The sequence below is a fragment of the Ambystoma mexicanum genome, chromosome 8, assembly GCF_040938575.1.
Source record: "Ambystoma mexicanum isolate Mex_15411 chromosome 8, UKY_AmexF1_1, whole genome shotgun sequence".
Taxonomy (NCBI): Eukaryota; Metazoa; Chordata; class Amphibia; order Caudata; family Ambystomatidae; genus Ambystoma; species Ambystoma mexicanum.
The window spans coordinates 462,076,266-462,148,354 of NC_090929.1; positions in this window are offsets into that span (position 1 = coordinate 462,076,266).

The window sequence follows — 72,089 nt, forward strand, 5'->3', positions numbered from 1 at the left end:
TGCAAGAAGACAGCAAAGAAGGCGGTAGGAATGAAGATCATGATCGATGTCGAATCAGGGTTTAGACCCAAGGAATTGACAGATGAAGATATCAGAAAATACATACAGGCCAGCATGGTAGCACCTGATGGAACAAAGTTCCTGTATCCGAAGAATCACAAGAAGTACATGGGATGAGGGATCTATTGTAATCCGAATGGACAGTGCAGTTACATGATTTGGAGTGTTGATGAACATGTAAAATCAGCAGGATCCCTGAAAGGTGTAATGAAGATTTGGACCCCGAAGAAGCAATTCTTTAAGAGAAGAAATCAAGATGCAGAGATTAATGAATATGTGGTTGATGAATCAACCAGAGGGGGGAGTGTAGAGTGGCAGTCAATTGCCTGTGCAGGACGTCCCGCCCCCCCTACTACCTTTATGTTGGAAGCCTGAAATATTGCCATGTTTGACACCAGCAGTTGTGGCTATTCCGCGTTAAGTCTTCAAGAAAAGGTATCCTCTAAGAAAGCCCTATAAGATGCATCCCTGAAGAGATTACAGTCTCTTGGAGGATATCCCCAAAGGAATATGAAAAAGAGAGAAAGAGGAGCTGGTGATGCCACAAGAAGTGAAGCATGGCGCCTTGAGAATACTGGCTGAAGAGAATGCATAGACCTTACAGAACCATATGGCGAAGTAAAGAATCGAGTAAACTTTCATGTGCGAAACGAAGATTGCAAGTGTAAGAAGCACTGTAGAAAATGCAAGCCGTTTAATAATTGTACAGATGAAACAACTCAAGTAGACTAAGTGATCATAGAAGCTGGCTATATGTAGTGAATAGACTGCAGGCAAAGCTAACATTATATAGAAGCTGGACATCAGTGTCACCATTTTTGTAAGTTCAGACCATGAAGAGCAAGGCTGAACACTGTCGCAGCAAAGAATTAGCTGGGAGCATGGAAGAAGCGAGAAGGGCTATCTGGCCTGGTGTCAAGACTGAAGGCAGGCAAGAACTGGTTATCTATCCTCAAAGAACAGTGAACGTGAGAAGCTGAATTATCGCTCATTAAGGTGCAAAGAAAGAACACCATGTGTAACAAGTTTATTAATTGAAGACAATAACATGCTATAAAATGGGCAAAATTGCGGTCACCAGTCACGTGAGCCAAGGATGGGAATAGAGTTGGGCACGCAGTCCAGAACTTTGATAAGTGTGTGCTCACACTCCCAAATATTCCTAGGGACGAGAATACATTGCAAGGCCAAGTTCAAAGACAGTCTGCATGGCAGAAGGCAGGGGTGATAAGAGATGATGGGCTAATTGCTTGGGGACGTACAGTTTAGTCTATCCTCTGGCCGCTGGGACTGAGCTCACATGCTGCTAAGTGAACTGAATGTTCCAGAAGGGCACAAGCATGCCAACCAATGTAGAGGGCCATGTAAGAAAGGGCCTTATAGTTTGAGGGCCAATGGAGTACAATTTGTCTAATAACTAATGAAGATGGCTTGCACTAGGGGTGGACATGAGTAGTCCACCTGACTGTAGAGACCCAATCACAATCCCAGTTCCTATAGAAAGTATACTTAGATGCTCCCCCTGAGCCAACCACAATCCCCCGTAGGTTTTTATTATTTGGAACGTAGTATGACATCATGTATGATGAGTTTTTGCTATATAAGTACTGTTTTTTATTAACTGCTTTGAGAGAACACTTTGCAACGTCCGTTGATATCCGTTGTAACTCTCTGTTTTAGATAATTGATATTAAAACAGTAAATGAACTTTGCCATCTTCCTGAGTTGGTCTGATTATTGGAGCACAGAATTATTCTGTTTCCCATCCACCTGCATGACACACTACCTAAATTATGGCCCTATGGTTAATGGGGTGTTCAATGACATTATTCGTTGAGCATTCCTTATTCGTCATTTTAAAGAAACGCAAAAGTACATCGACTACACAAAGAGCATCATGATATGATGTAATTATCAATTTCAAAGCTTTATTCAAAATAGTCCTTTAGCATAAACGTCACAATATCAATTAATGCATACAAATTTACAAAAGCGATCAATCAATAGATTTCCTTTTCTTAAACGGGGTAAATACAATATGAATCAGGGTACATTAATGCAAAAGAAAACATAAGAACCATATACAATAGGAAAAAGAAGAAGAAAAAGAATACAAGGTAAAAACACATCTTTAGAATAAGATTTTAACCTCAAGAGGAGAACAAAGCTCACAGCCTCGGGCATATTCTACAATTATGCTAACATATTACCCATCAACTTGTTTCTTAGAAACCATGTTTGTCTGTTTGCTTATGAATTTATAAAGTGCTCCTGGTACCCGAAGGCTTACTGGTGCTAACTAACGTACAGAGAACAACACAACAGAAACAGGCCTCGGGAATCATATTACCACTGTAGGATCAATAGAATAGCTTTTTTCCTGGTACCAGAAGAAAAGAGCAGTCTTCAATTTCTTCTTAAAAACCTCAGTCGAGGCTATAATTCTCAATGCCGGCATTAGGGCATTCCAGGCTAGCGCGGCCACTATACTAAATGCTCCGTTGCATGCTTTATTGGTGTTGCATAGAGTGGTGTTAAGGAGGTTTGTGTTATCCGATCTCAAAGACTGTGTGCGAGGTTTTTATATGATGGCTTCCATTAGATAGGATGGCATTTGGCCCACAAGGCATTTTTGGGTTATAGGTAATAGCCTAAAGTGCACCCTGGCCTGTATAGTGAGCCAGTGAAGACTCCTCCTTGCTTCCGACACATGGTCCCCCCTATGAAGACCCTTAACGACCCTAACCGCCTTGTTCTAGATAACCTGGAGGTGTTGAAGATCTGTTTGAGAAATGCCAACTAACAAGCTACAACAATAATCCAGTTTGGAGCCTATGATGGCCCTAGCTAGTGTCTTCAAATTGTTTTTAGAGATTAGAGGGCAAAGATGGCGAAACAGTTTGATGAAATAAAAGGATGACGAGATCAAACTATTCACCTGGGCCTTCCTATTTAAATTCTTAACAAGAAGAATACCTAAGCTCTTCACCTTACTCTTCACCTCAATATTACAACCGTCTATGCTAAAATTGTTGTATATCAAACCCAATTTATGAAGTTTTTTCCCATGCACGATTTTTTCCCATGCACGATAAACATACCTAGCTGAAGCAAATACAATTTTCCACTCCAACATATTGGTAGGAAGCTGCATTGCTTCCCTTGAGCTTCTTATCCCGATATCAACTAAAAAGGGTCTTAAATACCTTCGCCTGAAGTAATTATTTCAAACCCAGCGATCAAAATTGTTAGATGTAGAGTAGGCCATCCAGTGATGGTAACAGCAGAACCACTAGGGAAGAAGAATTATGTACATGACTGCACAACGTATAATGAGTTCTATGATGATATTGCCCATGTTAGAGAAAATGCTTTCTGAGGGGGTGACATTTTATTCATTGACGGTTCTTCACAAATTGACCAAATGACAGGAGAAAGACATACGGGATCAGTAGTAGTGAAGCTAAAAAGGAATAGTGAATTTGAAGTAGTGACAAGCGCGAGACTGCCTTCACATTGTTCAGCAAAGGCTGCACAATTAGTTGCCCTTATCGCCGCACTCCAGAGATATGAGGATGAGGTAGTGATGGTGTACTCTGACTCCGCCTATGTGACATCAACTGTACAAGCATGATTGTCACGCTGGAAAAGGAGGGGTTTCCACTGTGCAGATGGCACACCAGTGCAAAATGTGTCTCAATTGTATAAACTCATTAAGGCACTAAAGCCCCCATTGGCTATCGCCGTGGTGAAATGTGCAGCCCACACAAATGTCAGGGCCAATGTATGATAGTGGAAGAAGGTTTTAATTGGTTGTCTATTGTAATTGAGCTACAAGTTTGAGCTTCACAGGAAGAGCAGGATTTATGGAAGAGACAGGGTTGTTCTTTATCCACGACAGAGGCTATATGGAGAGAAGATAGTACTGGAAAGTCAATCATGCCTATAGCATTACTGAAGGTACCGGAGAAGCAGCTTCACTACCCTGCGCACACAACTAGTGAGAGTCTTGCTGCAATTATTGCTGAAGACTGGTTTTCACCAACTTTCTTAGAACACGTGACACAGTTTATTGCGAAATGCGTTGTATGCCAGAGGTTCACAACAGGGCACACTTGGCAAACAGTGAGAGGAGCAATCCCTAGACAGAATGGTCCTTTTCAGCATCTACATATAGATTATGTAGATATGTTGCCAACATGCAATGGTTATAGATACATGTTAGTGGTATTATGTCCCTTTTCCAGATGGATTGAGGCAGGTCCATGTAGGCACCATGATGCCACTTGTGCTGCCAAGTTTCTTATACGTGAGGTGTTCCCTAGATGGAGTGTGTGCGAAGTCCTACGGTCTGATAATGGGTCACATTTTGGAAATGAACTGTTCAAACAGATCACTCTTTTATTTGGCATAAAGCATATGTTTTAATCTGCTTATCACCCACAGGCAAATGCTATTTGTGAGAGTTTAAACTGACTCCTTCAAGAAAGGATAGCAAAGATCAAAATTACTTTGAAGAAGGGATGGCAACATTGCTTCCCCTTGCATTATTTGCACTGAGAAATCAACCTGGCTCAGATCACCACCTGATTCTTCATGAGTTGGTGACTGGACGCTGCATGAGAGTACACCATGCACCTCCCACTCAAGTAGAAACGGATGCCCATAGTGTACCAAAAACATTAGGGAATGAGATGCATGATTATTTGACAAATATGACCACTGGTGTTTCTTTTATTTCTCAACAGATCCGAAATCAGAGGGAAGTGTGGAAGAAGATTGAAGAAGACAGCCAAACAGTTGATCCATAGACTTACTAAAACAACCTAGTTTGTACCCAATGGACCACGTGCTTGTAAGAAGCTTTGTTTGCACTTGGAATAAGCCCTGTTTTGAAGGACCGCACCTTGTAGAAGGGGACACTCCCACCGGAGTGAAGATCAAAGGAAGAAGAGCATGGTTACTCTGGAATGATGTAAAACTCTACAAAGGAGAGACCCTGACCCCTCCTGAACCTGTTGACAGTGAAGCAAGAGAAGAAGTTCCACAAATGATGATGAGATCGGCTACGAAGAGCCAAAAACAAAGACTCATTGAAATAAAGACAATTTGAACTTTCAAAAAATCCCAAGTTTAAAGGGAAAATGAATGAACATTGGCAAGCACAGTTGAACAATTCCAATTAGGCTAAAAGAGACAATGCATTGGAGATAAAATATAAAGAGAGCACACAACACTTTATGTTGCCTATAGCCATAATGTTGCACACATTATTGTATGCTGTTTTTACTTACATTCTTCGATCATATCCAGCTCTAGTAAAATGGCACGTTGATATTGTCACATTTTTGGGAAATCCTAAAAACAGTTGTAATATTTTCAGGATCATCATTGTGAGTATTTCATAATTCCTGTTATAAAAGAGTGGTTGTTATAAAGAATAACAAGAGTTGCACATTGATAAAAAATAATAGGAATTTGTCCAATTCGTAAGAGACACACTGCCAGCAAGAAGATCGATACATTTATTTGGAATACTTCTTGTAACCTCATTCTGTGCAATGATTCGTCTTTTCTTCCTTATTATCATGGAATTTCGTAAGCTAATGATCAATAATACAGATGATGTGCTTAGTAATAAGACATCTATTTTTATTCCTAACAAAAGCATGAGTGATATTTTCCCTTATATTTCCAAACAAATGATTTGATTTAAGAAAGATGCTGAAGAAGATCATGAGGATAAAAATACATACCTTGACAATTCATCCCATTTAAAGAATAACATGTAGTATCAGCACATGAAGGAGGTGTGGAGGAGACGTCAGATGAAAGCTGCTATGTGTGTTCTCTCATCCCTTATGCCATGAGCACAGGCATAACATTTATTGCAAGAGAAATACCACCACATGATGCAAAATGTGTCAGTCATCTAGCAACATGCACAACAAGTGGACAATTTGAAGTAAGATGGGAAACTCTATGATGGAGGTAAAAAAGAAAACACGTTCCCATATGAAGACGCATACATAAAAACACAGAAAATGGGAAAGACCCAGACTGAAAAGGCAGAATGCTTATGTACCCATTCAGTGGTATGACTGGAGACCAGATAAGGATTATTGAACAAAGGAGACGGGGTTATGCAGACAAATGGGAAATGCCAGGATTGCTGAGATGCTGGAAGAGACCTCAACTATTAGTATATGGACAAGTATCCACCAGTACAGGATGGGAAGACGGAATGCCAACATGCAGCACACATTTATTGATGTCAGCACCAGTAAAGGTATGGGCCAAGTATTTAAAATTTTTAACACGGTTTGAAAATGAAGCAGGACCTGTATCCATACTGCCAATGAGAAATATAACATTGTGCTTCAAAGATAAAGGTGTGACCAAAGTCAGAGAAATCAAATGCAAGAAAATAATTGTTGTACCAAGATTGAATGGAGGAACTGGCGTGCTAATTGACCACTATTGTGCCTGTGGATCCAAAGCGTATATGCTGCTGCCTACAAATTGGGGAGGAATTTTCTCTAAAGTTCTCATACATGTTCCTGCATTGGTGATTCCCCAAAGTGATCTCCATATTGATGACTTTCCAAAAATGGAGGCACACCAAAGAAAGAAGAGGTCACTTCACCTTATCTGACTCAAGAGAGAGAACTATTTTTCAGCAAAATCAATAGAAGCCTATCATGACATTCCAGCACAGCATACATTGTTCAGTAGAACACCAGTGATATTCACAGCCATATTCATGCCAGGAATTCATACTGCAGTGAATGCCAAGTGGTTACAAATAACCACGTGGGAGCTGTTACAAACAAACAATTTTTCCTTGCCTATGAATTTGAATGTTACTGCTTCCCATAACAGCGTCATGATGCCCTCAGGCTTAGGTGTTTTACAACTGTAAAAATAAATAAAAGATAAATCAAATAAACACGACAATAAAAGGATTTAATGCAATTAAAGAAGAATTGAGGGCCATCAGACTAATAGCCCTCCAGAACAGGTATGTCTTGGACTTGATTACAGCAATGGAAGGAGGCGTGTGCGCCAAGATCAGGCCTTCTTGCTATACATACATACCTGTCCATGATGAAGAAAATGGAACCCTGACAGAGGCAATAACTATGCTGTCAACCCTACATACAAAAATGGAGGAAGAAGTAGATGAGACCGAAGATGATGCTTGGTTTTTGTCCCTGTTCTCATGGGTTACAACCTGGCTAGCGAATACCTTCAAGTTGCGCAGAGCAATACTAGTGTTACTATTCCTAGAATTCTGTCTTGTAAAAATAATCATAGGACAGTGCAGGGCATTGGGATGAAGATAATTATTGATGTAAATCCTGTGACTGACGAGCACACCCAGACTGAAAGCACCACCCATGAGCACCTGAAAGGAAGTTCCCTGACACCCACAGGAAAAACGTTTTATAACCACAAGGACCATAAGAACTATGTGGATCTTTGTGTACTTTGTCAATCAACTGAGGAGTGTTGCCATATGACCCGGAGTGTGGATGAGTATATAAATAATGCAGGCGAACTGAGGGGGATGGCAAAGATATGGATTACGAAGAAGTAAAAGTGTGAAGAAAACGTGAAGAAGATTGAGGAGGTGGTCAAGTACTCAGCCAGAGGGTGGAATATAGAGAGGCAGATGTACACATCATCAATAGTACCCGCCCCCTCACATCTGTCATATTGGAAGAACAACAGGAAAGCACAGTGCAAGACACAAGGTACCATCCCAATACCACATCGAAGATATGAGAGACGATATGCACTCAGACAACTGGGTCAAACGTACCCTCACACTGATGTGGTAGAAGATTGTCAGCATACACCATTGAACACAGAAGAGCTACAAGTGAAATCTGACAAGAGTAAAGTGATGTCATAAAGAGAAGACACGATGAAGCACTGAAACGATATATGAATATTTAATGAATGAAAATGTGACTGAAGTAACAAAGTGAACATATATTCAAATATGAAGAAATCATATACACTGAGCAGATACGTGAGAAGAGATGCGGTAGACATATAGACACAGAAACGCAAGGTAGAAGTGTCAAATAGAAGCTTGCTGCTGGAGAAAATATAACATGGTTAATGAAGGCATGATGAAAAGATGGACGCTGACTCTGTATAAATAGTGAGCGAGAACCCTCGAGGAGAGAGACCAAGGTTGCAGAGATGACAAGCGCTGGAGAACAGTTTTGTGCAAGGAACAAAGGGTGTTCGTTTGGCTTGGGATCAAGGATGCCATTTCAAGAAGTAACTGCAAGGCACAAGAGGAGTTGAAGAGGATAAGCTACATATGTAAAACATATTTTTCTTAGATAAAGCAATGGAGTGAACATTTGAACAATCAAATATGCAGAAAGCATATAAAAGACAGAGCAACCAAGACTGCAGAGGCCAAGAGGAGTAATAGCACCCAGTATAATTGAATCAAATAGCACTAAATAGAAGGTCATGACAGACATAATTGTGGTCTCCTCACACGTGGTACAATAAGAGAAGACAAGGCCTATTCATTAAGTTCCAGACGAAGATAGTGATGCACCTTCACTCCCTTCTGAGGAAGAGAACAGTCAACAAGGTCAACTACAATGAATAAGTCCTGGCTTAGGGCCTAACTGATGATAGATGGTAGGCTATTTGGCTAAGTAGGCAGTTCTCTGACGTTGTCCCCCGCACCTGGGTTTCATTTTGCCTATGTGCTGCTAACGAGCCGAATGTCTAAGGTTGGGAGAGAATGCTAACCAATCATGCGAGCCTATGTGGCAATGGATCATATATTGTTGCAAAAGCCAATCCATGCTGTTATTCAACTAGTAGCTATACTACACATAGTTAAGAGGTAGTTCGGGATGTGCCTACCAGATAAGGGGCAGCCAATGATGTTACTAACATCTAAACAATATATAGGTATATATGTTCTCATAACCAATTCCTCCTTTCGATAGGTTTTTTACTTTTTGCCACGTAGGATGAAGTCATAGTGGACGTAGATCAAGGCATAGAGCTTTTGCATAGTTGAAATGTATTCGCGAGTGTGTGAGCTGCAATCTGTTTGCTCACCAGATTTCCCTACTTTATTGAGCCGATAATAAAGTAGTATTTTTCCATAATCTTTGACTCTGTCCAGTTATTTGGGTCTGAGATCATTTATTGCTAATTCCACCTGGTACTTGGAACACTCCAGGTGCAACTGCACATGGTGAAAACATGTGCTACTAAGTCACACCCATCTTCCTGTCTGTTGTTGACTAAATAGTCTCTCTTGTTAATAGATCCATCTCTGGTCCCTGTTTGAAGTGGCAGGTCTCCCTTGAAGCTGCGGCGAGTCCAGACTCTCCGGCTGCTGCAAACCACATTCTCTCACCTGATGAATGGGGTCCTCCTACCAGGGAGGCTCACTGTAAACGCGCAGTCCCACACATGACAGTTCACTATCAATGACATTGAAGGTGGGGCTGGCTTCAGGTTGACTCAGTTACACATGAAAGGTTGTTCGAGTTTCCTGTCTCCTTTGTTATCCTCTGCCGCCAGGCCCCATGTGGGCCTGTTTGAAGTACCCTCTAATTGGTATGCTAATCCCTGCCACCATCTGAAGGCACAAACAAAAGAGCAGGGTGGATCCCTGGAGCCTTTGTTAGTTAATCAGGCTGGCCTTCGCAGGGGGAGCTTGGTTTTCCCCCTTCCTGGAGAGGACAAAGCGTACTCCTGGCTGTCACATTCCAACAAAATATGACAAGGCATCATGTGCCTATAGGCTGTGTCTACCCAGGGGACACAGGTCTATGTATTTGTCCTGGTGTGAGCATAGGACATAGTATGTAGATTAGCCCCACACATTGTTCTGAGGTTGGTCTACCATCATTCCATTTAATTAAACACTTCAAAAGCCCAGGTGAGTGCACAAACTCTGCAGATTGTATAATTACTCACATGCCTCCATTCACAACATGTGAACCAGCACCCTACTGAGGGTCTGGTTCGTCATCCAGGTAAAAGTACCGGCTGAGGCCATCTGAATTTCCATGCCTGGAGCTGGCTTGTGCTGGATGTCCAAATCTAAACCATGTAGGGATATGGGCCAAAGCAAAAGCTTAGGGTTCTCCCCGTGCATGGCCATTAACCATTGAAGAGTACAGTGGTGGTGGTCAGTTTGGATAATAAAATGTGACCCAAAGATGTAGGGTTTGAGCTTCTTTACTGCCACACGATCGCATAAGCCTCTTGTTTAACAATGGCCCAGTCCCTTTCCCTTTTTGTCAATCGCCTGCTAATGTAGGCAACAGGTTACTCTACCCCTTGAGAGTTAAGCTGAGCTAATACCTCCTCAGTCTCTCCATCCATCACTAATGCCATGACCAAGTCATCATGGCTATAATGGGGTTTTAGCCGGTTGACTTGAAAGACCCTGTACATATGTTTAGGTCCTTTCACGTCAATGAGATAATTCACCTCACTGAATTTTTCCAGCGCACAGTAAGTCACAGTCCACTTCTCCTGAAGGACACTGGGTTTGACAGGCTCCATAATCCACACCCATTGGCCTGGAGAATTGACTGTTGCTGTGGTCTTCTGGTCTTGCCAGTGCTTCATCAGGTTTTGACTGGCCTTTAGGTTTCTTATTGACGGTTCCATGTACTTTGCCATTCTAGACCAAAGGTCAAGTACATAGTCCCCCACATCTCGTGTAGGGGATGAGGGGTTGCTCCAACCCTCTTTCACTAGTCTGAGGGGTCCAAGCACAAGCTCAAAGGGGTTAAACCATACTCCATTCTGTGGCACCTCCCTGTCGGCAAACAGGAGGCATGGTAGGAGAATATCCAATGTTCTCTTTGGGTGAGCTTCAAAGCCATCTATCATGCCTTTCAGGGTCTTGTTGAACCGCTCAACAAGTCCATTTGTTTGAGGATAGGATGTAAAGAAACGGTAGGTGGCTCCACACTCTTCCCACATAGCCCATTCATAATTGCTCCATGCCGAAATTATAGTTCACTCATCTGTCGATGCTGTAATCAGTCTCCAGGCATCCACAGCAAGAGCTCTGCAGTTGCAAAGAGCAGGTTCAAAGGTCATTTGTGCAGACAGCTGCTAGAACATAACATTGCTGCAGACAGATGTGACTTTTCAATGTTCTGCACCTCTGTTTCCAAACCAAGCAATTTTATTTCTCAGTCAGTATGATGGCACATACATCTTTTTTTTTAACTTTGTTTATTTTAAAATCAAGGCAGGATGACAAGTACAAACATTATAAGCAGTGATTATTTAGGCATGTTGATCCCCAGTCCTTTATCCCCCCCTGAGTTTCCTCCCTCCCTTTGGTCCATCTGTCCCTTAGGCATTGTAGACGGACTCTTCCCTCCCGGGCTGTCCAGTTTGCGCCTCAGCGTCTATGTATCTTCCTCTGGGATCTCCTGATTTTTTAAGATCCAGCGGGCCCCGGTAGGTTTATAGGTCAGGGCGGGGAAGCGCTGGTCGAATTCCAGCGCTGGGGCCCAGATATTCTGGAAACGATGAAGAGTTCCCGCTTGTGCTGCCGTCACCTTCTCCGCCACCAGAATGTCCCAAAGTTTGGTCCACCATTGGGCTATGTGAGGGCCTTCCGGGGTTTTCCAAGCTCGGGCCACCACCGTTTTCCCTGCTAGTAGGCAGTGGGTTAGTAGTTTCGCTCTGGTCCCGGAGCGCGGGTAGGTCCCGGGAATTGGAGCTCCCAGCAAAACCGGTTCTGGTTCCAGGGGAATCGTTGTTCCGGTAATTTGTGTGATGGACCCCAGGCATGCTTTCCAGAATTGTTGGATCTTCGGGCAAGCCCACCACATGTGGAAGAAGGAGCCTGGGTGGCCGCATCCTCTGGAGGTTCATATGGTGAAGTCTGAGGGGTGGGTAGAACCACCGCAGCGTGATCTTGTACGCACATTCCCTATTGGTGATGCAGGTGGATGAGGTGTGTGTTCTGGTCCATATGTCCACCGAGGTTTGATCCGCTATCGGGTGACCCAGGTCCACCTCCCATTAGGCCATGCAGCGGGTTTTTGTGGTCAGGAAGTCACTTAGGAAGCGCCTGTATAGAGTGGATACTCTGCCGCAGGTTGGAAGGTCTCCCAGAGTGAGTTCTAGGGCAGTAGGAGGGCGTGTCGCTGCTTGCAGAGTTTGGGGATGTGAGCACCAGTGGCGTAATTGAATGTATGTGAATCTATCCCTCTCCTGGAGTTGGAATTTCTCCTTGCATTGGGTGAATGTGTGAGGTCTCCCCTCCGTATACAGCTGGTCTATGGTCTCCAGCCCGCCTTTGATCCAGTTACGAAAATTGTGAGGATTCGTTCCCGGTGCGAACGTTGGATTATGGAAGACCGGGGAGCGTGGGCTCAGTCCTCTTGGCACTCCCTTTCGTTTTAGCGCCCAGTCCCAGGTGCTAAGGGTGTGTTTGGTTGATAGCAGGAGCTCTCCCCATAGGGGCATTCGTGATTGTTCCAGCTCTACCCATCTAGGGCGGTTTGTCGTATTTTGCCAAGCCTGGACCTGGGCCAGTTGGGCTGCCACTCTGTAGGCCTGCAAGTCTGGGACCCCCAGCCCTCCCAGTTTGGAACTCCCCAGCATAGTTCTGAGAGGGATTCTCGCTTTCTTACCTTTCCAGATAAAGTTCAGCATTTTTCTCTGGATCCCTCGAAGAGTTGGTGTGGGGATCGCTACTGGTAGGGAGGCACAGGCATATAGGAATCTCGGAAGGAGGTTCATCTTGCATGCAGTGATAAGCCCGAGCAGTGAGGTCTTATCACTGCTCTTGGGTCTCCCAGCGCTTCAAGTCGCCTTCCAGTTCTTTAAAGAGTCGGGGGAAATTGGCTTTGTACGTGTCTCTTGGGTCAGCCGGGATGTGGACCCCTAGATAGGGGATGGCACTCTTTTCCCATGTTATCGGGCACATCTTAGTCAGTGGTTCTCGTTCTGCTGGGGTGAGGCCGATACCCAGGGCGGATGATTTATCGAAGTTTATGGTGAGGCCTGAGACTTCGCCATAGCTGGCGATTTCACGTATCGCGTGTTTTAGAGATGAGTGGGCCTCCGAGATCGTGAGCAGAATGTCATCCGCGTATAGGGCGATTTTGTGATGTGTGGGGCCACTTTGTATTCCCTTGATTTGGTCATTTCGCCTGATCTTTTGTGCGAAGGGCTCCATGGTGAGTGCAAAGAGCAAGGGCAACAGTGGACAGCCTTGCCGGGTTCCGCACGATAAGGGGATTGGGGCCGAGTTATGTCCGTTGATTCTCAGGCTAGTTTTAGGGCTATTATAGTTGGCTAGAACCATCGTTTGGAAAGCTGGCCCGAAGCCAAAGGCCCCTAGGGTGTGTCTCATGAATGTCCAATACACCCTGTTAAATGCCTTAGCTGCGTCGAGAGCCACTAAGACTAGTTTTTGGGAGTTCCGGGAGGCAAGGTCCACCAGGTTCAGGGTTCTCCAGATGTTGTCACCTGCTGTCCGGTGTAGGATGAAACCTGCCTGGTCGGGGTGAATGATCTTCGGCAAGATGCGGTTTAAGCGGGTTGCTAGAATTTTTGAGTATATGTTTGCATCGATGTTTAAAAGTGCGATCGGTCTGTAGGACGTTACGCTTCTTGGATCTTTTCCAGGTTTAGGCAGGAGGATGGGGGTTGATTCCTGCATCGATGGGGTCACCGCTCCCGTTTCCCTGAAGGAGTTGAATAGAGTAACCAGGTGGGGGGTCAGTTGTGCTCTGAATAGTTTGTAAAACCTGGTTGAAAAGCCGTCTGTGCCGGGGGCCTGTGTTTTAAGTGATTTGATGGCTTCCTCAATTTCCTCCCCTGTAATGGGCTCCTCCAGTTCGTCTCTCGTTGCGTCGGAGAGACGGGGCACTGCTGCCTGCTGCAGGTATTCCTTCTGTTGTGGTAAGTTTCGTGGGGTTGCCTTCATGATTTGGGTCAGATAATCTATTGCGAGGTGTTGCTTTTCGGGCTCTGAGTATAGTGTGACCCCGTTGGAATCACGCAGGCCCGTGATTGCATTGACGCGTCTCTGCTTGGCTAGCTTGGCCACCAGAAACTTGTTCGCCTTGTTACCCTTCGCGTCGTATGACTGTTTGGCCTTCGCCATTAGTTGGGCGGTTTGTTCCGCATAGTGGGCTTCCAGTTTTTTCCGTGCCGTACGAATGATCCCTTGCGTTTTGGGGGACCTTATTTCTCCTTATGGAGTGCCTCGGCCTCTCTTAGTTCGTTCTCTAGAGCCATCCGGGTCTGACGCCTGTCTCGGTGGTAGGCCGCACCTTGGGCTATCAGGGAGCCCCTGATTACTGCCTTCATGGCGTCCCAGTTGTTCGCTAATGAGGTGTCTGAGGCTGGGTTTTCGTTAAAGAAATTTCTTATTCCAGTTGCGATCTTGTCTCTGGTGGCCATGTCGTTAAGGATCGGGTCGTACAACATCCATTTACGTGGGTTATTGAGGTTAAGGTTCTGAATCCGTAGTTCCAGGAGCACTGGGGCATGGCCGGATATCGCTCTTGTGCCGATGGAGACTTCTTTGACTGAGGGGAACGTTTGCGGGGAGATCAGGAACAGGTCGATCCTTGAAAAGGTGCGATGGACGAAAGAGTAAAAAGAGAAGTCTTTTTCGTCAGGGTGGAACACCCGCCATCAGTCTATTATCTCCAGGGTCCTGAAGAGTCGGAGGAGGCTAAGTGCTTGGGCGAAGTCGCTTGGAGTCGGGGGGTGTGACCGGTCTTTGGTGGGGTCGGGAACCCCATTGAAGTCCCCACCGACAATTGTTTGGCCCTCCACAAAGCTAGCGAGAGATGTGCCCAAGGAGTCATAGAAGTGTGATTGTCCAGTGTTAGGGGCGTACACTGAGATGAGAGTATATAGGTCTCCCATTAGGAGGCATTTGACCGCTGTAAATCGGCCTTCTGGGCATATTTTCGTTTCCAGGATCTGTGGGTTCAAGTCTTTCCTGAAGAGGATCACCGTACCTCCTTTTTCGTTTGTGCCAGAGGCGAAGAATTGGAGCGGGAATAACCGGGAACGAAGCCGGGTCACATCTGCCGGCAGCAGGTGAGTCTCTTGGAGCATGGCTATCGCTGCGTCTTCGTCCCGGAGTTTCAGTAGAATTGCCTTTCGCTTGTTAGGGGAGTTCAGGCCATTAACATTCAGGGAGAGGACCCGAAGCGTCTGGAGGTCCACTGAAGACTCACTCTCCTTTCCTTGGGTTAGGGGGGGTCGTGGGGCGGTGATTCAACTGCCATGTCTGTTAGGGAATCTCTTGATATCATCCTGCACTTGAGGTTTTAACACGGAACCCCAACGGGGGGCCGCAACTTTAACTGGGGGGTAGACCGACATTGTAAGTACGGTCATACCCTCGGCCAACAGGGCCAACTGTCCCATCACGTATCGTGTACTGTGGGTTTCCAAGGAACAAAGGTTGGAAAGTATCCTTGGAGTGGGTATGAACCATGGGATTGGCCCACCGCCACCGCCTTCAAGGTTCCTTAGCTCAAAACGTAGGTGGCGGGTCCTACTTTAGGTAGGGGCATCTGCGTCCAGGCTCAATTGCTGACGGAACCTGGGACCGTGGAAGCGTCCTCGTTCATCTCTTTCTGTTGCTCCGCTGGGTTGACGACCATGGCGTGCGTTTGGGCTTTGGGGAGGGAGGCGGTCCAGAGTCTTCGGTCCCCTCCGGGTTTGGCGTGGAAGGATCTCGGGGCGAGGCTGGATGTAAGATTTTCTCTGCGTCTTCCAAGTGGCTGATTCGGCGTAGGGTGCCATTATATGTAAACTGGAGAGCTGTCGGAAACAGCCACCTGTAACGGATCTGTTGCTCCTGAAGGAACACTGTCAGAGGCCGAAGTGCTCTTCTTTTCTGGAGAGTAAGTGGTGAGAGGTCCTGGTATATTTGAAGTGGGGTGCTCTGAAAAGTGATCTCATCTCCTTGGCGACTGATCGCTGATATTGGATCTTTGGTCGTGAAGAAGTGGACCCTGGTAATAACATCTGGGGGGGGTCCGAATCTGTCCCACAGCGCGGGCGGAGTCTGTGGGTCCGGTCCAGCAGGAGCTGGGATTTGTCCAGGTCCGGGAGTAGGGCCTCAAAGAAGCTTCCCACGTAATCCGCTAACTTGTTGTCGGGGATAGAGGATGGGATGCCCCGAATGCGGAGGTTATTGCGACGTGCCCTATTTTCAAGGTCTTCATGTTTGAACTCCAGGATCTCGTATTTGTGGTGCAGGGAATCGATGGATTTTTGCACTTCCCCCAGTGTGGTAGTGTGATCCTGAGAATGGTCCTCGATTTCTCCGAGCCTCTGTTCGATTTCTGTGACCCTTTGGTCCGTCTGATCAACTTTAGCGGTGAGTTCCGAAAGGCAGGCGCGAAACTCCGATTTAATATCCGCCATGAAGGCTATCAGGTCTCCTTTGGTAGCGAGGGCGCCCCTGTCTTCTTGTGGCTTTTGTGGGGTCAGTTTAGGAGGATCCTGTTTCTTGGGTTTCTCCGGTGCAGTAAACATGGCGGAGATATCTGTGCCCTTGCTCACCTTCGTTTGCCTCGACATACTGCTCGTATCAGGCGGTCTTGATTGAGAGAGTAGCAGCGGGGCCTAGGGCGATGGGAGACTGCACTCGGGGTGTATATCGCACTCGACCTCCACTCTGGGCCAGATCTGGGCGAGTGGGCAGGGGTGCCCCAGGAAGCGTTGGTGTGGGGGTCGGTCTCCGTCGGGAACGGTGCAGGATGGCCGATTGTTGCATGAGGGGGGGGATATGTTGCTACGATGAGGCCCACAGGTTCAAGGCCTCTCTGGATGAAAGCAAGTCTTCCGCTGCTTCCCCGCCCCTCCTCCGGTCTCCATCGGTGGTCCCTCGCTGGTGGAGGTTCTAGGTCCCTCTATGAGCCTCTCGTGTGCGGTTCTGTGATGATGTCGGCTGTCGCTGAGCGGGGGTCCCGACACGTTTCGCGCAGCGGGGGGAGGGGTGGAAGCCCGCTCTCCCGGTCCCTCGGAGTGTGCGCCGGGAACTCAGGCCTTAGTCGCCGAGGGTGCACACTGGTGTGTTCTGGGCCGCCTTGGTATGAATCGGATGGTTCTGTGCTAGAGTCCGCTCCCCCTCTCCAGCTCCCCGGCGTTCTAGGGCCCCGCTACATCAGGTGCGGAGTGTGCTGCTGGGTTCCGGCTTGGCGGCCATCTTGGTTTCTTCGGTTGGAGACGGGGGAGATGTTCGGCCGCTGAATTCTGGTAGAACGCCTCCTCGGTCGAAGACTATGTTTGGCCACGTTGTGCCATGTCGGTTCCGGTCGCCTTAGATGGCATTGGCGACGCGGAAACCCGCTTAGAACCGCCGGGATTTGACGGCGGCGGCGGGCATCCCACAGGCGGCCTCAGAGGAGCGACCACATCGATGGCGCTCCAAGCCACGCCCTCCGGCACATACATCTTTAAATAGATGCCATGTCTAGCTGTGGCCTGGTGACTGAAAGGAGCACAGAATTATAAAGCCACAGCAATTCGATATTACTCTATTGCCAGCTCTGTGAGCAGGGCTTCACTAAAACAGGACTGATATGCCTTGGCGCCTGGTCTGTCTCCACAACGGCCATGTGCATCAATAGCGAGGGTGGCACTGACATAACAAAGATACTCCACACCACGGTGCTGACCATTGGAGTTCATTTGAAGTCAGCAGTCATGGGAAAGAGGTGGAGTTAGAGTAGCCAGAGATGTTAGGTGGGCTGACAGAACTATTCTACCATCTTGGTTTCTGCTCTCTTCCATTTCCTCTCAATTTCCTTCAGGCAAGGTATTCTAAGTGTGATGTCATAAGGCAAAGGGTACTTCATACAACAACCTGGAATTCACATGTTATAGCTGGCTTGCTCTGGACATATCTACTATGACATGTTGCCTTTAAAATGAGAGGGACACCGCTCATTCTTTGGTTCATCTTTGGACGCTTAAGAGAACAAAAAGTATTCACTGGACCTCTATTGGAAGTACAGCCTGCTCCAAAGTTAGTGCTCAGTAGGGGAGAACTGTGATGGACCAAGGCCTCTCTATTCGCTGAACTGGAACTAGGCTTCTGTTCACTGGAGGAGAAATATTCCTTTTAGGTGTTAGCCAAACCCCATGGACTGGGAGTGCTTAACATGGATTGGGGTTGTAAGACCGTGGCTGAAATGTTCGAGGGAGAAAAGACTGAAAGATATTTTTCCAATCTTCTCTCCCCTGAACATTTCAGGCTTTGCCCTTGCCCCCAAGTCCCTACTTAGCTGTGGGTGACACACCACCTTGTGTGCCGCCGTCTCCTACATCCCTCTGCGACACCGGTTCCCTTCACTTGTGTGTATCGGAACTGGCACCGCAGGGACTTTATTGAGTCAGGTTTGCAGGGGCAACCCCCACTCATATTACAGTGAAGAAGGGTGGAGGGGACAGCCCCGCAGCCCCCGCTGCCCTTCTTCACTGTAATGTTCCATATGGCATATTTGTTTGAATTTTTAGGCTATACGAGATTTTCGTATAGCCAAAATTCTGACAAATATGCCATACCGTTTTTTTCCCCCAGTCTTTTTTGGGTGATTCCCTTAACATAAGGAATTACCTTGCCCTGAAGCCCCTGGATTGGGGCCTGCAGAAACCACAGAACAAAGGAAATTACCCCTGGCTGTCATTGCATCTCTGAGCTGCCTCGACACCGATTTGGCACTCTCAGTGCCATCCAAGCTGCTGCATGGGAACCGCCAGGGTTCTCTCTGTCCTCGACTTCCGACCAAATCAGCATCTAAAGGTTTTCATTTGACGTCAAAGCCGAATCTCTGCCATCTCCACATCGGAGATCCACGGAGTCTTCTGACGTTCCCAAATTAAAATCACTGCCTATTTAATGGCTTCTTCGACTCCAAACCATTGCTTCTGAAGTACACAGATGCTGTGTTGAGTCAGCTGAGACCGCCTGCCACCAAAGGCCAGCCTCCACTTCTGTGCACCCAATGCCACTCAGTCTTTCAACACTGATGACCCATCACTGCCTGCCACTTCCAGTGTCTTTGATCTGCAAGCCAGCAAAGTATCCAGGCACCTGATTCGATGTTGAAAAGCATAGCTTAATGCTATTGAGCTCCAAAGACATGAACAGAAGGTATTTGATGTGGCCCTGTCATTTTGGGACCATAGTGTCTCTCATGACCCCATTATCTTCCTTTGTTTTCAAAGACATGTCCTTGAAATATTCACATTGTTGCCAAATCTCTTGCCTGCACTCCCCTGCTATCAACTCAGAGTGCCCTTTCTCTTAAGGTTTGGCATTTTCTGTGTTTCCTTTACAGGGGCGGGTTTGGTTTGTAGTGTTTTTAGTTAGTTTATTGATTGATTGCATTTTATGGTTTGATTAAAAGTTTACATGTTCATAGAACTTTGATAGGACATTTGTTTTATTTTTGAACTTTTATACTTAAGGTGGGTTGCTATTGTTATTAGTTCACACTCCGCCTGAAGAAAGAGCCCATCCCCGGTCTGCGTAACCACACCAGGCTAAGGAGGAGTACCTTTCGGCCTGTATCTGTTTTACCTTTATGATTGAGATCACATGCTGGTAGAGGGACTCCCAGACCTTCTTTTGCATATTTTGAGGTACTTGGGGTCCCACCCTAAGTTACCAGGGTAATCCAGACGTGGACCCCTTGCTCACTGTGCTCAGAGAGGCACAGCTCCACCTCACTGGTGAGGCCCCACTAGGCCGAAACACGTGTCTGGGGCTGCTGTTGCTACTCTTCTTCAGAGGAGATTTGCCTACCATTTTGGTGCTGGACTGCCTTTGGGTGGGACAAAGACTGATATGCATATGGACATTTCTCCTCTGTGAAAAGCGCATAGAGATAAAGTGTGGTTGAGACTCTCCTGGGGGCCAACCACCCAAGAACTGGTCAATGGGCTGTTTTTGTGCCGGTTGAGACACTCCCAGACCGCTTTATGCACATTTTTGGGTACTTTGGGTTCTCACCCTGAGTGACCATGGTAATCCAGAAGTGGACCTCTTGCTCACTCTGCTCAGAGAGGCACAGTTCCACCTCACTGATGAGGCCCGTCTAGGTCGAAAAACATGTCTGGGATTGCTGTTGGTACTCTTGTTCAGAGAAGATTTACCGAGCATTTCGGTGCTGGACTGCCTTTGAGTGGGACAAAGATTGATATGCATATGGAAATGTCTCCTCTGAGAAAAGCGCAGTGAGCTAAAGCACGGTTGAGACTCTCCTGTGGCCCATCCACCTAAAAACAGGTCAATGGGCTGTGTTTGTGCCGGTAGAGGGACTCCAAGATCTTCTTTTGCATGGTTTAGTAGTAGGGTTGGGCTGAGTTGGTGATTTAGCCACTACTCATCCCTGAACTCATGCAGAGCACTGGTCATTTTGTCACACACATTAAGAAAAGGGAGGTTGGAAGTCCATCAAGTACAGTCCTGCATGTTCGGGGGGAGCCTGGGAGTCTTTGTTTGAGGTGCTGAATATAAATGAGTAAATCCAGAAGGGTGGAAACATGGGAGCATTGTCATTTTTTCTAGTCGACACTGATTGCGAATTTCCCTAGCTGCATGCTGGTTTTCAGCTTCCATAGCTGCCTGCAAGTTCTAAGTTTCCACAGCTGCCTCTTGGTTGTGAGGTTCCGCAGCTGCCTGCAGGGCATGAGTTCCTGTAATGCTCACCTGTATTTGTATTGAACAGTTCTTTTTCTGTGTCTTTTAGCTGTCCCAACGTTTTCAGCGTGGATGCCGGTTATGAAGAAGCAATACGGTGAGTAAGCACCGTATGCAGCGCCTCTAGATGTTTCCACGCTAACCTGGAATGTCTTTTCCCTCCTGCTGATGGATGAGAAGTTCCGGAGACAGAGTTCCCCCAGAGCGGCTGGGATTCAGGTAAGCGTTTGGACCTCGTACAGTCTTTAAAAATAAGCGAAGATTTGCTGAATGCTTACTATTGCTTTTTTCTGTTCTTTTCCCTTTTCCTTAGGAAGCGGCGTGCCGGGATGGGAATGACACCGCCGAAGATGCCCACAGAACAGAAGGAGCGATGAATGATGGGCAGAAGCGCCGCAAGGTAAGGCTGTTCCTAACGGTGTTCTTGTTCTTGCAGGAGCTGAGCACAGAAGAAAGATGCAGGCCTACTGGAGACCGATCCGAACACGATGAGTGTCACGCTGCAGGTGCAGAAAACACAAAGCATGTTTCTCATCCTGGGTGCGGCTTAAATAGTCTCTGGGTATCCCAGGTGTCTCTGGGCTGAACCACACCCAAAAGACTAGACTGCACATGCAGTTCTGGGAACCGAAATATGTGGGGGCTTCCATCTTGTCCCCATCAATGCACTACAAGTCCAATCCCCAATGTTATCCTATTTGAGTAAGTGAGTCTGGTGCCACAAGCGCCAAGTCTGACTCCAAGTGGGTCTTTGGAGGGATGGAGAAGCCCTTGAGGGCCATGTAGGTGATCGTGGCCTGGCTCCAGCCTGAAATCATGGAGGGCTGGGGGCATGAGGGGCAGGAATCATGACAGTTCCTTAGATTCCAGATGGTGTTGTGACTACTCTAGCAGCCTGCTAGTTGTGAGTTTCCCTAATCACCTGTCAGTTCCTAGTTTCCCCAGCTGCTTGCTGGTTTTGAGCTTCCATAGCTACCTGCAAGATCTTAGTTTCCCCATCCTCTTGTGGGTTTTGAGTTTCCATAGCTGCCTGTGAGTTCTGAGTTTCCCCAGCTGCTTACTGGTTCTGTGTTTCCTCAGCTTCTTGCTGGTTTTGAGTTTCCATAGTTGCCTATGAGTTCTGAGTTTCCCCTGCTTTTAGCTGGTATTGAGTTTCCATAGCTGCCTGTGAGTTCTGAGTTTCCCCAGCTGCTTGCTGGTTCTGAGTTTCCCCAGCTTCTTGCTGGTTTTGAGTGTCCATAGCTGCCTGTGAGTTCTGATTTTCCGCAACTGCTTGCTGGTTTTGAGTTTCCCCAGCTGCCTTTGAGTTCTGAGTTTCCCTAGTTGCCTACAAGTTCTGAGTTTCCCCAGCTGCTTGCTGGTGATGAGTTTCCATAGCTGCTTTCGAGTTCTGAGTTTCCGCAGCTGCCTCTTGGTTTGGTTTGTAGTCTTTTTAGGTAGTTTATTTATTGATTGCATTTAATGTTTTGATTAAAAGTCTACATTTTTATAGAATTTTGACAGGACATTTTTTTTATTTTTGAACATTTGTACTTAAGAGGCTTGGGTTGCTATTGTTATTAGTTATACACTCCCCCTGAAGAAAGAGCCCATCCTCGGCCTGCGTAACCACACAAGGCTAAGGAGGTGTACCTTTCGGCCTGTATTTGTTTTACCTTCATGATTGGGAACACATGCCGGTAGAGGGACTCCCAGACATTCTTTTACATATTTTGAGGTACTTGGGGTCCCACCCTAAATTACAAGGGTAATCCAAACGTGGACCCCTTGCTCACTGTGCTCAGAGAGGCACAGCTCCACCTCACTGATGAGGCCCCACTAGGTCGAAACACGTGTCTGGGGTTTCTGTTGGTACTCTTATTCAGAGGTTATTTGCCTAGCATTTCGTTGCTGGGCTGCCTTTGGGTGGGACAAAGACTGATATGCATATGGAAATTTCTCATCTGTGAAAAGCGCAGTGACCTAAATCGTGGTTGAGACTCTCCCAGGGGCCATCCACCCAAGAACTAGTCAATGGGCTGTGTTCGTGCCAGTAGAGGGACTCCCAGATCTACTTTGGCATGGTTTAGTAGTAGGGTTGGGCTGAGTTGGTGATTTAGCCACTACTCATCCCTGAACTCATACAGAGCACTGTCATTTTGTCACACACATTAAGAAAATGGAAGTCCATCAAGTACAGTCCTGTGGGTTCGGGGGGACCCTGTGAGTCTTTGTTGGAGGTGCTGAATATAAAGGAGTAAATCCAGAAGGGTGGAAACATGGGAGCATTGTCATTTTTTCTAGTCGGCCACTGATTGCCAATTTCCCTACCCACATGCTGGTTTTCAGCTTCCATTGCTGCATGCAGGTTCCCCAGCTGCCTGCAGGCCATGGGTTCCTTAGATTCTAGCTGGTTTTGGGACTACTCTAGTAGCCTGATAGTTGTGAGTTTCCCTAATCACCTGTGAGTTCTTAGTTTCCTCATTGCTTGCTGGTTTTGAGTTCCCATAGCGTCCTACGAATTCTGAGTTTCCCCAGCTGCTTGCTGGTATTGAGTTTCCATGGCTGCCTGTGAGTTCTGAGTTTCCCCAGCTGCTTGCTTGTTCTGAGTTTCCCCAGATTCTTGTTGCTTTTGAGTTTCCATAGCTGCCTATGAGTTCTGAGTTTCCCCGGCTGCTTGCTAGTTTTGAGTTTCCATAGCTACCTACAAGTTCTGAGTTTCCCCAGCTGCCTCTTGGTTGTGAGTTTCCCCAGCTACCTGCATGATGTGAATTCCTTAGATTCCTGCTGGTGTTGCTACTACCCTTTGCAGACTTCTAGTTGTGTGTTTCCCTAATCACCTGCGAGTTATGAGTTTCCCCAACCTTCTGCTGGTTGTGAGGTTCCCCAGCTACTTAGTTTAGTTTAGTTTAGTTTATTATTTGTATGGCGCGCCATGCCCTGGAGCATCAGGGCGCAAACAGACAAGGATATGCTCAACTTGGTTACAGTTACATAAGAATAATACGAGGGTGCAGAAATATGCTGAGCTTGGTTACAGATATGCTCAGCTAGTTGCACGTACATGAAATAAGCAGATAGTATAGGCATCGACAGTGTTACAGTAAGCAATTATGTACAAGGAGCGATCAAGGGACAGGGGAGCGGGGAGCAATCTCCTGCGTAGTCAAGGTCGCAAAATATGAATTATATACAGTTATGTACAGTGTGGCATATAGGGTCACGCGAGTTAACTTAGTCGGTTGTCCTTGGCTCTTAACCACCTAGTAAGGTTCAGTCTAAAGTTTGCGAAGGGCTGGGGTTCTCTGATGTCATGAGGGAGGGAGTTCCATAACTGCACAGCCTTAACCGGGAAGCTATTTCCTCCTATGGTGGAAAGTTTGAAGCGCGGAACTTGGAGGCAATTGGCGTTGGCTGATCTAGTGGGTCTGGAAGAGGTTCTTTTGCAGGCTGTGAGTTCCTTAAATGCCTACTAGTTGTGAATTTCCCTAAAAGCCTACTGATTGTGATTGTCCCAGTTGCCTGGTGTGTTCTGAGTTCCTAGCCACCTACTAGCTGTACCATTCTGTTTCCCTACCTAGAGAAGCCTCAACTGCGATTGGGTCTTGCCATCTGACACCAACACTAAGGTTTTGACAGGTTTTAGGGTGCAAAGCTATGTGTTAGTTAGTAACGTATGTTCTGCTGGTTTGTTTTTTACCTATGGAGTGCGTCCCACAGGCGGATTAGGTTTTGTGGCCTTGTCAAGTCCCCGGAATTGTGTGGATTAAAACATTTGCCTCCCCTTGTTTGGTTGTTTCTCACTCAGCCATGCTCTATTACCTCTTGTGAGCTCACCATTGATTGTGTGTTCAAAAACATCTTGAATCCCACAGAACAGTGTGCAGTTTCACACATGTATTACCCTCTATTCTCAGAAAACCATTACTCACCATTGTCACAGTGATCAGTAATGACGATGTGAGTTCTTATGTAGCATACTAATTTCGCATACCTGTGGTGTGGGACCCTCCCAAGTGTATTGCCCCTTCAAGGGATGTGCCCCTCCTCTGTGTATTGCCCTCTTAACATGGGCCATGACACATGGCCCATGCTGATAAAAGGGGCTTCTGCAGACACGTGCAACAGAACGCCTGCAGACTCCAGAAGAGGAACTCCTGAGTCCGTGTCTCATTGCATGTAGGCTGCAGGCCTACACGTGGGGGCACCGGCCTGCATGCCCTGATGCTGTGGGACCCTCGATCCAGCACGGTGGCAGAGGTCTGCCTGGTTAGGGGCATGACACGCGCTGCTCCCACCACCGATGGTGCTGGTGTCATATACCGCCATCTGGGCAGGCCCCAACCGCCACAGGCACTGGACCTGTCGAGTGCTGGTGTCCATAGCACTCTCGGGGCCTGCTAGATGTTCATAGCAGCCCCCCCACAACATTAGCAATGAGAATCCGGACCCTGCGGTGACCCGTTCCCCCGTGTCCCTTAAAGTTGGTTTCCTGTGCTTCTCCGAAAAGGGGAAGGAGGAGGGAGAAGGGAGGAGGAGCGGCAGTACGTTGCCTCTGCAGAAGTGCAGGGAAGTCCTGGCATGATGCATCCCGGCCACGGCCCTCATTCCTTAGGGTGCTCGTGCGGCCGGGATCGGAGCGTGGAGGCACCCCTGCACGTCCACAGCCCTGCGGCGTTCATAGCCGTGAGGGGTGAGTGAACGAAGCGGCCACAGCCGTGTGAAAAGATGGGGAAGGGGCAGTCTCTCCCGTGTCCTGGAGGGAGAGCCCTGATGGCAGACCCCCCCTGGCCGTGGCCCTCTGCACGGGAGGAGAGCCAGCTTATAGTCCCTGCGTTCGCTGCCTGAGAAGTCAGGGGATGACCATCTGCCCCCTGTGGAGTCCGTCGCCAGAAGACGAGGAAACTGGTCGCCCGGTGAGTGTCATCTGCCCCCACCGCCGGTGCCCCATACAGATCCCGGGCCGTGCAGTGAGAATGGTGAGGTGCTCCGGTCCGGAGTGATTGAAGTAACGGCCCCTGTGTGAGCCCGGGCCGCCGGCAGTGAAACTAACACAAAGGACAGAGGCTGCCCCATCCTGCAATAAGTAGGGTAGCACTCTAATGCACCGGCAGTCTTAGTTGCTGCAAGACCGGGCCACCGCGTGAAACGACGGGCTCCACGTGGGAGCACAGAAAGGAAAATACAAAAGAAGTGCCCGACATTTAAAATAATGACTGGGCGGGCATTCCAACCACTAGCATCATGAGCAGCCACATTAGAATGCCAAGCCCATTTGGCATGCCATTTGGGCTTGAACAGTTTTCAATATCAACCAGCTGCTGTTTTTGATTTCAATATCATAACTGTGGGATATTATCAAGGGTCTTGTCTAACTCCTACCAGTAAAGAGTTACAGAGTGGGGCTGGGTCTCTTTTGGCGTGCAGCGGCTCAGTACTCCCGGACAAAGCCACCCACCTGGATGAGCAAATCTAATACTTGCTGAAAATTAAATGCAGCCTTTTCTTCTCTTCGGTGTGCACCATACATTGTGATTGGTCCACAGAATGGAGCCTCACCAATCCTCCAGCATTTGAGGATTTGTGACGTGTCGCTGTTCGTGTAACATACAGAAAGGCTGCACATGTCTGTTTAAGAGTAACTTTGGAATTCCTTAAATTGGAAAGCAGCGACAATGCTCAAATGCATGCACGGTCTTTGCATAAACCTCCTCAACACACAAATGGATAAAGAAAGGACATCAATTGGCCAACATAATTTGTCAACCAAGAAGGAGCATCCAGGCCGGTGCCCTTCAGTATCCCGGGCCAGGCGGTGAGGTGGACGTCCAAAAGGGGGTGAGCATCCAAGGTGCTCCGTGTCGGAGCTGTTGAGGGGGGTTCCCTGCCTGATGCCCGGGCCGCTGGCGGTGTGTAGAATACTGTGCTCCGTGCCAGAGCAAAGAGGGAAGTGAAGGTCCCAGCGAAGACCTGGATCAGATGGCGGTGCAGTGTCATTATCCTGCACGTTGGAGCGTAAATGATGGTATGCAGCCCCTCTGCAGATCCTGGGCCTGGCGGCGATTTACAGAGTGCCCGGCTAGGGGCAATGAAAACCAGATAAGAGGTCTCCATCTGGGCAAGGCTAAGAAGGTGCTCTTATCATATGAGCAATGATGTAGAGCCTGGGCCCTACCGGCAGTGAAACTGGCATTTGTGCTCCAGGTTGGAGTAGTGGAAGCGGAAGGACTCAATGTAGCTGAGAGATGCAATGGCCCATTCAGGAGGAGAGCAAACCGCTCCATATCAGCGCAGCGGCGAAGGTGGGGCAAATGGTCCTCAGCGGAATCCAGGGCCAGCCAGCGGTGACTGGCAATGTGCCTGTCCAGGATTCCATATGGACAAGGGCGGCATTCGCTCAGAGAACACGCCGCTATGGCAGAAGAATAAATGAGTCCCGGGCCACCATGCGGTAAATGGGAATTGTAAGACGGGGACAACGGCTGTGTCGGGTATTCCCAGAAGTCGGAGCTCTTCAAAGAAAGGCAGACAAAATCATTATCCTGGCACAAATGTTGGGCTTCGAGATTAGGAGCATCCATGTGGACAGATCGTGGGGAAGGTGCACAGCGGTGCTGGGACTGGGTGCGGCGTTACAGGCCACCTGGGGTGAACTTAGGATAGAGTGAACGTGGACGGCACAGCCTGGAGGTGCTGATGGCAGTGTCCCGCTGCATGTCACAAGTTCATCCCAAAGATGGGGGAAATCACAAGCACTTCATCAATGTGCAGCAGGCGGGATGAACGTGTGGTGAGGCTGCCTGCTCTCCTCAGAGCATCAAACCAGGATGTGCAGCCCCACATGACAATAGTCTGGGCCAACCCAAAGCCAGGTGTCCTACTGCCTGCACCAATAAGCCATACCATTTGAACAAGATGGTGGCACAGACATTTACAAGTTCTGCAAGGGGAGGACCGCAGGAAAACAACAGTAATGAGACTGCACAAGTCCATGGGTATCCCTCCGCAATTCGGTATGAAAGCAATAGGGAGCTCAGGGGTGCTACCTGGAGCATGCCCTGACGGGCCCAGTGCCGAGATACCTCCCGCAGCCTGGTGTGCCTCATGCCTGCATGGCATGTGATGCAACGGGGTAGGTCAGTGGTGACGAGACCCCAGTGTCGCCAGGCACAGCTAGCACGTGGCCTCATCACTTTGCCACTGGGGTAGGTTTGCGCGGTCGGTGGTGCTACGCCAGCGGCTCCTGCCTGGGGGAGGACCGGAAGTGGCCCTGCCACTGGGTCACACACTGTCATCTGTGTTCGGCCAATGCAGACCCTCGAGATCACTGCCCCGAAGAAGAGCTAGGAGCAAAGGAGGGTTGCAGCTCCTCCTGAGTGCTTGTTTGCCCTCCTGTGCACCTGTAACCTAGCAGTACTCCTGTTGGGGAGGGCATGGCCAAGAAAGGAGTGGCGCGTTTTACCCTGCCACCACAGGGCCCATCAACACCATGGGAAGGAGGGGTGAGTGAGGTCCAGTCATGCCGGGGCCCATCAACGCCATGGAAAGGAAGGGTGAGTGTTATCCTGCCAATCCAGGTTCAATCAACGCCCTGTGGTGCAGCCTAGACACCCAGTCACCTGCATCTCGCTGACCGCACTGCGTCAATGGATCAAGACAATGTGGCCCCAGCACCCCCAGGTGCGGCGTTACCGGCCTGTGAACAGTGACATCGACAGACCTGGACTCGTGGTGATGGTAATCCTGGACGGACGCTGATGGAAAGTGAACTGGTGTCCTGCAGTCCTACGAGTGCTTAAAGGGGACTCTGTAAATACATGTTGTGAAGCAGTGATCCCGTAGTTGATAGGTATGCGGAATGGGGTGCCCGCAGCTAACAATGGCGCCAGTCCGTGGTCGCAGTTTCCATACCCCAGGTTAATAAGGGTTTTTGAGACATACGGTCGAATTGCCAACATTCCACCGGCGGTTGGCCAACCGCGACTGTCACCTGCTGGTAATGGGTAGAGAGTGTTGTATATGTGAAGCTGTGGCAGATCCTATTTGTTTGATTTTATGACTCTGAGGTCGTTTAAGTAACAGAGGGAGGGGATGGTTTATGGTTTAGTCATTTTTGTGTTTTTGTTATGAAAAAGGAGGAGTGTGGTGTGGGAGCCTCCCAAGTGTAATGCCCCTTTAAGGGGATGTGCCCTCCCTCTGTGTATTGCCCTCTTAACATGGGCCAATAACATTGGAATATTTAGACACGTGCAACAGAGCGGCTGCAGACGCCAGAAGAGGAACTCCTGAGTCTGTGTCTCATTTATGTAGGTCTGCAGGCCTACACGTGGGGGCACGGGCCTGCATGCCCTGATGCCGTGGGACCCTCGTGCCAGTACAGTGGCAGAGGTCTGCAAGGTCAGGGGTCTGGCACGCGCTGCTCCCACCCCCGATGGTGCTGGTGTCATATAGCGCAATAGGGCCTGCCGGATGACCAGGGCAGGCCCCAACCCCCCACAGGCACTGGGCCTGTCAAGTGCTGGTGTCCATAGCGCTCTGGGGGCCTGATGGATGTCCATAGCGGCTCCCCCACAACAATACCTTCCGCTTCTAAGCACTATTAAGCCAGGTTTTATTACCAGGTATTATTATCCAATGCAATAATAACCTTGGAAGCATTAAGATCTGAGATGGCCCTGCTATGGAATCCAAACAGGCAAAGTGCATGCTCGCCCTATGTCTGAGGCTAGCGCTTAACTCCAGAGCTATCCACTGTGCCGCCATTGCGCGAGTGCATCACTGGCATGTCTCAGGCACGTCACTGGCACGTCTCAGGAATTACTCTCTCCTCTTTGCATCTTCCCTGATTCCCCCTTAGTAGCAGCCTGATATTAGCTGAAGTGCTTTACAAAAACAATACAGTACAATACAACATAAAGGATTGAATTATGCTGAGAAGACGTGAATGCAGTCCTATGCCACGAATGTGCTTTTTGTAGGCAGAAATGCGCATGACTTCCAATGGCAGAAATTAGGTTGATGTGATGAGTGTGCGTTTGAGTTCTGCTACCGAATTGATGCAGGGAGGTGCAGGGTACAAATGAGGGGTGTGGACAGGGACGTCATTACACCAAAATGCAAGGGGAAGCGGAAGCGACATCACACACCCCTTGACCTCTGATGACATCACAGGAAGTGATGTAATTTGACCCACCCCAAGTGACATCACAGGAAGTGATGAAACCCGGCCTTTCACCCCTTGACAAAACAGGAAGTGGCATCACATAGCATTGTTTCTAAGTACACTTCGAAAAATATGGTTACAATATCACTATAAAGTGATATACATTTATACAAGAATGGGTCACCATGTGCATCATTAATATCAGTGCATATAGGCCCATATTAACAAATTACTGTGAATGCAAGCAGGCGTCCAAGGCCAAACGATAATGATGTGTTATTATGTACCACTTACGCTTAAGCGCTTCATATAGAACAAATATACATACAATATCACTGAACCGGTGTTGGTACTCATTTATCAACCTCAGATAACCTTGCCAGGAGTCCAACCTGCAACCTGCAGATCACACACACATTGCAGCAGCGAACGCTCAACCCCCTGAGCTATCTTACTAGTTATAGCTATCAGAAAAACTGCCACTCCAGAAACAAAGAGCCACATGCTGCTGGCCACAGCCCAGGAGCCTCAGTTTAATTTTATATATTTTTTTAAAAAGTACATTTAAAACAATCTTTTTTTTTAGGGGTAGCAAGGAAGACCACAGGGGTGGCAATGGAGACCTCAGGGGTCGTAGGTGCGACCCCTGGCGACCCCTAAATGACATCCCTGTGTGTGGACCGGGTGTGTTGTGTTCTGTTAGGTTTTTGGATACATAGCATTCATGTCTTCTTTTGGCACTCAAGCTTTGGTTACAAGAAAATAGAAGAAATTAGTGAACTTGTGACTGCAATAGGGAACGGGGGAAAGGGTGTAGTGTTTAATCATTGCCTAAGCAGTACTTGGGTTCAATGATGTGAAGCAACACTGGGAGAATGGTCCAAAGTGGGGTAGCCCTCACTGAAAATACCTGGCCATCAGATAGAAGATTTGTGTGCGGTAGTGCTGTAGCCACCATTTCCCTACACGTGGGCCTAATCTTATTATCTAAGAGACTAATATTTAATAGGATTCTTTATGTTGGGAGCATCTCTCTCACTCTCATACGTCAGTGCGCCATGAAACCAGGCATGCACTGCAAATAAGGAGGTCCACACGGTCGCTGTCGGTCTCAACTCCAAACTTTAATGAATGCCCTCACTTCCCTTTCCCCTGTCATATCCTTTCCCCTTGGTCCCGCCCCACCCTAACCCCACCTCCCACATAACAATGCGGATTGGATTATAATAGAACATGACAGCCTTCCGCCTTTTTAAACACTTAGGGCCTCATCACGAGTTGGGCGGTAACACCGGCGCTATTAGCGCCGGCGCTAATAGCCCTACCACCAAACCCACGGCGCTATTAGCGCCGGATCACGGGTTTGGCGGAAGGGTTATTGCCCATTCCCCATTGCGCTTGTTCGGGATTCCTCATTCCCCATTGGGCCCAATGCTCAGAGCTCAGAGCTGGGGGGAAATCCGCCAAAGCCATGATCTGGCGGACCCTTAAATGCAGCGGTAATAGCGCTACCGCCGCATTTAAGGGTTACCACCAGACTCGTGATGAGGCCCTTAGTCTGGTATTAGCCCATCTCTTCAATGAGTCTTATGGGTTTAGTATTTGCCCGCACGGGGTGGCTTACCCTTGTCTGCTTATGGCTGCAGAAATAAGGTCTGTCTGTTGTCCACTCACCATAATCATCTGCAGCCTCACTTCACCACAACATTCTTTGAAATGTGACACATTTCTTGTGATTTCACGTCCTTTCTCATCGACTGCTGTAATCATAGTGCCTTTCACCTTTGTGATGGTGAGAGGGCTAGCTGCGAAGTGGGATTCTTCCTTCCTTTGCTGGGTCTGGCATACGAGTACTCTGTCACCTTCCTCGAAGCTGTGCTCTCGGGCCCCTCTCCTTTCATCTGCTGCAATCTTCATTTTCTGCTTTTCTTCGGCGCCCCTAGTTCAGACCTTCTCGTCCTCCGGCATGGTGTTGCTCTCCAGGGGTCCTTGCGGCAGCCGTGTCCGTAGCCAGCGGCCAAACAAAAAGTCTGCTGGACATTTCCTGTGGTGCTGTGGGGAGTGTGGCGGTAGTCATGCAGGAGCTGGTACAGTGTCTGTTCAAGTGGTTTGTGGGACAGCTGCACCACTTGCGGTGCCCTCTTGAGGTTCCCCATGAATGGCTCAGCCATAATGCTGTCTTGGGGCCAGAGAGGCATAATGTTTCAGTGTTTGAAACTCGTGTATTGGGCAAAGTTTACAAAGTCCATTCTAGTAAAAGTTGGGCCGTTGTCAGATTTGATCGTATGAGGAATACCATAGGCCGCGAGTATGCGGTCCAGGACTGGGATGACTGCCGTTGGTGCTGTGGACGGCATTATTTGCACCTCCGGTACCTTGAGTATTCATTGATCACGACTAGGGCATACATGACATCTCGGAGGGGTCCAAAGAAGTCAACTGCCAGCTCTTCCAATACCCCACCAGGGAGCAGAGACATCAGCAGAGGGTTTGGGCGTGGGGCTGGAGCTATTGCACTGCAGATGGCACAATTCTTTAAGGCGTCCTCAACTTGTTTGTCTAATCCTGGGAACCAGATATTCTGCCTCAATAGCTTTTTTGTCGAGACCCCTCCTATGTATCCCTCATGGCCAAGGTCAACCACTTGTTGGCGTCGAGACTTGGGCAGCACAATGCGGCAGCCCTTCATAACTATTTGGTCCTTGGTGGTGGTGATTTCCTCCTGAACCAGCAACATTGCTTTGATGTCGCACTGCAACGTCTCATCTAGGTGTTTGGCTCGCTTCCTTGCATGTCTCTTTTTTCCTTGGCTGATGCTCTGTGCAAGGATGGCCAGCACTGGGTTGCTTGCTGACTCTTGTTGAAGCATCTTCCACGCTATTGGCAATGGTTTTAATTGGTGAATAATGTTTTGTAGATAAGCGATAGTGATTGAGTGATCTGTAATTGAAGGTCCTCCAGGGTGGCATGAAAGATAGTCAGCCAGATTCTTGTCCTTGCCCGGTCTGTGGTGGATAGAGAATTTGTAGTCCTGCAGCCGAAGATATGCCAAAGTTCAAACACTTGCAGCGATATATCCCCAAGTGAGTCACAAAAGTGGTAATGTATCTGGACTTCCTGGATAGCTCCAGCTAGTGGTACCCCTTGTTGAGATCGAGCTTTTAGAACACAGTTGCACTATTGAGGAGGTGGATCATGTCCGATATTCTCGGGGCTTGATGACGCTGTATGTAGTGGGCTACGGGCTTGACATCCAGATCAATGTGGAGCCTCACTTTGTAATTGTGTAATTTGCCCAGGCCCTTGAAGAGGTTTGGATACGCCTTAGTGATGTCCCCTGCTAGGGCCAAGTATTTATGGGCCATCATGCGCTATAGAATATGGACGAGTCCCATGTCCATGGCCGTTTTGAAGCTAAGAATGCATCCACTGTTGGCTTTCTATGGAGAGAAGCCTTTCCCTCACACTCCGCCTTTCTCACATTATCTCACTCTTTACCTACTTATGCATATGTATCTCCTTTTCTCTATGTGTGTTTGTATGTGTGTGTGTGCTTTTGTCCCTATTTCCCCCTTTATCTCTCCCACTCTTTGCCTCTATTTGGATCTCAATTAAATGTTGCTTTGCCACCAACAGAAGAAACAAATAATTGGTTTTAACCTGACTGGGGCCCTTTCTAAGATGGAAGGGCAGTTTGAGAAACAGCATGACTAACCCACCCCACCCTTTTTCCCTTTCAGATCCACCATGGAGACAGGGGACCAGTCCGGTGGTGATAGGGTGTGGTATAAATATCCTTTAACATAACATAACCAACAGAAGAAACCAATCATTGGTTTTAACGTGAGCGAGGCCCTCTCTATGATGGACGGGCAGTTTGAGAAACAGAATGACGTGCTGCCTCAAGGGAGTAGCAGGCCATACTGCAGGTTACAATTGAGCTGTCAAAGCTAAGGGTCCGGTAAAGCAATAGCAGTGAATTTGGTAGGTCAGGGTTGAGGTGCATTGTCAAGGCATTGTCAAGGCAGCAAAAGCAAGGGTGGAACAGGTCAGGATACATGTGCAATATTGTCGAGAAATGTAATTAAAAGAAAAAACGCAGAGCAATATGCTATTTTACAAACAAACATGTAAGATGCAGTCTGCGCAAGGCATTTGCAAAACACATGTGCAATACTTTCAAGTCCCCTCCCATCAAAATATAGTGACAAGGCCCGAGATAAACATCTCAAGTGCAAGAAAATATCCTGCAACTCTTATCAAAATTGAGAACAGCTCAATCTGAGGAGAGAAAGAACAGCCATTTCTCGTCACAGAAAAAAACGTGCATTTTCTACTACTGTGTGCTTGTTTATTTTCCCTTGAAGAAATACGGGTCAAGGTCATGAAACCTACAAATGTTGAAAATGTAGATCTTTTATGGGAGTTAGATCGGCCATTGGAATATGTAAACTGCTGTATTTTAGAGAAAATGTAAAATCTAGGGGAACAGACAAATGTATATTTAAAAATCTGCAATTGTGAAAGAGACCCAACTTGGATGAAGCCAGGACTGAACTCTAACATTCCAAATGACCTGATGTGAAGACGGATTCCATGCTTTCCCAAGGAGATGAACAGGTGGTGGTTGATCCATAATGATAATGACGGTCTCTGCAACTTAGTCACAGAAGGCTGCACTTGCTATCAATTATAAGGTAGAGTTTCTATGGGCTGCATCTGGGTAAGTTGGGCTTCAGATAATGAACAAATAATGGGAGTTCAGCTTGACCAGCAGATGTGTTTTGTCTCATCTGAGATTTCGATTTCTGAGGCCTGTCCTGAGGAACGGAACCTTGATGCAGTAAAAACAAAGTGGTTATCTGAAAATCTGCAAGACCCGGGACTGGCCAAAGAGGGGCAGGAACAGAAGTCATAAATCCACTGAGGACTTCAAACTTTAAAGACCTTGTCACTGCCACGCCTAGGTCATGAATACATTTAGCCCTGAACTAACAGTACAAACACCAGATGCTCTGTATTGACAGACCCAAATGCAGATGCACTGTCATATTTGGTAAAAAGAAAACATATTGCCCTAGAGAAACAGCTTTGGATTCATATTTCTGGTGATATCTCCCAAACAGAATGTAGTAGCACAGTAAATATGTTTGTAAACCACTCAACTTGATATGCTCCATTTAGTGGTTTGTTTATCATTATGCAAATTAGGCACATTTGCATCTTGTCACACATAAATGGCACACACCAGTGTGTTTTATATCCTAACATCTGCAGTGGCAAGCTGTTACTTTGAGATAAAAAATAATTTGTGCAGAAAAGTATAAGTAGGTTATAAGCCAAAATCTGTAAGTCATTAACCAATTGTGATATCATGATGGAAATTGTGTTGTTTGATTCGTACCAGAGAGAGAAATCTGGTGAGCTGATTAGTTAAGTGGTCATATGTGTGGAATTTACTATTTCAGAATGTTACAATGTTTAATGCAAGAAATCCCTGAGATGACATCACATTAAATGGGAGGGAAACTGGGTGTAGAAGTAACTTCCGCTTCATTAATATGGCCAATGACTTTGGAGGGGTATGTCTAGTGTGATATCACTTTTGGAGCAGTGTCCAATCACATATATTGACCAATAAGATTGGGAAAATTATAGATACCTCAAAAAGGTGGGGTTACTGTTCTATAAAAGATTTAAAACACACTCATTTGGGAAGGACACTTGCAGACTCACTCACTCACTGACTGATGGAGAGGAAGAGGAATAATTGATAACAACAGGAAGGAGAAGGAATAGATTGCTCTCTTTTTAGACTCATTGATGGATTATTAGTGGGGACTGTACGTGAGGCCTAATAGGAGTTTAAGTCCCAGACCTTCTCCAGTGGAAGAACAAGCAGACAGGCTATTGAGGAAAGCTGATCCCATCTTTCTGACTGATGCCCACCTGAATAGAACCAGTCCTTAAGAGGGTTCCCACATGTCTGTGATCCAGCCTAAAGGAAATTCATATGTCAGTATAACATAAAGGGGAAACATTCCTGAGGGGAGTGATACTATAAAGGGAATTAGATTAAATCCTGGCACCTGTTAGTTGTCAGTACTGAGGGGTAGGAATATACAAATTGACTTTGCATTTTAAAAGTGTATGTGCTTCTGTAAAATACATATTTTATAGACTAGATCCCATGGTGTGTCCACAGTGAGATCTCCTTACTTTTTCTCTGTGAGAAGATGTCTAGCCCTGAAGAATTCTCAGTGAGTTAAATGGACATCTCACAATGTGTATACCTAGAAAAAGTATATAACAAGTAAATCCTGGGTATAGGATCAAGCAGAATATTGTTGTGAAAGCTAAGTTATTCTGGACAAAAGGGAAAGGATGATTATTCACTAACCACTCTCTCACTGTTTAAGGTGGCCATTGAAAGTGGGAGAGGTACGCTTTTACATGGTAATTAAAAAGAAACATCACTGTAGGCAATCTAGCCTGCATACATGTTGTACATACATTTTCTTTTCTACCAGCCACCTACATATATGAAGGTCTGGAAGTTTGTTGGAATTGAATTTTAGAATGCTGCTGAAATGCTGACATGTCTTGAATAAAAGAGTTCTATTTTGAATAAAGGGGTAGTAGAGAGAATTGAATAGGCAGGGATACTGTAAGCTAATTTTTTGTTTTTCACAAGTGAAAGATTCCTCCTGGACTCTCAAGAATTAAATCCATGGTGCATGTGAGCTTAGAGTGAATTAAATGGCCTTAAGTGAAAAGATCTTTTTAATAAAGATCTCTTCCAAAAAAAATCAATTTAGAACGACTGCTCTGTGACCACACAGTGCAGTCTTTCCAGATCTAACTGTCACGCCCCTGCTGGACACTGGTGCGCGTAGGGGTTGACAGGCTCAGTGGGACATGGAAGCACAGGACGTGGAGAACAGGTAAGTGTGTGGGTGCGTGTGTGTTACTGTGTGTGTTGTGTGTATGCATGTATTTTGGATTGTGGGGAGTCTTGGGTGGGGAGGGATGAGGCAGGGGATGAGAGAGGGAGGTTCTAAGGGCAATAACTAGGATTTGGAGGTAATAGCATGGTAAAGTCGGGCATGGGTTGGTGGTAGAGCAGGAGGACTAAAGGGGGGGCCCGGGAGGTGAAAACCACTGAATTGTAAGAAAATAAAAGAGGCAGTTCTATGCGAAAATACCTCATTATTAAGATCTCATGATGTACGATCAAAAGAAAAATGGCCAATAAAAATGTGTCTTTTTCTCATGAGACCCTCATAATGAGGTCTTTTCACATAGAACCAATTAAATTACTATGGTGTTGTTTGTGTTACAAACATCTCTATTTCTATAAGTGTAGCTTTGAAACCTAAGGTAAATAGTGTGTTCATTATTTATCATTGGCCTTTCTTGAGGAAACATTTTTTTTATCTTTAAACTGATTCCATTATTTCTAGTTTGTTAATAGACCTTTTGTGCAACCATCTGTGTTTCTTGTGCCGAAAGGGCAGGGAAGCTGGAAAGAATCAATGCTATTAAATTGGGGTTGCCAGATTCATTAACATAACTTTATTAAATAGAAAATTGTGCGTGCCAGGTTTGGGGTGGGTGGAATATTTCTCTCAATTAGATGTCGCCCGCTTAAACGATCCTACAATGGCAGCACTTTGTAGGGTGTCTGGCTTGCACAGATAGTGGGTTGCTGTGGGTTGGGGCAGAGGTGCATTGGCAGATCTCTGTTCCTGGTGCAGGGAAGCATTAGCAAGGGGTGCTGTAGCACAGGGTTGAAGTGCATTGGAAGAGCTGTGTTTAAGGCCTGGGCAGCAATACTAAGGGGTCCTTGTAGGTCGGGAACAGATCGAATCATAGAGCTTTCTAGAGTCACGAACCTACATAGCATGAGTGGTACTACGGGGTGGGGTGGAAGCTCATTGCCAGCTTTGTGTGTGGGCGTGCTCACATATCATGGCTCTCCAGGCCTCCGAACGTTGCATATAAAATGGTTGTTTCCCTTGAGCACTTAACAAGCTCAGTCTTTTTTTTTTACTGAAAATGAAAAATCTGTCCAGTGCCTGCGCATTTGCTCTATAAATTACGATGAAGCCAGGGGGAAATGCGCACAGGATGGCAGCCTGTTCCTCTCTGCACGCTGCTGAGTCAGCAGCATTAATCCAGCGTGCGTTGCCCCCCTCCCACCTGACACCCACCGACTTCTTGAATTGCTAATGGATTTTCTGCAAGACGTTTGACAAACGAGGAGGAAGTGGCCTAAACCCAAAGACTCAAATATCGGAGCACTAGGCATTTCTCTTTCTATGGTAGGAGCAGTCTTTATTGTAGCTTAAACAGCAGGGCCTGGCCGGGAACAATGGCCGCCAACAATGGCCGCCCTGAGTCACGGGCCCCAAAATGTGGGTAAAGGGATAGAAGTAACGCCCTTTCACAACATTCACTTTAAATATTAAGGGTCTGATTCACAGAAGTGTTTTATAATGGCACAATCCCACAGGAAAGCGGTCTGTGAATCAGGCCTTCAGTAGGTTACAGCAGTGCTGTAGAGAAAGTGAGACTTGCGAACTGGTGGTGTTAGGATTCAATTGTAGATGCACGGGTTGCAGTGCAAATCTACAACCCTCCCCAAAAGTCCCAGTTGTGCTTTCTGCAGCAACCATAATTGTTCTATTGCCAACGCAAAACAACAATGAAGAATTATTCACTGAATGTCATTGCTTTTTAATGCAACACAGAATCTATCTACAGTACTTAGCGAGCATTGCCTGAATCCAAGCCTGGTAGGCACTTTTCCAGGGGTACGGCATACGCACCATGCACCCCACTTTGACTGGGGCAGCAACCTGTCAGTCTTCATGAGATGTTGTGGTTAAGGGGGCGATGAGTACTGTGCTCTTTGAAGGTCTGTGCATCTATATATTTATGTAGGAATGAGGTGGGTTTGATGCAGCATGAACCTGTTCGTGAAACAACTGGGAGCTGTATCACAAGAAGATACAGGACAGGCTACAGTAATGTGATATCAATAGACACATTTCATTTATAGGATACAGGGGGGGAGACACAGAGAGAAGGATAAAGAGATCTTTAGGCAAGAGGACAGATCAGGAAGGGAAAGGGTGACCCCATTTTGATTAATTATTTAGTTGGTTAGTGAGCGTTCCGCTCCGTGGGTGTATAGTTCATGAGGTTAATGCTCTCCTATAACACGGCCAGCCTGCAGTTTGCAAATTCGAATCTGGCAGCATGGCTGACTCAGCCTTTCATTCTCTGTTTGAGTTTTACATGATTTCATCTTCCCAAATTCCCTGTTATGTCACTGGGTCTGCATAAGTGATTCCCTGCTTCACTTTTTTCTGCTGGTTGGAAACAACTTGTGTTCCCTTTTAAACACCCCATCCTCAAAGGTGCCAAATTATTAAGAAAATTCTCCCACTTTTTCCCACAATTGTTTATGCTATATTAACTTTAACCCTCTTTAAAAACCAACTGAAAATTACATTTTTCAGTGCTTCTCTCAAGGATTCGAATTTCTAAATAAAGTGATTTATTTCAATGTTCAATACATTTTAGTTGGATATAACCAAGAGGAAATAACTCCCAAACAAAGAACCACGGGTTGTATTTCAGGGATAGGAGGCGAGCCTCTGGGACCGTCTACATGAGCATTGGGGGTTGGGATAATCAAAGATGATGGTCTTTCTAACTGAGCCATGTGTAATGGAAATTAAGATAAAACATTTTTATAACAGTAAAAACATTTAAAATGACATATAATTCCTGTCAAAGCACAACTCAATTTAGCAGCACGAGTTGTCTCATGCCAACAAGGGGACTTAAACATGAAAGCTTGTTATTGGAAAAGCCACGCTCTAATTTCTGAACCATGGGGTCTCCATTCAGAACGTATTGCTTTTTGCATTATGACATGGCGGTCAAAGGTGCAACTGATGAAGACGCATCTGGGAACTAGCACTGCCGATTGGGATAAACAAAGGTGATGGTCTGTCTTTGTGAGCCCTTAGTAATGGAAATAAAGGTAAAACTATATTTTTATGACAATAAACCAACATTGACCATATTACCAAATTCCTCCAAATGCGTAGCTTAAAATATTAGCTTGTGTGGTTTTGTGCCAGCAGAGGAACTTAATCACACAATCTTGCAATTGGAAAACACATGGACCGTGTGTCGCTCCAGAGAGCATCACTTTTTGCATTATGACATGGCCGCCAAAAGTGTGATGATGCAGATGAATCTGGGAACGAGCAATGCCATATGCGATAAACAAAGGTTCTGGTCTCTCACTCTCTGAGCCATTTGTAATGGAAATATAGATACAACTATATTTTTATAATAGCAAAAAAATGAAAACATAATTTTTTACCTACTTCCTCCCGACTCACTGATAAAACTACCAGTTTGAGTATTTTCATGCCAACAAGGGGACTTGATCCTGCAACTTGGCCATTAGTCGGATGAGCATGCATCTTTGAATCGGCATTGCCGGTTGAGATACACGAAAGTGTTGATCTCTCGTTTGGAACCATTTGTAAAAGAAATAAAGATAACACATTATTTTCATTCAAATAAGAAAACATTAAAAGTTAAGCAGTCAGCCTATTTCCTTTCAATGCACACCTCAACCCATCAGTTTGAGTATTTTCATGCCAATGTGTGGTCTTGAATCTGAAACCTTACCACTAGTACACTAGTGAGCTAACTTCTGAGCTACTGGCCCTGCCTTCAGTGGGTATAGCTTTTTGCATCTTGGAACTAGCAATGCTGGTTGGGATACATTAAGGTGCTGGTCTCCCTCTCTCTCTGAGACATTTGTAATGGAAATAAAGATAAAAAAATATGTTTACAACAGTAAGAAAACATTACAAATTAAAAGGATTCCCTACTTCCTCCCCTAGCACAGATCAACCTTACATTTTGTGTAAGTGCTTTGAACCTGCAACCTTGCCATTGATAAAGCCAGGATCTTACCTCTGAGCCACAGTGCTTTTTTCCAAAGGTGTAGCTTTTTGCATCATGATTTGGCGATCAAAGGTGGAATGGATGAAGATGCATCGAGGAACTAGAAATGCCGGATGGGATAACGAAATGTCCTGCCTTCTCTTTCTCTATTTCTCTCTGAGCAATTTGTTGTCGAAATAAAGATATACAATATTTTTATGAGAGTAAAAAATATATTTAAAATGTAACCTATTTCCCAACAATGCACATCTCAAGTGACTGTCTTGAGCACTTTCAAACAAATAGGTGGACTCAAATCTGCAACTTTGGTGGTGTTAACCCCTTGCTCTAATAACCAAACTGCTGGGTCTCTGTTTAGAAAGCATAGCATTTTTGCATTATAGCATGGTGGACAAAGTTGTAATGAATGAAGCTGCATCTGGGAACTAGCAATGCCAGTTAGGATAAGCAAAGTTGCTGGTCTCCATCACTGAGCCATTTGCAATGCAAATAATGATTTGGGATAAACAACAATGCCGGTCTCTCTTGCTAAGCCATTTGTAATGGAAACAATGATAACAAATATTTTTATAACAGTAAAAAGCATTAATCATTTAACTATTTCCTCCCAACACACAGCTCAAACTACCACTGTGAATGGTTTCATCTTAATGAGGCAACTTAATCCTGCAATCCTGCAATCCTGCAAATGGTTGATCCATGCTCTAGCATCTGGGCCACTGGCACTCTATTTAAAATGCATAGCTATTTGCATTATGACATGGCGGTCAAGGGTGTAATAGATTAAGATGCATCTTAGAACTACCAATGACGATTGGAATAAACAAAGGTAATGGTCTCTCTCTCTCTCTCTCCTCTCTCTCTCTCCTCTCGCCTCGTCTCCTCTCTCTTTCTATCTCCTCTCTCCTCTCTCCTCTCTCCTCTCTCCTATCTCTGGTGTGCTGTCATTTTTTCGAACGTAAAAGTTTCGAATGGCAAACTTTCACTTTCGCATTTTTTTGCTCAAAATGCCATTCTTTCGAATGACAATTTCTTTGAAAAATGTTTTAAAGTGCCGCCGTCATGGGTTAGGGTTGGGGCTTGGGTTAGGGTTGGGGGTGGCAGGGTGGTGTGGGGGTTGAGGGGGCTGGGGGGAATCTCCCAATATACACTAAAACCGTGAAACGTTTAATGGAGCTGTCCAGTGCTGAAATTACAGAACTGGACAGCTCCATGTAACGTTTCAAAGTTTTTGGGTATATTGGCATTTCAATTTTTTTTTTTGTAACTTTGAAACGTTACGTGGAACTGTCCAGTGCTGTAATATCAGCACTGGACAGCTGCATCTAACGTGGCAACGTTACACACAAAAAAAGCATTGAAATGCTACTTTTAACATGTAAAAGTGCATTTCAATTGAAATCAGTCCATGACTATTGTCGACGGATTGGTTTAGAAAGAAATGCACTTTGCGTGTTAAATATAGGCTGTCACAGCTTTGTTTTCGAAACTTTGTTTTTGACACTTTTGTTTGTCGAAACCTTTGTTTCGAAATTATCACTATGAACCCTATCTCTCTCTCTCTCTCCCATTTGCAATGGAACTAACGCTAAAGGTAAAACAATATTTGTACAACAGTAAAAATAAAAACTTTAAATACATACCTACTTGAACCAGCAACTTTGCAAGTGGAAACGCCATACCCTAACCTCTGAGTCGCTGGATCTTTTGACTTGAAGTAGAGCTGTTTGCATGATGACATGGGATCAAGATGCAGATTCAATACCAGTAGAAATGCACAAAGATGCTGGTCTCTCTCGCTGAGCCATTTCTAATGGAAATAAAGAGATAATATTTGAATAACAGTAAAATAAATCATTAAAAACAAAGAATGTTACCTGTGTCCTCCCAATGCTGAGCCTATCACTTTTAGTGGTGTAATGCCAACAAGGGAACTTAAACCTGTAACTTTGCCACTGGTCACCCCATAATCTGAGCCCCTGGGTCTCCCTTTAGTAAGTACACCTTTTTAGAGTATGACATGGTGGTCAAAGGTACAAGGGATGTAGATGCATCTGGTAACTAGCACTGCCAGTTGTGGTAAAGAATGGTGCTGGTCTCTCCAGATGAGCCATTTGTAATGGAAATAAAGATAAAACAATATTATTGGACCAGTAAAAATGTAAACATTGTATAAACGTCCTCCAACGCCCAGCTCAAACAACCAGTTTGAGTATTTTAATTCCAAGAATGGGACTTGAACATGCAATCTTGCTGTTGGTAACATGATGATCTAGGCTCTGAACCACGGGCAGTCTAGTGAGAAAGTGTAGCTTTTTGCACTATGACATGGGGGTCAAAGGAGCAATGGATGGAAATGCATCTGGGAACTGACAATGCCGGTGGGGATAAACAAACGTGGTGGTCTCTGATCAATTTTTTATGGAAAAAAAGACAAAACAATATTTTTATAACTGTAAAAAAACATCAAAAGTCATTTTCCCTATATCCTCCCAGGGCACACCTCAACCTTCCATTCTGATTACGGTCATGCAAGCGAAGGGACACGAGGGGACATGCACCTGCACCTTGCCACTAGTAAACCGACTCTCTCACCTCGCAGCTACTGGCTCTCCCATCAAAAGTGACACATTTTTGTGTTATAACATAGCTGTCAAAGGTGTACCCGATGAAGATACTTCTAGGAACTAGCCAGGATTGGACTGGGGATTAAAATAAGTCCAGGCACCCATAAGAAGTGGTGCACAATCCAGAACATATTGTTTGAGTAATATCCAAGGGTGGGGGTAGGGGGTTGGTAAAATGAGTTGCACATAATGTATTTGAAAACATATTTGCTCAGTAACGTTGGTTAATAATAGTGTAGTACCTTAAGCAATTGTCCCACTCTGGCCAAAAAGATGATACATTCTGTCAAGAAAAACGGGCCCACACTAGAATCATGGATTGGCACTTCGGGCATTGCCCTATTGCCTCATTGGCTAGTCTGAGCCTGGCCCTGTTTCGTTTCAGATTTGGTAGGTGCCACTAGTTAGTTAGGGTAGCTTGCATAGTACAGGGTGTATTATAAATGTAGCGAAAATGTGTCCAGATAGTAAGCTATGTGCAACAAATATCAGGATGTTATTATTGTGGTTGCACCAAGAACCACCCGCCTTGCATAATATTTAGCTCAGTGTTTAGTTACTCCTGTTACCCTATTAATTCCCCTTGTTACTGCTAGGAAATGTGTGCATGTTAGATGCATTGGGATGTGTATCATGTGTGTTTTCTTGTGCTGCTGGACCATGTGGGGAAGCACCATTTCCATTTCAGTGTGTAAGTGCGTGGGTCCAGAACTTTAAGTGTTGTTGACATTTGTTGTGTTCTTCCCTTGGTGTAGTGATGTTTGACTGCTGCCCACGTGAATGGTGTGGGTGCAATACTTGACGTATACTATGTATTGTGTATCCTGCTTTGACTGTGTGTCAGCGGATGCCCAGCTCATGTCAGTTTGGGAGACCTTGCAGGGTGCGGTTGGAAGCTTTGGTGCCAGGGTTGGTGATGCAAGATGGGGTCCTGGCAATCTCTGATAGTTCTCCTGGTTGGTGTGAGTCAGGAGTGTCACTTCTGACAAAGCCTCTTGCCTAACCAAACTGGTGGACGATGGGGTTGCAAAGGGGCCTAGGCACCTCTACAGAGCCAGGTGATGCTGCGTCTGAGGCTGGCGTGAGGAGGAACCCCTGTATGCCCTACCAAACCTTGTGTGAATGGCAGGGGCACATTGCATTGCCACCTTACAAGCTCCTGTCCCTTTAGGAAGTGGTCTGCAACCTTTGGCTCTACACATGTTTTGTATTACAACTCCCAGCAGCTCCAGCCAGCATAGTCAATGGTGTGGGAGCTAGGGATTCATATTGCAAACCAGCTGGAGAGGCACAGGTTGCAGACCTCTGCTTTAAGGGAACTGTTGAGGGGGAACCCACGTATTCAGTAGTGCCTGCACTCTCGACGCACCTTGCACAGAAGCAGAAATCACATCCAAATCCACATAGAAAAAGAACTTAACCTTATATTAGGAATCTTAATCATTCCCCCACACGGTCTCCATGGGCTATTGGGATGCTCCCCATGCAGGGGGTGGGCGTTCAAACAAAGAGAGGAGTGACAACAGAGAGGGGCTAAGCAACCCCAAGTCCTACATCAAAATTGCTCTCCATCTCCAAGGAAGGGGTACATCAGCTAATCTCCATATCAGCTGCCTAGGGAGAAAACCTGAGTTCATTTAGGCTAAGGCAATGCAAGAACTTGGCCAAGGTACCATAAATACTAAGGCCAGTGGGAGGGATTCGGGCGTGTGAGGAGGTCATTTGGAGACCATAAACGAAGTGCAGAAGGAGCTGGAGTAGGAGATAGGAGGCATGGAGTAAGGAGCAGATATGAGGGTGGAGGAGAGACCTAATGACCTTGGTAGAGAAAAACACAAGGGACCGAGGGGAGAATGACCCAGAAGGTTGGAGAGAAAGAGATTCTGGAAGCTGGCAGGGAGAAACCAGAGAGAGAGAGAGAGAGAGAGAGAGAGAAAGAGAGAGAACGAGAGAGAGAGAGAGAGAGAGAGAGAGAGAGAAAGAGAGAGAGATAGAGAGACACCCCAGGAGGCTAGGAAGAGGAAGACCTAGAGAACTGAGGAGCAACAAGCCCAATAAGGGGGGAGTACAGAAAACCAGGAGGCTGTGGAGATGAGGACCAGGAATATGGAAGTGTGTGCTCTGGTTACACCGGTATTTAAGGAGGAGATAGAGACAGAAGCCGGGGAAATAGGCTAAAGAGGAGGAAGGGAGGAGAAAGTGATAGCAGCAGCTCTTACTACAAAGGTTTCTAAGCAGGAGGTGCCGAAATAGAAAATGGTGAGCAGTGAATAGATAATTAAAAGAAGGGCGATCAGAGATGGGAGAGGATGTGGAGAGGTGCCACATGCACAGGTCCTGTCCCGTGCAGCACCCATTATGGCCCCCAACAAACACCTACCTGGAGGCCTCACCTCCAGTGTCATGTCTCCCTTCCAGGGCAGCGGAAAACGTGTGTGTTCCGGGGCCAAGGAAGGTGCGCAGACCGTGCCGCAGCAATGGAGGCTAGTGGGATCTCCAAACCTTGAGGGCCACCATTGTGGTGGGCCCACACGTGCATAGAGGACCAACGCTCCACTTGAAGCATGTGTTCTGTGGTCAGCATCCTCCATTGTCATACCGATGCCCCGAAGCAGGACAAGCCTCTATTTTTTACCGCGCAAGATATAAACCCCAGCAACGGACCCTGAAGGTGTCTTAACGCATTCAGTTAGGTCCGTGATGCTTTGCTCATTTCAGATCCTGCTAGCGCTCCCCTGCCAGGTCCTTCTTGCCACCTTCCAGTGTGACCTCCTTTTCACCAGTCGGCCTCCTCTCCTGTCAGCCTGCTTGACCCTCCTCCCTTCAGCCTGCTGTCCTCTTCCCTGCTCCTTGCCTGGACTCAGGGCTTCAGCCTCCTGGTTTGCTGCACCTGCCTTGTTGGTCTCCGGGCCCGCCTGCATTCTTCACTTCCTCCGATTTTCTTCCTGTGGTTCCCCGGGGGGGAGATACGATTTCGACCAGCCCTCCATCTTGCCACAACGGCACCCCTGTATGGCGCGTTGCACTGCCCTTGCACGACGTTAATCAGGGGGAGACATCGTGTGGTGCAGTGAACTGGTCCTTACGGGGCACCCCAGGGCTGGTTCCAACACCTCAATTATACTGCTCCAAGCATCCTGAAAGCCAGAAGATGGACTTCTCCAATCTCTTCACGCGGCCTCAAAGGACAGGTACCCAGCAAAGAGGAGATGTGGTGTATGACAAGAATGAACAACTGAAGAAGATCAGAGGAGAGTAAAACAGAGCGGAAAGGGGAGGAGGACTGGAGGAGACTGAGAGAAGACATAAGGGGAGGTCTGAGATGGAGAGGAAGTTTGGGTTGGGAGACTGTAGAACCAGAGTCCTGAATGAGGGAGATGGTGAGAAAGCCTAGAGTGTACCCTGTAAAGATCTCATGCTGGCCTCCTGTCTTCCTATGGCTCCAGGTCTTAGTTTAAGGCCAGCTCTAGTGTGACAAAAGCCACAGAATGAACCATCAGGCTCTAGTATGATATGATATGGCATGTATAACGCGCCTATGCACAAGTGTTTCAATGCGCGACGAGGCAAGAGAGGGGGAACAGAGTGAAGACAGACAACAATCCTACTAGGCCAGGTGTCATTCAGATTGTGCAAGTGCATGGGAAATGGGAAGGGGGAGAGTGCGGGGGGTAAGGGGAAGGGGACAGTGCAGTACATGGGATAAAAGAATAAATAACAATAAGACGACATATGGCCAGCAGGTGGCAAGGATAAGTGCAGACAACATGTGTCAAGTGCTGGTAGTGGAACTGTAGAGATACAGAAACAGTCCCCAAGTGCGGGGGTTGCCAGGAAGGCAGTGCAGGTGTGCGACTGGCGGGCGAGGGGACCTGGGCCCAAGATCAGAGGGTGGCCAGGTAACCAGTGCAGTTTTGGTTTCAGCCAGGAAGTCAGCAGGGGAGAGGAGGAGAAAAAGCAGAAGTAAAGAGAAAGGTTTTGAGGTGCTTCCGGAACCAGAGATGATTCTCCTCAAGTTTCAGGGAGGCAGGAAGTCCGTTCCAGAGGGAGGCCCCATCGGAAGGAAGAGATCTACCACCAACTCGTTCCTTGGAGAAGCGACTGACCCTAAGGGAGTTGGAAGCGGATGAGCAAAGAGCTCGAGAAGGAGGATGTTTAGGAAGAGAGAGTTGAAGGTATTGAGTCCCCAGGCCCCAGAAGGCCTTGTAGCCAATGCAGAGGGTTTTGAACTTAATCCTCGCAGCCACAGGGAGCCAGTGCAGAGATTTCAGTCCTGGAGAGATACAATTCCTGGGCTTGAGGCCAAGGACAAGTCTCGCAGTCCTGTTCTGGATGAGTTGCAGAGGGCAGATAGTAGAATCAGGCAGATTTAGAAAGAGGCTGTTGCAATAGTCCAGCCTGGTAGTGTGACTTCTTAGAGATGTCGGAGATGTGAGGAGAGAAGGAGAGTGTGGAGTCGAAGATGACCCCGAGGTTTTTAGCCTCACAGGTGGGAGCAGGAAGAGGGCCAAGAGAGGCCGGCCAGAGACTGACAGGAAAGGAGGGAGTGGGTGTGCCGATGAGGAGAATCTCAGTCTTACTGGCATTAAGGCAGAGATCATTGGCGGCAAACCACTGCTGGACGGCGCACAGACAGTCAGAGATGAGAGAGGGAGAAGAGGTGGCTGAGGGTAGCCTGAAAATTAGCTGAGTGTCATCTGCATAGCACTGGAAGTTGAGGCAGAGCGCTGCAATGCGGTGGGCAAGAAGTGCCAGGTATTTGTTGAACAGCCAGGGAGAGAAGTTTGACCCCTGGGGAACACCACAGGTAGAGATAGAGAGAGGACAGGAAGGACCCAAGTTGAACCTGGGAGGGTCGATCAGAGAGGAAAGAATTCAGCCACGCCAGGGCCTGACTGGTGATACCCAGGTTATCACAGAGATGGTTGACGGTCTGATTTCAAATAATTGATATGATATGGTAGTAAAGGCTGAAGACCAGGGGGAAGGACGCCCCAGCAGTTGCGAGCTGCACAAGAGCATTGCCAAATAGACTCATACTATGCTACGGAGCCCATTGACAAGATGTTGAGAAACGGCTTTCTTGGAAGTCTTTATTGTTGATTTGAGATACTGAGCACATAGCCCCACCTTTTGTTTGGGAATGACTCGACAAGAACTGAAGGAACTTTTACAATATGCATTTTTGAAGTTTCCCAAGAGGCCTTTGCACCTACTTTAGTGGACAACCTTCTGGACCATATCTGAGGTACTTCAATGGACATTATTCCCCTTCTATACCCCCACCCTCGACCCCCCGGGGGAATTGCTTTGATTTGACCATATCAAAATCCTAATAAGGATATGATGGGAAACACATGCCGTGTCTGGCTCTGTTGGATGATTGTGCACTTTGTAGCACCCTTCAAGTGTTTATCATCTTCAAGACGGGCTGCATCACCTGCCAGCTTTTCATACTACTGGGCCGGGTTTCTCCTTAGAGGGCACCGGCATTGCAAACAATTCAAGGTCATTGGTGACTGGCGAATATTTTCAATAGAGAGGGTATCAATCAACATCTCCCTCAAATTAGCGAGAGCGTCCGAATGTATCAAGGAAGCAATAATGTGTAGAATGGTGCATTTTACAACACAGTTTTTGTGAAAAATATATATAATGCTATGTATTTATAAAAATATATGTAACAAAAAATAAAATAACATACTGCAGAAAACTTGCAACTACAAACTTTCTCTTGGTTCCATCTTTATATGGCCGGAATGGAGAAAAGCGTCATACTGAGGAATGGGATATAACATGCCATAAACTGATGACTAACCCAAATTTCAGAAAACCCCTCTTTACCTGCGTTCTCCATTCATATCTCTCTTCCCGCTCTGCCTTCCGCCCCACTCTGGCACCCTCCATCATGGCAAGACCCAGGATGCATCGACTGACCTTGCAGTGCTTTCATAGATGTCAGTCAGTTCCCCACAGTCAGTTGCAGGTCTCAGAATAATATTCAAGGAAAGGCTTGCCTTTCCATCCGTCTTCACGAACGATCTGACCACAGGTGATCGGATGGCTAATTTAATTAGCTAACAGGCAGAAGGGAAGGTATATTCTCCCATTCTGCTGAAGCGGCGACGGCTCATCAATACCCAATCGATGGTATTAACCGAAGAGTAAATCTCCTTCCCCCCTTGGAAAGTTTGACTGCATTTTGCATTTGACTTGGAGGCGGCCTGATAGGATGCTGCTTACCTCCCCTTGCAGATTGCCCCCCTGAGTCAGGGGAGCACTGGGGTGTGTTGGAGCAGCTGGGAGTGGGGATCCAGTACTGCAATAGCATGGGGTAGTCACTGTCTGTAGGCAATGATATGGTGCACCGGGTCAGTCTGGGGCACAGTACTGGGGCCCCTGGTGGGGGGAATGCCTCAAATATGCAATGGGGAAGCCCTACGTTTCTGTTAGTACAAGTTGGGGCACACTGTATTTACTGCATTGAGCACAGAGAGGTGCCTATCTATGTGCCCAGTGGCTCGAGTTGCAGTGGAGCTGCGAAACAAGGGCCAGTTTCAAGGCTGCTGATAGGCTCCGGCGAGTGCTCCTGAAGAAGGCAGGACTTGGCGTTGTCTTGTCCAACCACAGCTCAATGTATAACAGAAAGTGTGGCCTTGCCCATCGTGAGAGATGCTGATGTGTAGCCTTTCTAATGCCATCGAAGCAGATGAGAAGGCAAGTCATTGAACGGATGCCTTCTGGCCTGTGTGGCTTTGTCAAGTTAGACCATTGCGCTGCTTGATTTACCATAGGGTATTGCGCTGACAGGGCCTTGGTCACAGCAGGTGAACATGCTTTCCTCTATGCATTGTGGGATCCGCCCCTTTACGATCCCCCGGGAGTCAATGCATCTGCTCCTGTTTTTCCTCTTGTGCATAGGCTCTGCATTCATGTGGTAGACCACAAGAGTGCAGCTCGAGATAGCTGTAATTTTACTCCGCAACACAGGGTGGAAAACCACCCCTTGATGAAAGCTTCCAAGCTACATTTAAATGGCGTGTGCACTGAAGTCAATTAGTGGCCGTCAGGGGTAGCAGCTGCATAGCTGCCTGACTCCTCTGATGCCACTGGCACTGCATGGGCAACTGTCACACAGACAGAGCTGCAACACTTCTGTGCCACCCTCAGCTTTCATCTCAGTCTAGTGGATCTCTGGAAAAACTGTCATGAAGAACTCGTCTGGAAAGTCTTTTTTTGTCAGGTCCCTGGTTCATTATTTAATCTTGGGGTCACCATTTAGTTCTGAAGGTCTTATATGTTTCTTAATGGGTATAATTAACGTTTCTGTCCATGACAGGCTTCTTTTTAGCTCTGGGGATTTAGGGATGCTTGCAGCATTGTCTCTGGCTTCTCTCTGAGGGAGACCTGCTCCTTCCTTTTTGTCTAAGGTTGCCTCGAGTCACCTCCACCAGGAGCTTATCCTGCCTTCCCTTTCTCCTGTTGAGCCCGTTCGCTCCTTTCTAATAGTAAGTGTGGCGTGTTCAATATGTCTAGATCACCCCCGCTCCCCCACTTTCTCTATGTTTCTTCTGGACTGACCAAGCCATAGGTGTAGTGTCAGAAACCTTCCATCGCCACCAAATGTCGGTTATTTGGGCAGGTGATTGTTCTTGCATATGAGCAGCAGCAGACTCTCCTAGGCGTGTCGATGACAGGTGTTTGCTTAGGAGCATGGATGCCTCCTAGGCATAAGCTTCAGGTGTCTCCATGCCTAAGAATTACAGGAAGGCAACCTGGCCATCTCCCATCCACATGCATTCCTTGTTACACATTTCCATTGTCTGTTTCTCTCACTGAAGTTCTTGTTTGAACCCTGATCGGTTCAGCAGGCTCATAATTTATCATTGAAATGTTTAAAGTTGTGTGTAGCAGTAGTCTGGCTGTTGTATATTTTTCGATTATCTAAATATGTATGCTTGCTATACCTTCAGATAGAGCTGAGGGGGTAAAGGGGGATTGCGGGGTGGTATGACGATTGCTTGCAGGTAATCCCCATCACTTTGGGTCATATTTCCCCTCAACACAAACTTCATTCCAGCTTCTCCCCATGTTACTCTGACTAGTCTTTGGTTGGGATGCCTTAAATTAAGCTTTATAAACTCAGATTGAGGGCCTTTGGGTCCTGAAGACTGGATGAAAGGCCTGAGCAGAGCAAGGACGTTTAACAAGGTTTGCAGCCCCAAAGTGGCCAGTATTAACTAATTAATCTTTTCGAACAGACTTAATGGTGGAGACTAGACTCTAAGACCAGGACCTGGATTCAAACCTTTGTTGCTCTTGGGTATCTTGCTTCCAAGACAAACACGTTTACTCTGAGTTATCCTTCCAGCCCAGTATCGCATGATCTCTGGTGTATAAAGGTATAGTAACCAACTTTTGGTGTTACAATTAACTTTGGAATGCGCATGCCTGTGGTCAGTACATTAATCCGCCGGGAAGATCTCATGGAGTTGGCTGCAAGCACACTTGCGTTGCCTCCAGTAGATTTGGAGTGTGGCGTGCGGGGGTGCAATCTGCGCTACATGAGTATGTGGGCTATATGGGCTCATATAGCGGACAGATTGCCCAATGACAGGATGGCACACACGTTCCAGGGGTTATAATAAACAATACAGGAGGAGGATTTGGGGAAGGGTTGAATTATTCAGTCTTTCCCTAGTAATGAGGGGCTAGTTGTGCAATTCTTTGAAATTATAGTTGTAGCTGTTTCTAATGGTGGGGGAGACGTGACGAGAAAAGGTAATAATCAATCATTGAGCCTTACCCGTAAGAAGTCTCACCCTGAACTCCCATTCGGACTGTGTACAACTGCTCTGAGCGTCAACAGGGAATTAAGGAAAGCAGCATCAGTGCTATACTAATGGTGGATGGCTTAAGCATTGTTTCAAGATGGAGGCCTTTCAGATCTCCTTCCTCCAGGAAGTTCTTTTCCATTTCCGTTGTCATGTTTGGAATTGTTCCGGAATGTCGGCTGACAGAGCAGAAGCTTGAGCCTCAAAAGTCATCAGCTAGCAATATGATAAATTGACCACTTCAAACAGCAAAAAGAAGATTCATTCTGCAGAGAACCCTATTCCAAAAACAGTAAAAGCAGGCCAACCTAAGATGGGCCAATTCCAAGATCGGAGGAGGAAGTGCCCAGCCCCGAGGACACCCATACCCTACTAATTAAAGTGATCCACGGTGCAGGGCAGAAGGAGAACTGTCACCTGACAGCTTCAGGGCATAAAATGACTGGAAGGAGGGGTTGTCCATCTTGCAGACCCGCAATAGTACTGCCCACAAGATAAAGGGTAGATATCACAACCTGCATCTGGTAGAGGCGAAGGAGAGGGAAGAGGCGGCGGAGACCATGAATGGCTATGAGCTGTAGATAATTTCATATATATATATATGGGGCTGGGATACTCAGTCCACCAGTTCTGCATTTTGCCTACAGAGCAGACAAGGCCACATCATTTCGGTTGTAACCTAAAATAGCACCAAGGAGATGATGCTGGGAGCAGCCCGCAGAGGGAGTGTGAATGGTATAAAGGCATGCCGGTCTATTTCCAGCCTTCTCAAAGGATGTGGTGGAGAGATGAAAGGTCTTCGGGAATATCAACGCCCTTTCCAGGGATAAAAACATCAAGGCGCTAATGGTGAAATCAGTTATTCTGAAACCTTTACTCTTGGATGGAATAAGGATTACAGAGGACGCCAACCAAGGTCTGGCCTGGCTGAGGGGGGGGGTCGACCCCACCCCCCACCCCATGGACATTGATGAGTACCTGCAGTACTGTGGTCTTCCCCATCGGGCGGACAGAGGTCCTGTGCTTTCAACTTTGACTTTTTTTGTTATCATTATGAGGGGCTAAGAAGCAACATGGTGCCGTGACCGTCTCCATCAAGAGGTTTAACGTTTCATCTGTGCGGGTACTGCCACTCCACCAGGAAGGGACGGCAAATCGAGGATTGGATTTTGGCGGCGAGGGTACTGCCATCAATGCGTGTCGCATGACTAGGATGCAGCTATGCGTTCTGACAGAGGTGTGGCGCTCACCCACAGTACCTCCCCCGCATGTAACGATGGAGGGGCTAGGGCCCATGGTGGGGCGGTGGATTGACCACCTTGAGAGTGGGCTATTGGATACGGAGCATCATGGGGCTTGGCGATGGAAACTTTGGTCAGAATATGGAAGGGGCTACCTACGAAGCTGAACTGCTGGCTTCGTATGAAATAGCTTGGGGAAGAAGCTTGAAGGGCTATGGCTTGTCTATGGGACGGAGGTTCACTGTTGATAGGGGAGAAGAAGAGGGACTGGCTACTTAGCTTGGGACATTTAACACTCTGCAGCTATGTCTTGTTTTGAGTGACACCAATGCAGAGTTCCCATCTTGTTAGGTGACTTTCCGGCTCCCAATGATCTTTACCCCACACTGGAGTATTGGTCCAGGGCTCAAGTCGAGGGTACATGCAGGTGAACAGAGTCCCTCCCACTTTTTCAGAAGTCCCCCTACTTTTTTCAGAGGGCACCTTGATATGCACATTTTTGGTGACACCACATTCAATTGGTATACTAATGAGCCCCTCCCCTACTTTTCATTTTAGGACTTGACCCCTGATTGGGTCCCAGTATGAATACTCAGCCCATGAACTCTCGAGGTGCCTACTAGGCTAAAAGGACTCTGAACTGTGTGTCTTGGAATGCCACTGAAATCAATAACCTGGTAAAAATAAAAAAAAAAGCCCTGTCATACTTGGGCAAACTCGGAACCGATGTGGCCATGCTGCGGGAAACCCACTTGACCGATGCTGAATCACAGACATTGAGTAAGCAATGGGATGACAGGTAATTGCCTCCTTACATAAAGATAAATCCAGGGAAGTAATCATTTGATGTAAAAGCCTGCTAGTTACAGTAGTGTGACATAATAAGGACTAGTAGTGGAGGATCCTATTGGTGCATTTGAGAATCCAGGAGGAGGCAGTGACAGTGGGCAGCAAATATGCCCCCACAGTGGGAGATAACATGTTTTTTCAGGGGGTAGCAGAACATTTGCAAGAGCACTCCGAGGTTGATATTCTGCTGAGGGGGACATTTTAATGAGGGGTTAGCCCCAATTTTAGACAGGATCAAAATTGTATCTCGTTGTGAAAGGAAAAAGAACTGTAGGGCATTGAAGGGACTTCTGAGAGAATGTAAGCTTTAGATGTGTGGAGGGTGAAGCCCCCTAACACCAGGGATTACAGCTTCTGCGAAGGAGTGCATGATGTGCATTCAGGGATACACTACATATTAACCTCGGGGAAGGTCACTCAGAATTAAGTGGGGAGTGAGATAGGTAACATACACATATCGGTCCATGCTCCATAGATGACAGCAGTCGCCTTTGGCAACAAGCTCAAAAAGATGAACATGTGGAAAATTAGCGTCTCCATATTGGAGGATGAAGAGATGAGGGAACGGGTGGTGAAGTAAGCTGCAAAAAGCGTTGCTAGGGGTGGGGGCTATAGCCCCAGGTCTTTTGGTTGTAGCCCCAGATAGAAGCTCAGGGGCTACAACAAAAAGGTTAGCTAGCCATGAGTCCTGACAATTCCAACATTAGCGTAGGCCTGATATTTTACACACCTAGCAACACCCCTAGTGGTAACAAACAGGAATGGTGCATTGGGGAACTAACGATATGGAAGGTTTTTAAGCGTAGCATGTGAGGAATTCGACCATCCGCACGGGGGATGTGCTCGCCTGGGCTTTTTGATAAATGAAAATGAATGATGGGAGATCAACCTCCAAGGACTGTGTTAGGCCATTCCGCACACAGTCCATCTGCTTCCTGCACAAAACGCATAGTCACATGTACTCTGGGAAGACACAGCCTACAGCCACCATATTCCCCTGTCATATTCAGCTGGAATGTGACAGCCCCGGGTACATCAAAGCATTTCCAGAAGGGGGAAGTCACACCTTCCAACCGCCATGAGCAGCCTAATTGAAATATCAAAGGATTCATGGATCTGCATTCCTTTTGTAATCCGGCTGGTGGCAGTGCATATTAACAAGATAATTGAAGCAAGCCTATAGGAGAGGCTTGGTTGCCGGAGGAGACAATAGGAAGGCGGGACTAACACCCCTTTGGTATGCAATATGTCAACTTGAAGCTAGTTCTCACCTCTCTGTATGAAAGGCAAAAAATGGCCTGTCTGGGTCCAGCAGTTACCGCAGGTGTTCCTGCTGAGCAGACCCTTTCACAGCGGCGAAGGATGTGATTTGGGAGAGACAGGAAGTCTGCTCCCATCATATACTTCAAGGGAAGCCTGCACTTTAATCCAGAGTCACAGAGGGCTCAGTTAACCAGGGAGACACTTTGATCTACAACAGACAGGAAGATGGGTGGGTCTTAGGTATATGTTGTCACCCCTTGTCTGTCCTGTTGCCGAGCACTCTAGTCCTGACCTCTTGCAAAACAGAAGATTATTGTGTGGTGACACAGGATTGGTTCATTAAGGTAGTAAGAAGAAGAACTCATTTGGATCTGAGCTGAAGGTACAGTCTACCTTACATCTTCTGCCGGTGAAGGAAGGCCAGGAGTTCCAAGAGGGAAGCAAGATCCCTCTCCTAAACATCTCCCAGGGAACAGAGGGAGATACCGGACACAGAGGACCTGTCTAGTTGCTCCAGAACCGGTACCCAGCCAGAACACAGCGTGCCCTGCTAGGTTCTGCCAGCAAGCTTCATAGGTGGGAAGTGCCGGAGAGTATCTAAACAAAGGACAAGGACTTTGCCTGCAATCACTCTACTGAGCTTTGGGCTGTCCGCCTTGAAAGGACATGAGGCCTGCGAAAGCTAGGAGGAGTGCCACACAAGCATCATCCAGCATCCATCGTGTAAGGACATTTTCGAGTCAGTCGAGCCCTCGAACCACACCCGGCTGCACCGCTGACTGTTGTCACGTTGCAGTCCCAAGGGCCATCCGAGATGCCTCGACAAGCATTCTGCATCTGCCAATGAGCACAGAGACAACAATTCTAGGCCCGAGCCGCCAACCAGGACAGCCTGCAGGCATCCGTCCAGCCTTGCTTGCCAAACTGCATGCCGCCTGGCACCCGCAGCTGTCTCCCGCCACTAACTCTGTCTCAAGGGCTACAAAGTGCCCTGGAACCGCCTTGATGCTGTCAAGCACCAAGAACTTCTTCCTCACCAGGTACATTGTGGTTCTGTCCCCCTGGTCCTTCTCCGAAAGCCACTAGAGACAGTTATGACCCTTTGCCCCCTTGGTGCTGGAACCGAATAACCTTGAACTGTAAGACTGCTTACTTTCCAGACTACCCTCCTGTCAGTATCCAGAGTGCCTCCCTTTCCCTCGTGAAACTGTCTGTCCTCTGTGTTCCTTTACATGGTGGGTCGTATTCGTAGTGTGCTAGAACTGTCTGTTGTAGTAATAATAATGTAGATATTTTTATACAACCTTGACTGGACAGTCCCTTTTATCATTGGGTAATAATTGTATTTTTGCTGTGTTGCAACTAACCAACAATCCACTCTCTTACCTTACGGAGATAAGTCTGCCGTTCCGTCCACGTTACCAACATTGGACAAGGAGGTCTTATAATTCACTTGTATTCCAATCTCTTCAGATCCCTTCTGGTGTACTAGAGGTGTGGGGTTGATTGATGGTTTAGAAACCGATATTCTTCCCTGGACCACTGGTGCCCCGGAAGTTGATTCGTCACATAGCATGCACGCCATCCTGATCAGTTTATCCCACAAGTGGAAGACTATGAAGGCCCAAGAGATGTGAGTGCTTGAGAATGAAGTGAAGCACCTGGAGAGGGACTTTGTGAACTAGCAAGATGAAGAAAAATGCAGAGAACTTATCAAGAAGAAATATGATTTGAACAAGTTAATGACTGAAAAGGCAGAATATGAATTGTTTAGAACACACTGGCCATACCTTGAGGAGGGTGAGGAATGTAGTCAGTTGTTGGCTCACTGGCTGAGAGTTCTGTTGCGTGAAAAGGCATCTAGTGCAATCTAGAATTGTTCAGGGGGAGTACCATAAAATCCAGACATAATTTACCAGGGATTTCGTGCATTTTACAGGGGTGCTGTAGTAGAGGAATGGTTCTATTTACACATGGTGGGGGACAGGTGTAGGCATTTTTCTGGCTTATACCTTTGACCTTAACCCCGCCCTTTACCTGTCACCGGTGTCCCCGCTCTCCCCGAGTCCTGAGATCACCCTGGATGTGCCACAAGGTGATAACAAATGGGTCAAGAACGGTAAGGTGCAGGAATACGACAAACCCCAATAAAAGAAACACTAGTCTAACTTAACCTCAATACAACACAATGAAAGGCGGACAAATATATGTGGTGTACAGTCTTTTCAGTGATCAGATGTTATCAAAATGTATCAAATCAACTCCAGCACACGATCAATTTTAACACAACACACAATACAAACTTTTTCTCAATACCTATTAATAACACCTATTTCTAGTCAGCGGCACATACAAAGTTTAAAAGCTGAAAAGAGTCCTTACAATTTAGATATGGTCTTTATAAAGTGCACTTTAGGGTAAAACATATTTACAAGGCGTTCTTAATTAGCAGGCAGCCTGGCCAGGGCTGCCTGCATGTTCACTTTGAGGCAGGGCCGTCGCAAGGGGGGGTCAGGGGGGGCAAACTGCCCCGGGCCTCGCGCTCAGGGGGAGCCTCGCGGGGTTGCGGGTGTCATCATGTCACGTTGTCACGAGAGAAAAGAAAGATTCGTGCGAGGTCAGGTGTTTGTGCCATTGATGATTTGCTGGCTGCAGAGGCAGCGCCAGCCTGCAGGCATTCACACACAACAAAACAAAATAATTTCCAAGGTGTGAATCACACCATGAACAAAGGACTGGCCTGGCCTCACTGCCCCCTGCCCTAGATGTGTGAGGTCTCTCAGCACAGCCAGGCCCAGCAGCCAATTGGTGACATTTTATGTCCCGCCAACCCGGCGCCATGCCAGGCTGCCCATGCGCATTGGTCTGGCAACAGCTGGCTGGGTGGGTCAGGTGAGGTGCCACCTACACCACACTAGGCATATGCTGCCTGGCTGGGAGGCTGATGACTGGTACTGGACCTGGCTGGCCTCATAGTGCAAGCGGAGAACGGTGCGAGAGTAGAGAGGCTGTAGGCTCACCCCATTATTTTTGGAGCTGGGTGCCTCGTGCCTGCCCTGCTGCTGCTGGCTACTTGCTTCTTGGACTCCAGGCCAGGGCACTAGTTGGCGAGGCGAGCCGTGAGAGGGCAGGAGCTGCGACTCGCTGGAGTACAGAGAGAGGCAGACAGACTAATCCGATTGCCCCTGCTGCACAAGTAAGTAACTAAAGTGCAGTGCTGCCACTGTTATTTTGAGCATGCATTGGCTTCCATTCCTGCCCTATTTGTGGCGAGGTTAGACTGAATAAGCACCAACTTGTTAACTCGATTAAAGCGAGCCCAGTCATTTTATTTTTACACCGGACCACACCAAAACACCAAAGGGGGAGGGGGTACACCCTCTTAAGAAAGAGACAGAATGTTGTCTTCATGCGTGTTTCCTCGACTGCTGCTGTGGTCATTCTGTACTGCATGTACTCCTGTCTAACCAGTATTGCTGTGAAGCACTCATTCAAGAAATCCATTATGCCGTAGCTGCGAATGTGTGAACGGGAGGCTGAAACAAGGTGCTGCATTTGCCCATTTGCAGGTGCAAATTCAATTTGGCACCTTTGCACGTAGCAATCTATTGGGTCTGAGGTTCTTTCATAATAATGAAGTCTTAATTTATTGTTATTAATTCCAATGAATGCATTCGGCAATATTATTTACCCATCTCTAGTTAATTGTATCTTGTTATGGAATCCTTGCCTACACCATCATTGCATGTAAGCTCTGCTCTATAAGGTTGTGTATGACAGAGTCGGAAAATATTCCTTCTGAAATACATGTCGACTCAAGGTAAGGGACCAGCAAGTAGTACTGGTCACTGCTTTAGATTCTACTTATCCATTATAAAATATGTTGAGTTTAGGTTAGCAGGAGTGGCGTCTTGTGTTGAATTTCTCACCCTCAACTCTGCAGTCACACAACACCACGCGAGTGCGAGTTGACACTTAAGGAGAACTAATGAAGCCCTCCCCCCGTTGTAGCAGTGGCCAGAAAGGGATGCATCACAGAGGATTCATGCATGTAGCATCTAGCATGTTGGTTTATCATTTGCATGTATTGTGTTTGAATCGGTGTGCATGGCTGTTGTTGGTGAAGGAGCAGGAGGCCAGGAGCGATGATGACCGTGGCAGTGGAAGAAATGCAGCGCTGCTGATGCACAGCTTTTCTGAGTGATCTATATCTATAGTGATCTATAGCAAGAAGCATCTCGCGGCCTGGAGACTTTGTAAGTGTGCAAGCATACCTCAGGAAATTTGGCACTGGCAGGCCTACAAATAGCTCAATTGGCACACATTTATCTGTCATTTATTTTCTGGTTGGTGCGTTTCTCTTTGGGACACCTTTATTGTATTTCTTTGGCCTGTCTGTCGTTGGTCACATCTCCACGGCACGGCTCCACAGGGAAAGCACATCCTAAATAAAGACAAGCAAATCAATGCTTTCTTCTTCGGGGTTCCCATCAGTTGGAGCAGTAGGAAATGAAGTTCTTTGACACATTTTTAATCATACTCGATACCCCCTCAATAGCTATATCTTCCATTCCATGAGTGCTCAGCAACTGTGTTTTGTAGTGTTTAGATTAACGTACTGTGAACAGGTTGACTTGCTTACACTTGTAAAAGGCTGTGGGCAGGGCCCTGCCTGACATTATCTGGAGGAAAAGTGCCAGCACGTGAAAGGCCATTTACAGCAGAGCCCTGATGTTGGGTGCGCACAGCACACCGCCTTTCTGTGTAATGCCCTGGCTGTCTTTAGTTCTACACACCAGGTCTGCCAGCACACTACATCCACGAAAGCATCAGCAGTGTGCATTTTCTCCCAAGCCACGGACAGAGCTGTTAGGGCTCTTTCCAAAATGTCTGTTATTTGCCCTGCCCTTGAAGTACCTTTTTTCTCCATGTGCCCCGGCGTCGGAGCACAGGCACGGGTGGACTAGCAGCAGAGAATGGCAATGTCCCGAAATCTGCGGAAGCATTTGAAAGTCTAGCAATATGTTTGTTCCCAAAGGACTTGTGTAGGATCAGAAGAAGTTCTCTTGGAGCGTCTGCATTGCCGAACTTGCATTCAAAGTTTGCACGCTTCCAAGTTGAGACTTTTCCAACCCGTTTCCTCCACTACCACCCTCTCCTGGCCTTTCAGTAAGGTGATGTGCCTGGCCCTGGCCTGCTGAGCGCCTCGCTATGCGCATTAGTTACAGGCGTGTAAGAAATATGCATGACTAAGTTACAAATAATACGAATGAAAACTTTTACAAAGTGATGTCCATACTACCAGGGAGAGATACCTGCCCTGAGGGAGGGGCAATTTATCAAAACAAAGCTCTTGCCTTGCTAATTCGCAGTGAGCTGTACAGCAGTGTAGATGCATACCTGCCAACACGCCCTATTCCAGTCTCTATTCCAGTTGGGAGATGCTACTCTAGTCCTGGTTTTAGGTTTGCATTCTAAGACTTGTAGTCCCGGATTTACCCCATCATAATCCAAGGATTTACGACTACAAAGCCAAGAGTGCTAAGGTAAAACCAGAACTGGACTACCATCTCCCAGCTGGAATGGGTCATGTTGACATGCATGTAGATGGGCAGCGATCAGCTAGGCAGACGTTTTCTGACAGCTATGTCAAGTGACAAAACAGACATCAAGGGTGGACCTGCTGTCTGCTGTCACTTGAAGCGCCTGTTTCCCTAAAACAGTGACAGCTGCCCATTTTAACGAGGGTGGCTGCTGTTACAGTGGCCCAGAAGTCATTGAGGGGTGTCAGTGTCCAATCTGATGTGAAGGGACTGAGTCCTGCAAGAAGCGGCGGGGCCCAGTCGGTGCTTGTCCAGACTCAGTGCTGATTGGACGTCACACCAGTGTGCAGTGAGTGACTTTGGATGGTCCCAGGGTGCTGGCAAGGCAGTTCAAATCCGCTCTCACAATGCAGTCCTGGTTTCAGCACAGAACGAGATGAGTAACTAGATCAGTGTCACCGGAGCCAAGAGGTCAAGTCTGTACTGCAACAGGGGACACTCCATTGCCTTATTCAAAATCCCTTTTTCCTTCTCTTCTCAGGGCTGTCACGAGGGGGTGAGGGGCATCTGTGCGTCATACAGCCCCAGTCACCTCCGTCTCATCTATGATCTATCCCTCCCTCTTCCCGGCAGCCTTTGGCTCATTTATGAGCCAAATAGCCAGTTTGACTCATTAAGACAGCCATTGACCCAGCACGTTTGGAAAATCTGCTTTTGAATCCAGCAGGTTCCAAAGCAAATGTATGAACCTTTAGGTCGCACGTCCCCCTCCCACAGCTGAATTTGATAAATCAATACCCACTGTTAAGGCTTGCACATTATCTCAGTGGGCCAAATAGCGCTCCCCATTCTAGCTTTTATTCCCTGTGCTGAAATTAAACAAGCTACTGCACTGGTAGCTGAAGCCCATCAAAACAGTGGCACACTGCAGACCTGTGCAGGGAGGCCCATGGAAGATGCAAGCAGGATAGGGTGTGTGCGGATGCAAGGAAACTGAATGCGGAGCAGCATAGATAGAGGGCTAAGTTGGTGTGGTGAGGAGTGAAGGAAGTGAAAGCCAGAATGGTGGAGGTGGGAAAGTGAAAGAGCAAAGGGGTGGAAAGCAGAAGACGGGAGTGAAGGAAGTGGAAATGAGAGGGACAACAGCAGAGGAGCAGTAGATACATCATATAACTTTTTGTTATCTTGAAGTAAGTTTTTTAAAAACATCCTTATGTTTGGCAATTATTAAGGTACTATTAAATATTTTTAATTTGTTCAAATATCTGATAGCGTTGGCATTTCTTTTGGTTTTGTGAGACGCACACACGCCATAGTACTTGCTTTAATGCCTGATGCATGTTTATAGATAATAAAATAAGACTTCATTGTGCTTCCAGTCACCATATTAGGAGCAGTATACATTTTTTATTTGCTTTAACAAAACGTGAGAATGCTAGCCTGCACACTTTGGTGCATGTCACGTGCTGTAAACCTTAAACTAGCTCAGAAATGAAGCAGAGAGCTGCAGATAAGACACAGTGTCATTAAATGATCTGCCCAGGATCACACACTTTGGTTAAATGGTGAAACCGAGATGTGGACAATTTAAGCAACTGAGCACATCTTCACAGGTTTAGTTGATATACATATTTATTTCTAATAAGCGCTTGAAGATAATGCATTCACTACTTTCAACAGTGCAAATGCTTTGCTGTGACAAGTGCGTCTTGACTATGACAATGCTCTGTATTTGGGGCTCCCCTTTTCAAGTCTCTCCTAAATGCAATCATTTTACAACTCACCTGCTGGACTTATTGCAGGCCTGAATAATCATGGCTGCATTAACCAAATTCATACTAAATTACATTGGCTTGAAGAGGTTTTCTCTGTCTTTTGGAGCAATGTTTGTAATGGAGGCAGTGAGGCACTTGGGGAAAGGATAGGGATTGGGTGCCCTGCCATACACATCACTATGGCAAACATGGAGACTGTGCAGTGGCTGCCTCTGTAGGATTTTAAAAAGCATTGTGCAACATTAGACGATTGGAGGAGGAACATTGAAGGAGGGGTACATGGTACACCTGTCTCCCAGGCAGGACTGTCACGAGGGTAGGACTGGGGCAAGTAATTGTCTTGGGCACCAATGGAAAGGTGGCCATAGTAGCAAACTGCAGTTCATTCATTTTGTGACAGATTGTTTGAAGAGAACCCAAGAGGGAGTTTTCTGATGAACTATGATGCAAATTGTGCAATATAAACAATATTTATCCAGCCACAATGGTCAAAACTACTAGCCGCATAGTAAAGTAACTCATCAAACTGGCCCAGCCCAGAAAGGTGCAGTGCAGTGCTGTCTCTTCGCACTGAGTTTTTATTACTACTCAATAACTAAAAGTAATGCTAATCATTTTCTGGCATACCTGTACTTTTCAAGTTCAAATGTCGGCGGGCTAATTAGCCTTTCATCTTTCTGAGGTTGATAAATGAAGCACCATTCAATAATATCTAGTTTTACTCTTTCAATGCTTAGAAATTGTTTCAGAAATGTTGCTTAGCCAATACCCAATACCTCAACTTCCCTATGACCAAAGATGTACTTTCTCTAAGGATGGATGAATATTTTACTTTTAAAGATCTATTTCCATTTGCCTTTTATATAGAATTATTTGCCTGGGAGGACATGGGTCGTACACGTGATATCGGAAGAAAGCATGAAAGTGGGTCTGTGAAAAGACAAAGAAAATTGCAACGTGAAAAGGCCCTAACAGAAGGAAGAAGGACTCTACTTGAATTTGGTATCACAAAGACTGCAAAGAAGGCACCTATCTCGCAAGCAGAGGAGCAGATACCAGAAACTGTTCAATCACATGAGGAAGAGAGGATCCACCAGGACAGCGTAAAAGAACCTGCAGGTGAAGATCAGGAACCTACATGTTCAACTAATCGCCTTCCATTGGCCCAATCGTCAGAATTGCAACCTCATCCTCAATTACAACTTGACAGTGGTACAGAAGACTGTTTTAACATAGCTGTTGCTGCTGTATATGTAAGACAAACAGCCACAAACATTTCTTCTGATCCAGGAACATGGGGAGAGATTCTTGCACAAGGTGAAATTGACGTTCTCATTAAAGAAGGACCACCAGTGATTAAGGCTAGTGGTCTCCCAAGAGATGGTGATAATGGAAAGTTTCCTAAACCTGTACTCTTCAGTGTTCTCCCCAATGGCGAACAATGTTTTAGAAACTATCTCTGCTGGAGTGAGAAGAAACAAGCTTTATTTTGTTTTCCATGTCGCTTGTTTTCTGACGAACATCCGTCACAAAGATCAAGCTTGTGTCTTCCAGATGGATACATGGTTCGCAGATTTGGTGCTTATAAAAAAATACGTGAAAAAATAGAACTACATGAGCAAAGCAAACCTCATTTGTTTTCATTTCTACAGTGGCAAAATAGACGGAGCAGTTTAAAGGGAAAAGGCATCGATGCTGCTATGCAAACAGCAGTGGTTGATGAGGTCCAGAAATGGAAAGGATTGCTGGAACGTTACCTTGATGTGACTCTGTTTTTGGCACGCAAGAAACTGTCATTTAGAGGCAGTAGTTCTTTAATTGGTAGTTCAGAAAACGAAAACTTTCTTGGTCTTCTGGAACTTTTAGGCAAGTATGACAACTTATTAGGAGACCATCTAAAAAAAATTCAGCAGTCTCAGGAAGCTGGAGAAAAGACAGTACATTATCTTTCAGGCACTTCTCAAAATGAATTTTTATCACTGTGCAGTGAACAAGTCAGCAGAGAAATTATGAAAAGAGTAACAAAAGCAAAGTATTATGCATTGATCTGTGATGCTACTCTAGACATAAGCCATATGGAGCAAACAACCATAATTTTGAGATACACAGAATTTGACATGCCCTCAAAAAGTTGGACAATTGAAGAAAGATTCATTGAGTTTCTGTAGAATGAAAAGAAGACCGGTGTTGAGATTGCCTCATTCTTGTGCTCCGTTTTAGAGAAACACAAAGTTAGTCTTGCAGACTGTAGAGCACAGGGGTATGACAATGGGTCAAACATGGCTGGAATTTACAAAGGCGTTCAGGCTGAAATTCTTTGTAAAAACAAATGTGCACTTTTCTCTCCTTGTGCAGCGCATTGTCTCTACCTCTGTGGAGTCCATGCTGCCGAAATATGTTCTGAATGTGTGACATATTTTGGAAGCATCCAAAAGTTATATACACTTTTCAGCTGTAGTCCAGCAAGATGGAAAATTGTTAATGAAGAAATGAAGATTACCTTCAAGTCACAGTCTCAAACTAGGTGGAGTGAAAGAATTGATGCTGTAAAACCAGTCGCCAAACACTTGCCATCTGTTATTAAAGCACTTGAAAGAGTTCAGGCAGAAATCAATTTAACACAAGATGCGAAGGCTGAAGCAAAATCGCTGCAGCTTTACTTTTCTTCATTTCCTTCGATCTTGATGTCTTGCATATGGTTTAAAATTCTTCTGTCTATAGATCATGTGAACAGAGTGTTACAGCAAAAGCAGCTCTCCCTTTCCAAGTCAGTGCAGCTAGGTAAGCAACTTGTGTCTGATCTTAGAAATCTTTGTGATTCATGGCCAAAAATACTGCATGAAGCAACATTAATTGCAATAAATCTAACCATCCCACCAGAATTTCCAGCTCGACGGATAAAGAAACGGAAAACAATGTTTGATGAAACACCAGAAGAGCCATTACTGCCTGGAGACAGACTTGAAACACTTGAAGAAACCACTTTCCGCAGAAATGTGTTCTACAGAGTGGTTGATAATTTGGTTGAAGAAATGAGCAAGCGCTCATAGTCAGCAGAACAGATTAATAACAAATTTCGTGTATTGTGGAACTTTGACAAAATGGATCCAGAATCTATTCACAGCAAAGCCACCAATTTGCTAGAATTTTATAAGGAGGATTTTTCTGGAAAGCTCCTAGATCAACTTGACCATCTGTGCAGTGTGGGGAAAACACTTCTCAACCTCAAAGATTTTACAGAACCTGATCCTCTAAATGTATTGAACACAATATACAAGGAAAATGTGGAAAATTTATTTCCACAGGTGTGTATAGGACTTCGGATTTTTCTAACAATCCCAGTTAGTGTTGCTACAGGGGAACGTTCCTTTAGCAAACTGTCATTAATCAAAAACTACCTACGGTCAACAATGGGCCAAGAGAGATTAAATAGCCTATCTATTTTGTCAATTGAAAATGCACTGGCTTCCAAAATTGACTACAAAAGAATTATTTCTTCATTTGCAGAGAAGAAAGTTCGAAAGTGGAAGTTGCGGTGAAAGCTGGGTGGCATGTGTTCATATATTCAAGTTTTGACAGATATATTGAATTGTAATTCAAGTTACTTCAGAAAGTCTCTTTTAAAAATAAAATGCATGCAAATCTATATTTAATGCATATGATACAATACCAAGTCTGGAATAAACCATTCTTCCGCTTAGAAACATGGCTTTGCTTTAGTTGATTTGCAGTCTTAAAAATAAACCATATTCAAGTTCTTCCATATATAAACTCAAATAGAGATTTCCACTGGCCAAGTGCAAAAATGGAAGGGGCCTCACCAAATTTTTTGCCCCGGGCCTCACCTCACCATGTGACAGCCCTGCTTTGAGGCCAAAAGGTGTAACAGTGCTCCTGTGCTCGCTCTTAACTGTTTTCAAGGAACCAAGCTCATGGAGAGGGCTCCCATCGTCCGTACCCAGGCTGCGTCTGCTAGGTGCAGCCCAGCATCGTTGATGGCATGCGGCTGCCCTCTGATCTTTCCCTAGCTAGCACTATTTTAAAACATAACGTCCTGGAGTGGAGGAAAGGAAGGATCCAAGTACGGGTTTGAATGTGGTTGGGAGGTCTTGGCAAGGGGGAGGGGCAGAGGGAACATCTGCCCCTACTTTCTTTTCTAGACTTCCACCGCTGCATATGACAGGTGAGGCTCGATACATCCAACAGCAGTGATGGGGCCCGAAAGGTGGAGTCCCTTCTAGGCCTCGAAAGTCAAGTGCGGCAGCAGGTGGTCCACAGGGTTGCACTAAACCCGGGCCGCCTAACCAGCCCGGGCTATGGGAATCAGTGTGGGCCCACCTAGGAAGCAGACAGCACCGTGGCAATCAGACGGTGCTCTTCTTAATCCCTGCGGAACGCTGCCTAGTGTCTGATGCAGCCCAGGAGTCCGCGGTGCTTAGGGGGCGACTCATCTCCACGCAGGGAACGCCCAGGAGCGAAGTCCAGGATGCAATGGTGATAAGAGGTGCAGCCTTTTCCCTCCTCCTCACGGGGAGCCAAGATGATGTGCTGGGCCACGGGGGTGACAGCGCGGTGACCCTAGCCATGGTGCACTGTGTTAAAGGGCAGAATCAACCCGGTGTTTGCAGTTGTTGGTTGTGAACAGAGCCTTTGCACCTCCATTTAAAGAAAGTGGCCGGCCCTTGCAATGTCTCAGAACCTGGCACACCATTACACTGCGGATGTGTAAGCAAACACCGAAGCCATGGAGGGTGGCTCTCCTAAAACTGCTGCGGAAAGAGATGAGGGCTCTTTACTTCCTCGCTCCGGCGCCTCGCAGGGGATTAATCACTGGAATAGGGCGCTCATGCACCGCATGAGCGTCATATTCCAATGAAAACCACATCGCTCCTGCGTCGGAGTGATGAGTTAATCATGTGAATACGGTGATGATGCAAAGCATCAGCATCCTATTGTTATTAAATGCGCCCCGCCGCTGCGGGTGCATTTAATAACAAAAGGGCGCCTGCTAAGCACCTGCTGCACCTTCTCCCACTACACCAGCCCTTGAAATACTCCCCCGAGCTGGCGTGGTGGCAGCTAACAGCATTCTGGGGGGGCATGGCGGCCTGGGCGGTCCCTCGGCCCACCCTGCTCTAAGGCCGGCCCTGCTTGAACGAGTGTTCTCGATGCAGGAACTGAGTAAGGCAGTGAATTGCCTCAATACCGGGAAATGTCCTGGACCAGATAGCCTGCCCCCAGAATTTTACATGATCATGCCCGAAAGTGTGCCCCGTCTCCTCAGAGATATATACAAGGAATTTAAAGGCCAGTTAGCCTTATGATTACTGGCTGAATACTAGTGAAGTTGATGGCAAAGAGACTGGAAGGGATCTTTCTGAGAATGTTTGACTCAAACCAGGCGGGCTTTGTAAAGGGCCGGCATGCAACCGCAAATATGAGGAGTCTGGTAACAGTGCTTTAAGTGGGTCGGGGCTAGCCGGGGCTGAGCACGGCAGTCTCCGGAAAAGGCTCCCGAGCCGGTGCCCTGCCAGGGCCCACCCCCAACCAGCCCCAGCCATGCTGACACCCTTGGCAGCCCGTGTAGCGGCTGCATGGTTACACGTGCTACCTGCAGGTGTCAGTACTTCAGATTAGAAGACAAGAAAAGGCAGCGGCATTTCTTTTTTTCTAACGGAAGTGCTGACACCTGAAAGCAGCAGATGCAACCGTGCAGTGCGGGCTGCCTGATGGCCCTGTACTCTGAAACAGGAGGAGGACTGGGCTGCCCAGCTCTCCTTTTGTTTCTGAGTAAATAGCCATCACCCAGCATGAAGCCCCTCGGCTCCTCACACTGGCTGATGGCTACTAACCTCCAGTCCTCCTCCTGTTTCAGAGTACAGAGCCATCAGCAGCAGGCAGCACTTTCATTCAAGGAGCCCTTTTTAAAGCATTGCAACACAGGGCTCCTTGAATGAAAAGGCTGCCTGCTAGGTGTGAGCTGGGGCACACTGGCGTCACACCTTTGATGCGCCCAGCCCCTTCTTTTGTATAAAAGGAGGGGCTGGGCGCATCAAAGGTAATAATGCCAGTGCGCCCCAGCTCTGCTTCTTTTAGCAGCCCCCACCGTTTAGGCGAGGGGGAGCCTCTCGACAGGGGGCGTGGTCTAAGCACACCTGTACTTAGGCCACACCTCCTAACGAAAACCCTCGCACAATTTATAATCCCACTTAAAGCATTGATTATAATCAACATATGGAGGGACCCTCGGATATGCTGGGCTGCATCTCTTTATAAAAAAACAAATCTCCTTTCATAATGTGGTTGCTCCAAAAAGTCTGATATTTAACCTGAAGGAAGGGAAAAAGCTTGTCACTTGGGTCACTACACTTTCCTTAGAGGCAGAGAAAGCCTCCTTGAAATGCATTGATTGGCGGGTTTTTTTTTCTGGACTTTGGTAGAGTTGAGATTGGGAGGTTTTTTATCGTGTTGGTTACCATACAGCCCGGATAAAGCATCAGTCGTGACCACTGGAAAATGCTCCAAGGTCTTGACACTGGGTCTGGGGACAAGTCAAGGATGCCCTCTCTCACCATTACTCTTTGTTCTGGCAATAGAACCATTAACCACCTGGATAAGGAGAGATGAAAGGAGTAGCGGTGTGAAGTTCAGCGAACTGGAGAAAAAACCGTGGCTACATGAAGATGACCTGCTGCTGGTGTTACAATGCTTGGAGGAATACCTCTCGGCACAGACTGAAAAGATTTAGTTCGGGACGAATGATGAAGGAGAGCATGTTCCATGTGGTGACAAGTCTGAACTCAGAGCAAGAGGTGGTGAGAGTCGATGAATTTGTCTCTGTATTTGGTTATTTATAACACACTTAATAACCGGAGGTTTCTAAGCACGGACCCGGGGATCGAACCTGTGTTGCTTCTGCGAGCGTGTTGCCCCTGAGCTATCCTTCTCTGTGGGGGAAGGTGAATGCTCTCAAGATGACAGCAGCCCAGAAGGCTCCTTATGTATTGGCAATTGTTCCAGTCCCGCCTGACGAAGCATTTTGGTGGGGCTGCAAGTCGCCAAAGTTAGCGTTTTGCAAATTGCAGCTGCTACTGGAAAAAGGGAGGGATGAAGCTGGCTTTTAGGGCACACCACATCCTGGAAGAAGTTTATGGAAGCTGTACCTGATGAATGGGCCAGAGCGGAAGAGAGTATGGTTGGTTCATTGGGACCGAGGGCCCTGCTGACCTCAGGCGAGATGACATCCCACCAGAGACAGCGGTCCTTAGTTTTTGCTAGAAGGGAATGTTGAGAATATCGGGCAATGGTCAGTTTCCAGTAAGGAGTGCTTCGATATGGTTCAGTTCCAGTTTAAGGGCAAGAAAGAAGATGCTTTCTGACTGGTTTGGTACCTATGCAGGGTGAGATAGCCTGATGACCTCACAGAGGATCTATGCAGGGTGACATGGCCCGACGACCTCACAGAGGATGGGGTCCGGATTTTATTTGGAAGGCTATGTAAAGACAAGGATCTAGAGAATTGAACGTATAGTAAATACCGTAGCCTGAGAACTACAGCGGGGGATGCAGAACCCACTGACGCAAGGGATTTTGGAGGATACCTTACAACATTTGGGACAACAAGGTCACATGGCTTCTGCAGAATGTCACCTTTTTCTGGAAAAGGAAACACGAAACTGCTCGCAGCATGGTCTTATGCTCTCGGGACAGACATGAGTAAGGAGAGGAGGGGAGTCCTATGACGGAATATTACTGGACGTCGGAGAGAATTTGGGGATGGGGATGAGTGGCCCGGATGCGTGCTGGGGTTGCAGACACTGGAAGTGTCCCTTGGAGCATATGGTATGGCAGTGCTGTTGGGTGGGATCCTTCTGCAGTGAGGCTGCAGGAGGTTTGGGGGATGTGCTGAGGCGGAGCTAGGACTTTGCATCCTTGATCCTCGCGGAGGAAAGCACCCTGGACTATCTGCCGCACCCACAAAGAAGCTGACTAGTCAGGGCAGCGATGGCCGCAAAGAGGATAATACTGAGTGGACGGAGTCTGATAGACCCCCAGCAAAGGGGGAATGGATTCAGGAGTTGCACTCACTGCCCGAGAGGTTGGTGTTCATAAAGGCAGGAGAAACATACACTATAAGAGGCCACATGGGGCAAGTTCTTGGCATGGTCATGTAACTACAAAGTTTGTAGGGTGAATGCTTGAGTCCGGCACCTAGGATGTGCCAGCTTATGGAGGAGGAGGAATACCTGGTATGGACCAAACCAGTGTGATGAAGTGGGGGGGGGACTGGGAGGGGCTGGGTGGAGTAGGGATGTGGCCTGGAACCCTGTCACCCACATATGCTTCAATGACTGGCAGATCATATAAGGTTATAGAAAATGCTATACAATGTTTTTAACAAACTGTAGTCATGTTTTCATTCACAATTCTTAACCAGTCCCCATTCCTCGCTAATCTTTGACTGTTGGATTGGGCGCCCTTCTTAGCACATCTGTGAATTCTCCACTCATTATGATATGTGAAGAAGTTAAAGGCATTCTTCTTGCCTACAAGAAGCACTCGAAGATTTAGAAATGGCTATTTCCAATTCTTAAATGCCACCTGGCTCCATTTGGGGGGAGACATTTCCCTAATAATGCATCAAGGGTTCAGAAAGCTTTGCTCTTAACATGAAATGTCTTTCAGAAGTCAAACAGATTCTGTTCGCTCAGACTGATTGAAAATAAATTAAGGTGCAAGCATTTTAAACACAGAATATGCACTGCCTGTATTTTAAACAGCAACATAACAAAGTATTGACTTGAAGGAATTGCACTAAAGTTTTCAGATGTGTGTATTCACTGCCAGTGATTCAAAAGAGCCTGTAATGACTGACCCTCAGTGCCGGCACCTCTAATGTTTGCCATCATTAAGCACAGGTCTCCTCCAAACTGAAGTGCACAAACCGGTACCCAAGTAAGAGGCGAGGAGAAAATGAAAACATTTGATGAGTAGGGCGATGAAGAGCTAAGCTCCCACAGACTTGTCTG